This window comes from Athene cunicularia (genome assembly GCF_003259725.1).
Source record: "Athene cunicularia isolate RWA chromosome 3 unlocalized genomic scaffold, athCun1 chr3_part1, whole genome shotgun sequence".
NCBI lineage: Eukaryota > Metazoa > Chordata > Aves > Strigiformes > Strigidae > Athene > Athene cunicularia.
The window spans coordinates 32,599,234-32,660,020 of record NW_020799097.1 but is presented as its reverse complement, the minus strand read 5'-3'; the positions used below and the strand labels follow the sequence as shown (position 1 = coordinate 32,660,020).

At 39.9% G+C, this 60,787-nt stretch overlaps 1 long non-coding RNA gene across 1 annotated transcript; it reads left to right on the top strand.

Annotated features, from left to right (window-relative positions):
- The first annotated feature begins 7,038 nt into the window (after positions 1–7,038).
- On the top strand, positions 7,039–38,300 carry LOC113478741. Its single transcript, XR_003398131.1, has 2 exons — positions 7,039–7,147; positions 36,757–38,300. It is a non-coding gene; the product is annotated as an uncharacterized LOC113478741 (long non-coding RNA).
- Positions 38,301–60,787: the final 22,487 nt, after the last annotated feature.

Below are 60,787 nucleotides of genomic sequence, written 5' to 3'. Positions count from 1 at the left end.
CCCCGTAGCAGGGCCCGGCGGGGACTGTCGTCCGGGTGCCGGTGCCGGTACGGGCACCTCCTGAAATACCCTCCCCGCATCGCCTGGAGTTACACACCTACCTGCGGAGAGGTGCTGGGAGCGCTGCCCTTGCGGAAGGAAAACTCCCCAGCCCGTTTTCTTCTTGCAGCTGCACAGAGTGCGAGTCTCAGCTGGTTTTTCTCAACTCTCAAATTATTCTTTAGTTCTGCTCATGTCAAAATGATTTTAGTAGTGTTGTGAGGCCTTGGTCAGGATTTTGATCCTTTCACTTAGTACCGGGATGGAGAGTTGTTTGATGGGTTTTTGGTGTGTGGGTTTTGGGGTTTTGTTTTTGTTTTTGTTTGTTTTTTTTTAACGATTTCAGCATCCAGTTTGAGAGGTGATTTAGATGAATCTGTACTGAGTGTTCAGCTTTTCAGCGTTAGTTTTGAGATGTCTTGAGCTAGTTACCTGAAATTCGGATTTCCAGAAATGTTTAGAAGTGAAAAGATATAGTGCTGGGCTGACTAAAATCATGATTAATGAGTTCATAATTAATTCTGTTACAGTCCCCCCTCCCCTTCCCTCCTCCAGATTTACATCCAGGCAGCTCAGCTGCATTTCAAAAGCCTGTTCTCATTTTCATGTAGTAAATTATTAGACTTTCAAACTGTTCTTTCTTCTTTTCTTCTCCCTTCACTCTCACCCTGATCAGTTGAAATGAAATTTTTGGAAAAAGCGAGGAGTGTCTCCATATACTTGGTTAGACACAAGTAATAAAGACAGCTTAGTAATAGGAAAGCCAGGAGCATAAATAGCCATTATTTTCCATCAAAGGTTAATTAGTTATCATATTTATATCTGCACATGTAAGTATAGGATGGGTAGACTTTTAAGGTGAAAGTGGCACAGCGGCTTTGGAAGGTACTGTTACACATTGCCCCAACTTAAGAAGAATATCTCTTTAAAATGTGTTGACATTTAATTGACCTTTGAAAGTTCATTCTGTTAATCATACTCAAAGCGCTAAAGCTATGGTTGACTGATCTGGTGTTCGTACATTCAGCCGTGCTCAGCATATAAATTCTGCAGCATAATTGCTACTTATTGAGCAAGAGTTTCTTTTCTTCTCTGAAAATGAGAAAGTTTTGCTTCGCCTCCGGCTGGGTGCTACAAGTAGAGTTGTGAATCCAAATGCTTTCCTGCCATCAGTTGTTGTGGCGGGTGTGGCCTCCAGCCAGGCAAGAAATTCCTTTGCTGAAACTGTTTTTCTCCTTCCTGAGGCCGCACATAGGGCAAGGTAACCTTGAAGGTTACTTCTGTCTACTGTGAGTCAAAACACAATGGCTCACTTTTGTGGGTTTGGTTTTATTTTAAGCTCTTCTAAACTCCAGCTGTTTGGATGGAGAAAGATGAGTTTAAATAGGTTAATTGCAGAAAAATAACAACGTCCCCCCAGAAAAACTTGGCTCTTAAAGTCAAACCTAATACACCTGTGTTAAAACACATACTACCTGCTTTATGGCTGTTGTCCATAGCTTTGTTGTAACCAAAACTCATAGATATGAAGAATGGAAACATTATGCATGAGGTTGCTATCAAAAGATCTGGGTAAAGATTAATTTCTGCTATGTTCACTTTCTGAAGGATAGGTTTCCTGGTGAGGTTAATATCGCCAGCAGTATTTTTCATGTGTTGAGACCTCTTGTGTCATAGGTTGAATTTGTAAGCATGTCTGTTTCCTTGTGAGAAGTGAAGGAAATACTAAATGTTAAATGCAGTGTCTGTGATTTCTAATGGATCATTAGCTCTTTGTTGTTACCATTGAAAACTAATTAATAGATCTTACACTTAATTATAAATCTGCTTACAAACTTAGAGCCCTGGCAGTGCTGCTGTACTTTCCAAAGCTATTTTCCTAGTGCTGCTTTTGTAGCTGGAATCCCCTTCCCTAACTGTGAAGTCAGATGTGATGTTCAAGCTGTGTTTGCAGCCAAGTAACTGTCCTGCCACTCCATAGGGTTAGGAGCTGTTAAACCCTGGAGGGGTGTGTGTGTGTGTCATCCGAGGGGGCCTTTTCATCAGGGCTGTGTCCACCAACCTGCAAGTGCTTTGAATACTAAAAAGAGATCCTGTGGTTGAGTTTTGTTTATTTTTAGTACAATAGATACAAGTGCTTCATGTGATTTGTTCACTGAGTCTTTAGAAAGCTGAGTGAAGAAGTGTCTGTACTTTCTGTACAGTTGACAGAAGGATAAGGCAAAAAAATCCAAAGTAGCTTAAGGGTTGGAGCATGCAAATGCCTGACCTGTGGCTTCTCTGATGCCCAGTAGCCCAGAGCTGGCACCTGCTCCATCGGTATGACCTGCAGGGAAAGGCCATTAAAGGTGCCCTCCAGCCACCTCAGAGGACAATGAGCAGAGTGCCTCAGTGACCTGTGGGACATGTAGAGAGAGATCTGCCATGCAGGCCAGCTTTTATAGATGCTTAGGTCTTGGGTCTAGCTGGGTGAAGGTGTTGATCCATTTGTATTATTTGCAGTTGCAAACACTGTCCTGGAATCAGATGTCTGAGCAGGGCCCACTTTTCCAAAGGGGTCATCTTGCTGCTTTATTTGGAGGAGTGATATGAACGTGTTGCTCTCCTGGGTGGCAGGAGCTTCTGGGCTGAGGCTGTCCAGTTGAAATTGCTGGACAAAGCATGATGGTATCACCACAAGGACACAGGCATTCAGCTGGGGTAACAAAAGCCAAGTTTTGGGTTTTGGCTGAGGCAGACCTAGAGGGGATTGAAACATGCATGCTTCTTGTCGTAGTGTTAGTATTGTACAAAATAGTTTCTGCTGGGGCTAGTCCATTCCCGAATTTCTGGTTTTATTGTTGGGATAAAGGACAGATCTGAAAGTTGCACTTTTTGAAAAGCACCTTCCTGCGTTTTGGCAGTTGAGGTGTGACAGGGTGAGCAGGCGATCTGGGAACTGTGAGGAGGCTTGGATGTGCAGTACTGGTTCCTGCAATGTTGCAAAGGCTTCCATGTTGGTACACGTACCAACTGGCAGAAAGTTGTGTGTTTGAAGGGTAGCAGCAGCTGAGCATGGATGTTTAAAGTTTTATTCATATCTAAAACTCCATCAGGCACCTAAACCCTTGAGGGTTAAGAGGGAAAAATGTTATGAAGGTGATGGTTGGTGTTCTTTGTATCTGCATTCCTAGATTACTCTGAGGAGGATAATGCGAAGTCATTCACTGGAGATTATGGCATTGCATGAAAGGAATGTAACATTGAGCCATAAATTAACAGAAACAGGAAAAGCTCATTCTCTACTCTGGTTTGTTAATCCAGCTGTTTGCGTATATAACCCTTTACACCAAGATCTTGTGCTGCATAAATGTACTTTTAGTAATAACAGAACTTAGTGCAGCAAGTACATTTTGCAAAGAGAACTTTCCCCTTCTCTTTTAAATTCAGGTGTGTAGAAAATGTTACGCATCATTCTCTAAGACTACTTTTGCCTGTAACGCTTCATGTTGAATAAAACAGGATGATAGTGTGGTCTTGATCAGAATTAGTCCGACAGATGCCTTTCCTCTGTAACCATTTGAAATTTAACATAAACATGAGTTGGAGTGCAAATGTAGATGGGTTTAGTTGCATTTTAACATACTCGCCAGTCAAGGTGAGCCCAAGCCATCCTAATGTGACATGCTTGACATAATCCAAAGGGGATTAGTTATTAATACATCTAAAAAGTAAAGTCCTTGCTTCAGTGTTTTTCTTCAACGACACATGTTCAAAATTAAAGCTTTTGTAGCAGGTTGATTATAAACTTTCCATGTGTCTAAGCAACTGAGAGCTGTTCTTGGAGCTGTCGAGATATTTTCTAATAGCTCTAATTTGTAGGTGACTACGAAAGCTATATTTATCCATTGGGAATTTTTCTCTGGTAATAAATATCAGGAAAGTTTTTTGGATAGTTTCCTATTTCAGTGGTGTCCTGTCTCCTTTTCTGTTCTTTATCTGTAACTTCTAGGCAATTATTCCTGTCCATCGGGACCAATGTTCAGTTAAATCACTCTTTTGCATCTGTAGAAGGTTGTGTGGGAGTAGCTTAGAGTAGTACTTAGAGTAGCTCTTTGATTTATACTGGAAATTTTGGGGTGTAAGTGGGGAAGGAGTATAATTTTGGATCCCAATGCCTGAAGCTAGCAGTAGGGTTTTTTCTGTCCTTGTGCCCTCTTCTTACCTGCCCCCCATCCCTGGTTACTCACATGCAGCTCTGGTCAGTCTAATGTTTTCTCCTCTCTTCGTAGGACTGAATAGTTTATCTTTTTAACTTGATGGATGTTGGTTCCATGTGCGTATTAGTCTCTTGTAGCTTCTGCTTCTGGGAAGCTGGGAGGAAAGACCTTTTCATGCTGATGAGAATACAGGTTAAGAGAAATTTGGAAGCGTAACATTAACAGAATTCAGGTTCGTGGCCCTGTCAGTATGATGTCAGTATTTTATCCGATAGGTCGGAGTATTTAATTACAAACTGTGGGAACAAGCAAGTGTTTAACTACCTTGAAGCTGATGTTCAGCCTCCTTCTGTTCCCTCAGGCTATAAGCCTGGTTTGGTTATACCCAGGGGAAGGGAAGGCTGTTGGAAATAAGAATGGGACTTGAGTAGGTGTATTGCTCTGGTCTGTATGTATGCAAAGGTTAATGCATTTGCTGCACATGAAACTCTAGTTTTGTTCCTTAAATGGTGCTTTTATGTTTTACTTGCATAGTGCTTTGAATAAACAAGCATTTTCTAAATTACTTTAGCATGCAATGTTGTTAGAGTTGCTTTCTGCGCACTTACTGGATGTGTTGCTTAACACAGTACACAGAAGTTCTCTTGCACCTAGCACTGATTTCTGGTAATGTTCAGGTACCTTCGGGACAAGAGTAATAAATACGTTGCACAATCTCATAGGTAAAAACGTGTAAGATGAAGCCTTGAAGGCTCTTCTGCAGTGTTTGGAGCCATTGCAGTTCACTGTGAAACACATTAAGTAAAAATAGTCTTGTGGTCAGAGACTGTAATTGTTTTGATCTACTGGAGATGGAGCAAACGTTATGATTGTGCTAATTATTCTGGGAGTCTTTATGTCCAGTTGTGTGTTTGAGTTCTGTACAAGGGAAGGAAGGGGTGATGGGGAGAGAAAAAAGTCCTTCCCTGTATTTGCAAGGAAGTTGGGATGGGTGCTGTGTCCTGACTATGTACAAGCAGAACTGATTCCTGAATTAATTTCCTGACCCTGAAATCGGAAATATGAGGGTAAACTTGCAGCATGTGAGGTGTGGGTCACTGGACCAACACAAGGATCAGAGTTCAAGTCCCTGCTTTTCTTCAAGAGTACAGGAGGCTGTAAAATACATTCCCCAGAGATGTGACTTCAGAGGAAATTACATGTCCTGTGTAAAGGACATAAGAAATCTTAAGTTAGGAGACAGTTTGCAAAATACAGGACAAAAGAGTCCTAGAAATTCTTGGAGGGTGTTGGGGCAGAGTTTCGTGTTTGAAGATAGTTCTGGTCAGCTCAAACATACATTCCTTTCTGTGTGCAGGGATCTCGGATACGGATCACCCGCTGCCTGTAGTGTGTCCCCTGTGCCCGAGACTTGTTCTCACTGTATCTGTATTTTGCTTCCCTTTGAATACGGACAGTGAGGTTGCATGAGTTGTGTACTATAAGCGGTTTGTTCATCCTGTTAAATCTGAGTAAATGTACTTTCCTAAGCTTGGGTAATGCTTCTCCCAAATAACCATGAGAAAAAATTATTGCCATTGCGGGCTGTTTTCTTGTTCATTTTTATTCTTGTGCTGACCTCTAGTCAGTGGTCTTTGTATTTCTCTGAAATAGAAAACCAGCAACTTAAGCATTCTGCATTGGGAAGTGACGCAGCGATGCATGTTTATGAACAGCTTCAGGCCAGTCACCTGCTGCGTTTCATGGTGAAACAGCAACTGACATGGCACTCAGCTCTGCCAACAAGTAATGCTCTGAACCACCTGGGCGTCACCCACTTCTGCCAGCTGATATGAAAGGACAGTTGAGCCTATTGCACCTTCCTTTCTGTCCAGTACTTAAGGTCTGTAGGCTTCATAGTGATGCCCTTGTGACACTGAACTATAGAGTAGTAAACAACACTGTACTGTTCACTCATTCTATAGCAGAGCACTGATATCCTTCTTTAGCATTCACTTGCTGCTGGAGCTGGTTGATTGAGAAGATGTGTTTATCAAAGGCTTCCTCATTTCACGTGGTCACATACAGTACTGGTTCAAGTACCTTCAAAAGGTGTCAGGAGTGCAAATAAATATTCTGTTTTGATTATATACGTTTCATTTAATAAGCCCTACTTACCGCATTTCTTTTGCTTTTGTCATGTGCTCATAACAATCGTGTATATTCTTCTCCTTCTACAGATTGGTTTACTTTAGTTCCCCTTATTGTGTTGTTTCCATGCCCTTTTCTTTCCAATCTCTTTTTCTTTGGTTTTCTCCTAATAATCTAGTTCTCTCTTGTGTGTCTGTCCATCTATTCATTTGCAAGGAGGTTCTGTATGTCCCTTTTCCTCCAGAGTGATTGCATAAATAAATTCCTTCTCTGTCTTAAAGGCTCAACTAGGAGGACTCTGGAGATTTTGCTTTTCTGAAGTGATGCTCAACCTCAGATTTATTGTATCGTTTGTTTTGGTCGTGTAATTTGTATGTTTCTTAAGATAATAAATAAAATAAGTCATTATGCTTGTTTCTGGTGGGAAATTAACTGCTTCAGTATAGGTTCTTATCTCCTCTAATTGAGACAGCTGCTTTCAGGAGTAACCTGTGACTTTAAACACATTCAAAGTTTTAAATGACTATACCAGAAAAGGACGCAGTTTTAATAATGGTTGTTAAAAGCTATATGAGTTCTTGCAGACAGTCCTAATAATGAGACCTATGTGATCTGAACTACCGAACTTGTGGAATTACAATAACTTCTGTTCATGTGTGTGATACAGATTCCTGGAAATCTGAGGAGCAGTCTTCAGCGGCCAAAGAATGCAGTTCTCCCTAGACATGCATGTATGTCGCATGAAGGGGACTGAAGTAGGATCAGCTGGTATCCAAGAAGTAAGTTCTTGGATTTTTTCCTCCGGATATATTTCTGCTGAGGTGCACCGTAGTATTCGTTCACCTAGATGGATTAAAAGCTGATTAAAATACCCAATGATTAGATACTGGGGAGAAACTTTTGGGAAGAGGCTTAAGAAAATGTGCTATATGTTGTTCATACTTTTACCAGTAGTTTTGACATCTTGTTCCCAGACGTTTGGATGTTCTGTCTCTTATTTGGTGCATAATTTCAACTGTTTGTCTGCAACAACTGCCGGCTCAGTGCAGGGGGAGCCTGCTTCTTCAGGCATTTTAGAGTGAGTTCAAGTGCAGTTGAGAGAATTGGGTTCATCGGCAACAGTTGGAGATACTCATGCTGTATCATAACAGCTGTGAACTTGAGTTCATGTAAGTAATGTGTGCTTAACCTTCCTGTGCTGTCAGTGGCAGGAAGAGGAGGAATAATTTTTTCCCATATTTAATGATGATCTTAAGTTTTTTGACAAGCACGTTTGAAAATGTGTACTACAAAGCAACTTAGGAAAGAATTGCCACAAGTTAAATTTTCTTCAAGTTCTGTGCAGTCTTGAATTTCCATTTTTATCTGTTGATATTTGCAGTGTTTTTCTAGTATAAATTAAAAATTAATTTACCTGTTTGAGTTTTCATATCATCTCATCTGTAGGGAAGCTGATGGAAAATGTAGAGGACCAGTTTTTGAATCCTAGCAGCACTTGGAAAATTTTGGTTTCGTTGCTTTTTTTTTGTCTGGTGTTTTTCTTTATCACCAATAATCCAGTCATCTAGCTTGAAAATTTCAGAAGAGTAAGAGAAAAACATTTTATTTTTTTTATTTTTGTTTTTAACTGAACAGTGCTTAAGCGTCATCAGTTTGCACCTTTCTCCGTCTGTGACATGAACTGAAAATTCATGAAGACATTGCAAAGTTAGAACATTGTTCCTTTTTCCTTACCTGTATTTGTTAAAAACCTTATTAAGAGCAGCATGTATCAAGCCTTGTTGATTGATATTCACATCTTGGACACTTTCTGCCTAAACACCTCCATAAGAATACTGTACAAATTAAAAAAACAGAGCAGTAAAGATAACTGATGGCATTCGTTTGCCTAGCAGTCCATACTGTGTGATAAAATGCCTCACAGTTTTAGATTGACCTTGCCTTGGCTTTTGTACAGATATCATCTGTTTGATGTCTTTTAAAAGTGGAAAGGAAGACATACATGGAGTAGAACTGCATGTTGTTGCTGACATAATGTCCTTCAACTAATTAATTCAAAGTAGTAGGATTTTATAGTCTCCCTACTTTTTTCCCCTTTAAGTTGCAGATATTAGGCTGGTACATTTACAAATGAAAGGCTAAGCTCTGCTTCATGACTAGGTGTAATTAAGCTGAAATCCTGTATTTCTGCAATCAGTGAATGGCATCCAAGGATTTTTTTTGTTACTTTTTTTTTTTACAGTTCAAATATATTGCCTTGCAAGGTGACTATTTCTGTTTTTTTCTCAGCTGGCTTGTGATAAGCAAGGTGAAACTTGTCAGAAGAGGAACTCTCTTCTTCAACAGTATTGTTATAGGAAATCTATTTTTTTACCCTCCTGTCCTTTGGTAGACCTCACGCGGGGATGTCAATATCTCCTTGTGTTGGCAACTTTGTGAAGTTGGGCATCTTCCTGAGAGTTTCATAGCTTGTCATGGTAGCTCCCCTAGGGAGGGTGCAAGTGGATGCAAGTGTGGTATATAGATGCCAAGTGCTAGGAATTTCGGGAATGTAGAGTTGTGCAGCACTGATAAAGTTTGCTTTGTTTCCTTAGTGACTTGACCCATTGAGAAAATGTGGTTCCCTAGGAAGCTTTAATAGCTCAAAGTTGGTATTGAATAAAGGGAAAGGCCCCAGCATAATTCTGCTTGTTTTCACCTGCTGCCTGAAAGATTAATTTTCTTAACCTTAGCATAGAAAATATAACCCTGAATTTTGAAAGTGATTTATAGGGATCCTTCACACTTATCAGTTTGAGTAAATACGCCGCAGGCTTCTGCGTTCCAGCTATGGTCTTTTCATAACCTACTCTGTTTACAGTGCGGCAATTTCATTTGGGGGCAAAAAAAGTTTCAAGGAAAAAACACCTTCTAATTAGAGTGATATAATCGCTCTGCTTGCCTGCTGCGGTTTCATATGACTTCAGAAAAATAGTTGAGTGATTAATCTTTAATTTTCCCCATCATTAACTTAATAAGGAAACAGGAGATAGAATGAAAAACAAACAGCAGAACTGTACAACCGGGATGTTATTATACCAAATCTTTTTGGCTTTTTCATTTGGTGAGAAATGCCGTTCTGCCAACATGAAGTGTAGCAGCAACTGGTTAGCTCAGATAACTTGTAGAAATCTTCTAATGGGTTTGAACTTTATTGAAGTCTTTGCAGAGCTTGCTACACGACTTCCTCCCTCTTACCCCCCCAGACCCCTGTGGGGTGGGTGGGTTTTTTTCTGGAAGCAAATGTTGGATAAACTAACTTCTAATATCACATAACTCCCTCACACCCGCTTTTCTGTGGGGAAGGAAGCCATCCCAGACACTGTAGTGAAATACCCTTAGAAAAGGTTTGGTTCTGTTTTCATGCCAGTTGCTGCCTTTAGTCACTGTGCTGATGATAAGCAAACTTAGTTGTGGAGTAGTGCAGTTTTCGTAATAAACGTGACAGGATTGCTCCGGTCTCTTGGAGAACAAAACAAATGCAACAGTAGCAGCAGGCTGCTCCTTTCATACATCTTTATTTTAATACTTACCAGATGTAAAATAGGCAACAATTCTAGAAGTGTAATGCTTGAACAGAAAATATGCCTGGCTGTTTGCAGATGATCTTCTGGAAGTCGCACTTTATTTCATTTGTGAACGTTTAGGAAAACAGTCCCATGTACGTCTGCGGGTAGCAATGCAGCAACAAAAGTTGTAGTGATCATAACTAACCTGCTCGGAGGCCTCTGCATGTTAATAATATAAAGTAAACAGCTGAGGAATGAATGTGTATTGCTGTTGACAGTGAGCGACTGTAAACATCCTCGACTGGAAGCTGTGAAGCAGCAGATGGGGCTTTCAGTCGGATGTTTGCAGCTGCCAACTGCCACAGACGTCAAGAAATGTTTGACACCTAAAGCATAGTTGTCTGTTTAAAACTTCTTTTCCATTTGGTTCATCACAGACATATGAATTTAGGCCAAACTTTTCTATGTACTGCTTAATCTTTCTTGTGCTGTCTGTGTCTGAATATCTAGACTAGTCACCCAATCTCCTGTAGGAAAAAGAGCAAAAATTGAATCAATTAGCTTATATTTATAACTGCAAACTCAATTCTAAGTTTCAGAGGTGAGTTTCTTTACAGCATTTTAGGCTGTACAGGTTGCTTGGCTTCATTTCTAGACTCCAATACAACGTTTTTACAAGATTATTTTGCATGTTTAGCATCTCTGCAATGGTTCACTTAGAATTTGAAATCCTAAGCCTTGTAGGAAGCAATCACTTACAGGAGTCCTGGAAACTAGAAATGCACCAATTACAGCAACTGTGGAAAAAAAAGTGTGTGTGTGTGTATGTATGTATGTATATATATATATAAAAATACTGGAAAAGGCCCAACCCTGCAAAATGATTGAGAGGTCAGGGAGACCTCATGTGACCAGGTTCACATCTGACGAATCATGGCATCTCAGCTGTTTGAGGTTCAGTGATCCTCCCCCTTCTCCCTTTCCTTTCATTCTCCTTCCCTCCTCCAAGAAAAAAAAAAAAAAAAAAAAAGAGGAAGTGCTGAAAGCTGATTCATACTTTTCTAGGAGTCAGTTGAGACAATTTCAAGACTCCAGTCCTGCCAACTAGTTTTATGTGTGGGTGGACCCCTGTGCTTACATATGACCCCAGGACATAGAGAACAGTTTATGCGATTGGGACAGTATTTAATGATGATTGCTATCATACCAGAAAAAGAGCATCAAGGTTGTAGCACATAACTGATTTAAATTGATACTGAATGCACTAGTATTCACTCTTGAGAGAAGAGATGCATCTTGTTAGTATGTATGTTAAATATCTACACCTTTGGTAAAGAGAGTTTTGTTGTTTTTTTGCCTCAGTATCCTTGTTTCTCAAATATGTGTGCACGTTCCTTTAAAAGTGTGAGGGGGCATAATCTAAACATTAATCTGTCTCTTTATATTTCACATAAAATACAGATAACCTGAGACTCTCTGGAGCTTCTGACTTTTTTTTTTTTTTTAAGGGACTAACGTCCTAGTCAGAGTTCTTAGAAAACATTATTGACATGTAGGTAGCTAAACCAATGTCTGCAAGGTCAGGAAAGCATGCTCTATATTTGATGAAACTTCACTAATACACTCTTTGCAAATAGCTTTCAGTGTAGATTTGTACACTTGCCATAGATTCAGATTATTGTATTTCAGCAGTGCTTGAAGGCTTCTGTTAGGATTAGCACTATACATCATCTCACACGCCTCACTGTCTGTAGTAAGGTACAAATTCTACCAACAAGGGATTACAGTCTAATTCAAGACCAGTGGTATTAAAGTGGAATCCAGATGATGTGGGCAGGGGACAAATGGGAAGAGTAAGAGGAAAACCAGGGGTACAAATAGGAGTAGGTATCTGTGTAAGGTGCCTTTGAGTTGTTTGCCTAATTAAAATAAGAGGAAGATGGAAGACATATCTGCCTAACCAGTTATTTGTCTGGCTAAAAGTATCTTGAAAGGTGATGGTTTGGTTGGATCGTGTGTGAATTTGAAGTTAGGGCAGACACTGACAAAGCTGTGGTTTTAGGTTGATCTTTTTTTCTTAAGTACAGCAGAGGGAGCAGGTGAAATGGGCAGAGGTTTCCAAAAGCCTTTTCTTGCAAATCTAAGAAACTCTGAAAAGCTTGTAGTGAACTCAGAAGAAGAGGCAATAGAAATACAACATTTGACTTAAAAGTATTGCAAACTTAGTGATGTACAGACCCAAGTTCAGGGCCAAAGTAGATGTCAGAGGTAGGGCTTACATTCATTGTAGAAGTAGCTGAATTTTCTGTTTATCTGTGGCAAAAGAGAGATGGACATTACTGACAACAGTAGGGTTATATTTGTGAATTACAGAGGTGGGTGTTACTGTTGACAAAGTAGGACAGTAATGAAGACAGCTGTGGCTCAACAAATAACAAGGTTTTGGGGTGAGTTTTCTTGCAGCCTTTCTGGGCTTAAAACTGGCTTTATTGACAACCCAGAGAATTTCCTAAGTGACCTTGTAATTAAATTCATGAAACTTGGACACACTTGAGAAACACTATCTAGGCAGAGGATTCTTGACATAATCTCCTCATCTGGAAAGCTCCACTATATATTTGAAGAGGGTTGAGCAATAGGAAAGAACTTGCATAGGCAGAGTATTTAATATCAAAAGCATTAAGTACCTCCTGTGAAGATTTACATATTGATAATATTTGTGCTTTGGCAGGAAATTCTTTCAATACCCATTCTCTTACTCTTCTTCCTGAATTACGTACTGTCTCAAAGTTCAGCGTGTTTCCTCTTAGAAAATGTAGTAGTACGTTGGGACTGTTTTCTTCAGCCTCTAATCTCACTACATGCACACAAGTTTTCTTCCAGAAAAACAGCTTCAGACATGTAACCTGTTTTTCTGCCAGCTACCTCTTAAAACCTGCTAGGACTAAACTTCAGAAGAACAGTGGTCCTTAATTTCTGTTTGTGGTCGAAGCTGGTTGCTAGCTTTTTGTTACCCTAAATGTTGGTCTTACCCGGTACTTGCTGAAGTCGCTGTCTCACTTGCAAGGCAGGGTCTTGCTTTCAGGCCCTGGCTTTCAGATTTGGGTAGGTCAAGTCAAGCCCTCTTCTCCCCTCTACTGAATTAATGGATGTAATCTTTAAAAAGATGCTTCCCTCCCTGGCCTTGTTTGAAAGGGAAGAGCAGTTCTTGTCTGAGGGGTCCTGGTTTTCTGTCTGCAGAAGTTCTGTCTGTCGGCCAGGAAGGAAGGAAAAGGGCAGGCAACCAGTGCTACTTGCCCATGCATGCTGTTTATGGAAATCATCTTTAAAATGATGGAGCAGCTGTTGGAAAAGGCACAATCCATCTGCCTACATATGCACTTGTTATGAAGAGAATACAGTTGATGATGTGAATGGAAAGCTTTCAGTACTGAGCTGCTGTTCCTACTCAAGTCACACTCAAAACTGTAAATTGTTCAGATATGTGCTTTAACTCTTTGTTTGAAAAGTGACAGTGTTTAATAGCTGTGCTTCTTGGGGAGTTTTCTTTGTTAATGATATGTGAAATAGGCATTATACAATGTGCTTGTTTTGTTTAAAAACACAGTGAAGGAAGATGAACTAATCCTGTAATTCTACAACAAATCTGAAATGGAAAGGATGATTCTTTTGAGTTGAATTGGGCATATAACTTTTTTCCTTCAAGCAATAATTTATAGACCAAGATGCATGAAATCACTCTTTTTTTTTCTCTTTTTTTTTTTTTTTTGTACAGATATGTACAGATTGTTCTGTTTTTTCCTAAAGCTTCAAACGGTTATAATGAAACAAATAAATGAACAAAGGATATGAGAAGGAAGCCACGTGCCTTTCAGTGACATAGTATTTTTCCAGATGATGGCTTGAGGCATCTTTTTAGCTGTGAATGTAAACATAGCTGCTTTTCTTTAACAATACTTCTCCTGATTTAATATGGATAGGCAGAATGTTGCTCCATTTCAGACTTCCTGTCATTGGCACTGATTTTTCTTGTGAGAAAATTGGAGGTGTTTCTTGTAATTTTCTGATTGTGTTGCTGAAGATTTTTTTTTTTTCCTCCCTTGTACGCCTTTTGATTAAATACCTACCTCCTTTGATAATTCAGAGCATAGAAAACTATCTCAAGAGCTTCTGCCTATAGCAAGGCAAGAATATCAGTGGAAGAGAGGGCTGTTGCTCAGACTTATTTTTTTTTTTGCAGCCTTCTTGGCATCTAGGTGTATTTCAGTCAATAGCTGGTCTTTCAGCATCTGCCTGGAGGAGCTCTGAGCCATTCTGTCCTCCTTCATTGCACATTAAAAAAAAAAAATAAATCTGGTTTTGTGTAAGGGCAGAGGATTTACTTTTAGCTCTCCAGGGTGCAGAGATCTCTTGTCTCTTTGCTTTCACCAGATCACTCATCTCTTTGCCTTCCCCAGACTCACCTTTATTCATTAGATGCAATTCAAGCTGCTTGCTTTTGTCTTTAAGGCCATCACAGCCTATACATGTATTAACTCTCACATCCAGTTGTCCTGTAATGCTATTCTCCATTATTGGCTTGAACTTTTTATATCTTTTTCAAACTTTTAAAAGTTTTTTTTCTCAATTTCAGAAATAAAAGGCTACTCAGTCAACAACCCTTCTAACTACTTCATTGTAGTAAAGCTTTGGGAAGAGTTTGTGCACTCTTCAGAAGGCCATAGGCTGTTAAGAGATTTTCTTACAAGATGGTACTCTTCTTTTTTTTTTTTTTCCCCTTGCCCTCATCACCTTCTGTATACTTTGAGAATAGGATTAATATTTTCTTACTGCATGTTGACTTTATAGAGTTGATAGCTGCATTTCTGATCTATGCTGCCATTTGTGGGGAAACCCGTTTTATCCTATGCAGAATGGTGAAAACACTTTACTTCCTGCAGACAGGTTTTCATCATTCTGCACAGCAACATGTGTATCCTTTATGTTCTTTTATATGTATTTGTATGTATATATGCTTGAAACTAGTTATATTAAGAATTCTACTATACAAGGCTGATATACTCTGCCTTGTATTTTTGTGTACATTATGTGTGTGTATTCACATCTGTACGTGTGTGTGTGTAACAGGGAAGGAGGAGACGAAAGAGGCAAATAGTAAACCAGCCTGGATTTTCTCAAATTTCTTAATACAATTAGCTTCAAGCATTCTAACTGTGTTTTATTTGTGACACTATTCCATGGAATATGTGCTCATCTGAAGCTCTTACTTGAAAATTATTGGTTTAAAAAAAAGTAAAGTAACTGAATATTTAGTCTGTTTACATTAAGAACAAATGCTACTGTTCCTTTGGAGCAAGGATCTTACTAGTGAGATCTGATACATGGAGGCTAGAATGAGCTGTGAAGTTCCTCAGTTTTGATTGTCAAAAGCTGTGTAACCTTGAAGCCATTCCACACATCTGATGCAGTTCTGGGTTTCATAGCAGTGATTAGTTCTATAGCTATAAATGCTCATCATAAACATCCTGAAATGTTTTCAAAACATAGGGAGGGGATTTTAACACCTTAAACTAAATGGTGTTAAAATAACAGAAAACTTACACGAGACATTTACAACAGTACTTACTATCTCATAGAATCACATAATGGTTTAGATTCGAAGGCAACTTAAAGATCACCTAGTTCCAACCCCCTGCCATGGGCAGGGACACCTCCCACTAGACCAGGTTGCTCAAAGCCCCGTCCAACCTGGCCTTGGACACTGCCAGGGAGGGGGCAGCCACAGCTCTGGGCAGCCTGTTCCAGTGTCTCACCACCCTCACAGGAAAGAGTTTCTTCCTTATATCTAATCTAAATCTACCCTCCTTTAGTTTAAAACCACTACCCCTTGTGCTATCACTGCACTCCCTGATAGTCTCTCCCCATCTTTCCTGTAGGCCCCCTTTAAGCACTGGAAGGCTGCTATAAGGTCTCCCCAGAGCCTTCTCCAGGCTGAACAACCCCAACTCTCTCAGCCTGTTCTCATAGGTGAGGTGCTCCAGCCCCCTGATCATCTTTGTGGCCTCCTCAGGATCTGCGCAAGCAAGTCCATATCCTTATATTGGCAGCCCTGGAGCTGAATGCAGTATTCCTTGAAACTGTACCTGCTCTGAGTGTCTTTTATGTGACTAGTGATGTCCCTTGAGACAGTAACTGGATCTTCTATATAATGCGTGGAAAGTAGTGAAAGGAAGGAAACTAGCTTAGGACCTAGACTTACAGGGCAGGACCCAGCTAGGAGCAGTGGGGAGAAGAGTATAAATCAACACTTGAACAGCCCTGCAGGGTTCACTCAGTGTCCTGTCTGCTAAACCATGATAAACCTTTTCCAGCTCTTTTCTAAGAAGTTTGCATGTATGGCAGCATCTTCATAAATATTTCAAAAATACAGGTCAGACCCATTTCAAATGGCTGTATATATTCTGCAGAGCTTGTTAGGTGAGGCCCAGGACTGTGACCTTGCAAATGTACAGCTCTGACCAAAGGTGGCCCTGGAAAAGGTATAGAAGCTATTTGACAGGTCACATAAATATAGGTATTTGGGAATCAGCTAAGTACCTCAAAAATTATTAATAGCTTATTTTCTGAGCAATTAAGCTACTTCACAAATAAACAACTAGGAATTAACATTCTGAAAGTAATTAAGGTGTTATCTTAAGGTTGATAAAACATTAGAGATGTGATTTCTCTGTCCCACAGTGGGTTTCTGTGGTTATCATTACCTTTGAATACTTTGTGAGGATCTAATTGTTTGTGAAAGTAGGAAATAATGAAAAGGATTTGTACTGCCTAACTTACAGCTGTGCTGTAGTTAAGTATGTCTGAGCTAGACTGTTTTACGCTTACGTTAATGATGGAGAGACCCTTTTTACAGGACAACTTATATTATTTATTTTAGATATATATTTAGGAATGGGATGACTTGTCCCCAGTTGGCCCTTCTTATTTCTCTCCTTTTATCTTCAAAGTCAGTCTAGGATAACTAGCTTAGGTGTGGGTATCTTGGCTTATAGAAGTCCATATGTGGTCAGATGAATACAATATTTTTCTCTCAGAAGAGGAAATTCAAAAGGTAGAAAGCTTTTGAACAACATAAGGTGAAAGATAAAGTATGAACAGAAAAAGCGGGGCACTTTGGAATGGCTTACTAAAATCTCACTAGTTATGGAAGAATCCACAATCAAGGGAGATAGTAAAGATAAAATGTCTGAGAATAGATGTGGAAATGGCTCTCAAAAATACTCTTTCCCTTCCTGCTGCCATCAGAAATCCCTAAATAGATGGCTGTCAGCTTTTATTCCATGAATATAAATTAGCAGATAATGAAGTAATGTATAAAATTAGTAAGAAAATGAAAGGGAGGGAGGTCAGCTGGATAATCAGAAAAAAAAATAATTTTAATTAGAAACAAAAGTATCTTTAATGTTGGTGCTCTGTGACCAGGTGAAAGTCAGTCACAGAGCAGTGGCTAAAGACAGCAATACTAGATAGATTTGTCATTCTTACAGAGGCTCTCAAATGAACAACAAACCACCAAAAATTAAAAATTTATTATTAACGCAATTAACTAGCTCTCTGCAAAAGTACAGGTTCAAACATCCGTGAGAGGAAAACAGAACAACTCCCTAGGGTTTAACAATAACCCAGAACGCGCTCTCACTCACCTGACAAGTGAGAACTCTCAACATCGAGGACCTGCTCAGGTCCGTGTCCTGACCCAAGTCACCTCAAGGAGTTTCCTTGGGCATTGTCCCGACCCAAGGGGAGAGTCCTTGACCGCAGTGTGCTGCTCCAGGGGACTCCATTGACACCCAGACCGAACCTGACCTGGAGTCAACAGCGGCTCCCACTGGCCAAAGGCCCCAGTTACCGTGAAGCCCCGAGAACAAAGGCAGCCCCGAGCTGCTGCACTGCAGCAGCCGAGAAGCCCTATTTTCATTGGGTGGGTGCACCTGCCACTGTCAGGTGTGTGGTTAAAAAGCTAGATTTTAGTCAGATACAAATGTTAATGGCATTCTTTCCACTTTAACAAGCCAGGAGGATGTTTAACAAAAGCTATTAAAATATGCCAGAATTTAGAAGATGCCAATAACTTGTATGATGAAGTTAGGGAGGAGTAATGTGAGAAACTGTGGACTTCTAATATAAACTCCAGATTACAGATAGAAACCAAATTGTGCTCAAGTTTAACTGGGTAAGTAGAGTTGTATGACTGCTTATAGACTGTCAGTTTGACATGGTTACTGAAATAGGACTTGGACCAAAGTAGGTAAGTGGAGTAGGTCAGACTGGAAAATGAAAGTCATCTACTGTATCTTTTTTTTTTTTAAATTTCATGTTAAATCAGACAGATTAGTAGCCTCATACAGACACCAGCCTTCATGATCTATTTCAGGATATTGGATTTGGCAAGCTAAACATCCTAATGGGAAAAAAAAAATTATATAGGAAAAAATATAATTAAAATGTATCAGAGGGATTAAAAATTGGTGAACACATTTAAAACTATAATTATCAATGAAGAATCATCATTAAGTAGTATGTTTCCCTGCAGTGTAGTTGTTTTATTTTTTTGCTCTTGAATTATCTAGAGGAAACCAGAAGTATTCCTGTTAGTTTACAAATGAATTAAATATTGGAAAGGTACAATGAAGATGGGAACAGGTCATATAGCAGTTTACTTGTATCACTTAGGAAGCAAATTGGTACTGTTTATCTTGAATGCAGCCAAAAGATATATACGTATAGATATGCATTTAGAAATCAGAAATTTAGGGTATGTTTATACTTGATTTTTCTGTTTGTGAAAAATCCATTGTAGGTGCATACTGGATAATGGGTTGAAGGGTTGTAAGAATATGTGCTTTTAAAAGGCAAAACAAAGATTTATATTAAATACTGTGCCTCCAGGATAAATTTATCTTATAAAAGTGAGGAGTTAGAAAAATTAACTGTGTAAGCCTGAGTGGTATTTTGTACTTCTCTCTAGCAGTATGTGCTTTGAGGATAGTCGGGCTGTAGCTATGACCTAGTACATAGCTTATGTGCTGGAAAAGTGAAGGCAGGGTTGCTGGCCTATTTCAAGGTAGTGGGCAGTGTTAGAAGATTGGGGGGTGGGGGTGGGGGAGCAGCATGAAGAAGGAATGTCTTGCTTGGAGAGAAAAAAAGCTGAAAATGGGGAAATGTGGAATGGGCAAACCTGGGAGAAAACAGTACCTTGAAAACAAGCACTGCAGATAATGCTTTTGAAATACCTAGGGGTTTTTTGTGTGGGTTTTTTTTTGTTTGTTTTTTTTTTTTAACTCCAGGTTTTGAGTTGAGCAGTTGAGCATGACTGTCAGGCCAAATATGTCACCAGTGTATCACTGACACATCTGATCAAGGCATTCCTGTGTGCTGCAGTGACAGGGTAGAAGCGACCAGCCCTGTGGGGAGTGAGAGTGGGGACAACAGCGTGGGAGGGATCAGCCTTTAACTAAAGGTGTCCATAAGGGCTGTAGCTTTGTTTTTGGGAGAGAGACTGGATGCTTGATGACTTCTGAAAATCAGGCCTTTAGGATTTATCTCCACGCAGCCAGCAAAGAATGCTACTTTTGTCATAAAATGTAGTCATACTGTTTGGACTCCTAAAGAGGATTTTCAGGGTCACCTTACAGGTTGTGTTGGATCGTATTTTTGAAAGGAGTAGAACCTGGCTATATAAAAATGACACGTTAAAAGTGTTGTTTGAGAGTTCAGAGAGTTGTCTGGCCTCAGACCTGAAGTAGCAGAGCTATGGATTACTTCTAACACTTCAGCCACCACTACAAGTTGAGGTTAACAGATCAAATTCCTAAGACAGTCAGTCTCTGATTCATCTTTTAACTGTTGTTCCAGGTCTTCCAAGTAAGCCAGATCCTCTACAGCAACAAGTGTTTCTACTTCTCTGAACATACTGAACAAGTAAATAAGTCCAGCAAAATCCAAATGCAGTTTGGCAAGCCAGGATACTGCTGTGGAAATACTTGCCAAAGTTGCCTTGGCAAAAGCTCTTCTCTGTTTTCAGTAGATTTGGAATGAAATCAGACAAGATCTCAGCGCTCTCTCCATGGGAACCTTGTGACTCTCTTAAATATTCCTACTACTAGGTGGATAGTGTGTAATGAGTATAGCTACAGAAGCACTGGGTGCAGGGTGGTTTCCTTGCACAGCATCCCTTGTCTCTGAGCTGTGGGAACTGGGTTATAGGAACATTAGCGGAATCATTCAGATGCTTGTTAAATAAATGGGAAAGGAGAACCATGTGTACTTGTAAATGGTACATTGAAGGGACAATACTTTCTCCAGTGTTTAAAAGTTAGTAGTTGTTCTGTCCAAGTCTGGCCTTGGTGAAGGTCTGATTTCTGTATACAAAACACAGTCAGGAGGACTTCTGGGTTAACAGCCAGGAGGTTAACAGTCTTTTCTTGGACACAAATCCCAGAAGATGGAAGAATCAAAGAATAATGGAAAGAAGTCTATGCTAATGCTCTCCAGTGTATTTTTTTTATTCTTGAAATTTCTTGTGATGCTGTTAGTAGCATAAATACAAATTAGGTGCTACTGTTTCAGTTCAGGCTGTTTGCTGGCAGTAGGGAGCAAATGATTTTGGGCAGTAGTTAAGTTTTCCAGGTATAGGTGATGATATGGGAAATAATATTTTTACACTTTGCTGAAATAGTGAGCAGGTAAAAAAGGAGAAAAAGATGATGGCAAACAATAGCATTGTGGGTGAGGGATGAATAAACTGCAGTCTAAAGAGAGCAAGAAAGTTGCCATGGAATTTGAAAGCTGTCACAGATCTTGGTTCCTCTCATGCTTATTTTTTCATTTTGTATTCCTGACTTGACAGAGTAGTATATTCGGGCTGTAGCAAGATGCTGGTGTGGCCACTAATGACTCCTAAAATGGATGTTAGAAGAAATGTACATGCCAAAAATTAGACAGCATCTCCCTCTGGAGGTCTTTAAAGGCATCTCTGTCTGTACGGGGAACTTTGTGCTTATTTTAGGAAGACTGCGTCGTTAAGTTCCTAAACCTTGGAATTCTTGATACTCCAGCTACTTCTACCATACCCTGCATGTTCAGTAAAAACACAATATATGGCAGAACCAGACTGGTCACTGACTGAATTGAAGAACTAACCTGTTCTGTCTGAGTGTGTTTTATGCACCATACTAAAGGAAAGTTGATTAAGGCAGTTCATGCAGGCAGGTTATACAGAAGACTTTGGCAAAAGGTTCTTGTCTAATCTTCTTGACTTATCTGAATAAAGGATCTAGGGAAGAAATTACATTTGGCTGCTTCTTTAGAAGATGGGACCCTAAAGAAGTGACTGCAAAAGCCAAATCTCTTACTGAGCATCAACATCCCAGTAATGGATATCCTGAGACTATTCTACAAGTGATAACTGCTATCTTGTCAATTGGCAAAAGAATAAAGGATCCTTTCTGTTCGTGACTGATGAAAAACATTTAAGTTTTATACTTCTGCGCCAAGTTTCTATGTGCGCTCTCTCTTCGTAGTCAGTAAAAAATTAATTGGTAGAGTCAGTGGAGCCTGGATAGCAGCCCTCTGGTTACCTGCCTAAACCTAGTACCAATTAGGATCTCTAAAGCGTTGGTAGAATTTGCATAATGCTGATGGATACAACCTGGGACCTGTGGGGTTTACAACAGAGGCAACTGGAAGTGAGGTGGAACTCCCAGGATGTTTAAACTGACAGAAGATACCTGTGTCTAGGTTACCTGAATTATACCTGAAGTGTCTGCTGTAGGATAAACTGTCTCTTTTTATAGGCTCTTTTGGCTTTAGGGGAGTTACATGGTTTAGATGTCTTATCAAGAGTTGAATCCTACCCTAAATGTCTTTGTTTTATTCTTCTTGAATCTGTAAATAGCCAGATGTACCTGTTTGGATAAAACCTGTGTAAGAATTTCCTGGAAGGATCAGGATTTTCATCTGACAATGTTGAAACAGCATAGTTCTTTTTATAGGAGCACACAGTGTTACATTGTGGTGAAGCATCAACAGTATTCAAAGATAATCTGGCATTTTATTCCCAGAGTAAGTCTCTTTTCCCTTGAGTAGGTGTCTCAGGATTTAGTATGGCTTTTATTCTTTTTTTTTAAACTATATTGTCTATTCTGTTTGTTATCTAATCCACATGAAAGTTTTTCTCTAGATCTATGCAGAACATGTGGGAACTTTGTAAAGTTGCTAACACTGCTTGACTTCTACCATCTGACAGCCTAAAGACAGGAAGCTAAAGGGTTTCAATTTCAAGATGGATCAAGCGGAGCGTATTGGAAACCTGTAAACAAGAAGCCTGATCTCCCCTCTTTTTCCCCTTAAGTCTGCACCATAGCAACTATCTACACAGAAGGATTTAATGTCTTGTATGAGGAAATCTGTAGAGAAGGCTTGTTGTTCTTTTGTTCATTTCTATCACAAAGATATGTTATACGAACATATCTGGTGCTGTCTTGGAAAGTTGGGTGTTTCATTCCTGGAAGGAACTGACTGCAGATATCAGCTTTGTTAAAAGATCTTATTTTTCTGTTATGCTTCCTTCCATGTCAGCATGCTGAATTGAGAATCCGATTGTAAAGGAGCTGTGAGCTCACACTGAAAAACTTGCAAGTTTTCTAATCTGAACATTTCTTCTTCTCAACAGGAAGGTCTGCAGGTTTTCCACGTTAGTTAAATGGAATTAAATTGGTGGCTTTAGGAAAAGGAGTATGTGAGTGTTTCAGTACAGAGTTTTAATAGTTAAAATTGGGAATGGAACACATTTTCACCTTGGGCATTTTGCAGTTGTTGCTTATAAGGATGGTGTTATTTTGGAACTATTTGGATTATTTTTTTTTCAGTATCACTGATTTAAGACTGGTTTAGCCCTTATACTGATCAGTATATGTATGTTAAGGGGAAGAAGGGGCAACTGTTTCTCATTAGGACACAGACAAAAAGCTGCAAGCCTATAATAAAGGTACGGAAACGTCTTCCTTGCAGTAGTAGTGTCAGCTGAACCCAGTTATAAGCCTGTCTACTACTCTTCTGTGGTTATACATGTTTATTTTTTCCACTGCCAACTGATTGATGCTTGTGAGGGTGCTTGCACAGCAGGGCTGAAGCTTCCATATTCCTGCCTGGGTGCTTCTCTTGAGGTGCACGTGATCTACCTTGCATTCAGAAGTGCTTATTGTCTACGACTTCTCTTGACTGTCTAGGTGTACTCATTAATTGTAGCTAAAATAGATTTAAAATGTTTCTAGGAAGGGTATTGATGCTTTAAGTCCCTCAAACTTCTGGCGCTGTCTTATGTCTTGGGACATGACTGATTAGACTCGGTCAGTGCTTGTTTTGCAGAGAAGTTTTCTCAACTGGTGGCAGTCTACACTTGCTAGGTGTATTGAGTTACAAGATATGCTCTCTGTTTTAGATACTGGTGAAGTGTCTTTGTTCCTAGGGATTCAGTAGCTCCTATTAAAACTTGTACAGTTCAACCACTAATGTACAGATACAACATTTTTGCTTTATAAGTAAGTAGTTTTTTAACTTTTAAAAGATGTTTCCATGGCTGCAGCAAATCTGTTATGTCATGTGAAGTATGAGAGTGGAAACACCATGTGCTAAAAACTGCATCATGAACTAAATCAGGGTTGTGACATACATCACATACTGAGAAATAGTTTGCATTGAGTTTCAGTTGCTTACTGAAAAGGACATCTGAAGGTATAAGTCCTCTAGCTTTCATTATAAGCAATAAATCATCTCTCTGATTTGATTACGTTTTGCCTTATGTTCCTAGTATTCTGCTTTAATTTACTGGAATTGATTTACTGGAACCAGTTTTCTCCTCCTGGGAGAGAACTATCAGCTGGTGGGACAAAAGTCTCTTTGAGCTGACCAAAAAGGTAACATACCTTGAATGCAGTAATTCTTGTAGGTTAGTATATATTATGTTTTTCTACTGTGATTTGTGTCAGATCTCGTTTTAAGTTTCCAGTCAGTTTGAACTTAATAAGGGTAAGATAAAATATTTGCATTTTAGAAAACAAGGTGTATGCTTTCAAATGTGGTCAGAGAAATTGGTATTGTTGCAGTAAATTCTGCTGCAGAAGATTTCTTTTATAAAGAATCTGAAGATACGTGATGTAAAACTGAACATCATTCAATCCTTGCTTCTACATTTATCATTTCAGAATGGAGAATTTTATTGTTTTAAAAATTAAAATCTGAACCTAACTTAACTTTCAACTTCCTCTTTGGTTCCTGTTTTAGCATCTCTTGACATTACTGTTGTGTTGGCAAGAGGTGTCATGTTGCTGGGCTCTTGAGAACAGAGTTTCCTGGCACTGGCATGAACAGCACCAGGACAGATAATTCTGTTATAAAGGGAGTGTATATGTTACCATGCTTCTTAAGTTCAGTTTTTGACCTCTGCTGAAGTGGCTAACAGTGATGACAGAATGGTTTCAGTGCAGCTTGTGCAGCCTGCTGGGTGGTGAGCAGGCAAATGTCAGTCACTGCAGCTCTTAAGAGAAAGTAGGGTATTTCTAGCTAGAAACATAAGTCAGGACAGAAGAGAAAGTAGACATCATGGCTTTTTCATCTCCTCGCAAGGCACTCTGGTTATTTTGTATAGCCTCTTAAGAAACAACCTCTGTGGCACTTGCCATCAGCCCTGTCTTTCGGTTTGTGCTTAGCATAGAAGGTAAAGTCAGGATGTTGCTGAACTCTGCCTAATATGTTAGTTCTTCAGATAAGACCCACAAAATTGCAGCACTGGTCAAAAATATCTCCAGAAAGGAAGTACCCAAACTACTTACATCCCTTTCTTCTCCCTTTAAGACTTGGCAGTCTTTCACTTAGCTTGGTCAGGAAGTTAAAATGGGGTGGGGTTGGAGAGGTCACTTGCATCAAGCAATCTGAAATAGTAGCTGCCTGCTCTCATCTTTAGCCAGGAAAGGCACAGGCAGAACTGTAGACAGTTGCTTGATTTTTCTGTTTTTTTAAATATTTTTCTCCCCCCCAGCTTCTGAGATTTCCTAGTGTTGTAAGACTTGGGAGAGAAAATAAAGCCTCTATCCACTGTTTGATGGTTGGGTCTAGAAGGGGTTTCTTGCAAATTACTTTTTGTGAGTAGCTATCCGCTACTTTTGTAGCAGAGAGAAGTTCTGGAGGTGAGTGGCACTATTCCAGGTTAGCACAATGATTCACAGCCCTGAGCAGGGCAACAGGATGCGATTTAGCAGCCTCTATGCGGGAGGAGGCACGGGAACTCTTCAAAACATTATTTCCATTGCCAGGCTATTTACTTACAAAAATTCTTATGCTGGAGTCTGTGTCTGCCCTTATCTTCTGCTGCTGACCCTTGAGTTTCTACCCTCCTGCTTCTTGGGTGGAGCCTGGATACCCACATTGCTACTGAAGCTTCTTTGCCTCCTGCTTCCTATCAGCCGTTTCTGTTGTAGTCATCAGGTGGGTTGTAGGGCTGGAATGGAGATAGAAACAAAAAAAGTTATGCATTTTTGTCTTATGCCTACTTGTCTTGTATTATTCATTGACCATAAGATGTTACAAGTTTGATGTAGGCAAAATGCATGTCAGGAGCAGCTTTCTGCCTCGTTTCTGTGTTAGTGACCGAGAGATTGAAACCACTTCAATTACCAGATGGACTGGGTTTTCCAAAAGTTTTAATTCTCATTAACTTTGTGAAGCTTAGAGTTGATGTTTATATATCATACTCTCAGATTATAGTTGTCTGTATTTATTTGTTTAAGTATAGGGTACAGTGTGTACTATTTTGATGATCACTGTATTGTTCTACTTCCTTAAAATAAATAAAATAAAAATAGACTATTACTTAGCAGCATGCTAAGTGTTGAAAGGTTGATGCTAATTAAATAGGGTTGTCAAAGTAGATGTATGAAGAATTACAGATGGTACAGAACCTTTGTAAATACTTCAGCTACCCTTGGCTTTAGACTGCCCAAACTTTGTGAAAATAGAAAGCTTTTCAGTACACTTAAAAATAATAATTAAAAAAACAGAACAAAATATTTTATATCGGCACTATTTGAGCCTGTCATTTGTACACGTATGTTAAGCAGCAAGAGGAGAGGCGGGGATGGAAATACAGAACTGTTGCTAAATTGGTACCTTTCAGTTTCTTTGTTCAGCATAAGATTTACTTCAACCACAGTAAAATAGATGTGGTTTTTAAAGAAACCTCCTTATGAAATAACTAAAAAAATGTACCAGTGTTTGACTAATGCTTAATTTACTACTTTTTCATAAAAAAAACCCAAAACAACCCACAACTGCTGCCTTTTTTTGGTGTGTGTTTTCCCATTCTTCTTTCGAACTATTTTTATTCCAAAGTATCTGAAACTCTCCTATCGGTGGCATTGCTGTTTCTGTAAACACTGTCCATGGGCTGGCTCCAGGACTCGTGTTTGTTCAGAGCATGAGTTGGGAGACTCCCTTCCAATGGAGGAAATGGGCCGATGTGTTAAGCTCTCTCTGGAGCTTGTTCACATCCACAGAAGCTATATCCTCTGTTCACATCCACAGAAGCTATATCCTCTGCAGGAAAACAGAGCTTGGATATGTGCCACTGTGTGTCTGTGATGTTAACGAGTGGGAGAAGCTGTGTGTTTGTTGCCTGCTTCGGCAGTAATCTGCTAATTCAGGGAAGGGGCAAGAAAACAAAGTGGAGTTTGATGAAATTCAAATGTGACACTTAATCCTGTTAGTGCACAGAGGGAAAAGCTTTGTGTTGCATGGAGGGGAGGGAGAGGAGCTATTGAATTTACCTGAAATCTATGCATCAGGAAGAACCAGATCAAATGGGATCTGGATCCATGCCTTGTTTCAAATACATAGTCTTTGCCAAACAGAAACCTCAGCTGAGTTTCTGTAAAACTGAAGCCCTGCTTGTTTTCATCCCGCAGCAACTGTTGTTTAATACAGATGAGCAATTTGATCTTCTTGGGTTGCTCACATACCATAGTGATGAGCCTCACAGAAATACTAATAAAGTTTTAAGTTTACTGCCTATTTAGGAGAGAATAAAGTATGTTCAGGTGGGTTTTGTTACTATCTTTATGTTCAAGTGGTGAGTTTAAATCCTTTTTTTCAGTTTCAGCGTTGCTGCTTCAGCTAATACCTGTTACTGCTCTCAAATTTTTTTCTTTGTGGTTGCTGATTTGACATTCTGAGCCTAAAATGAGTTAAATGACTATAAGCTGTCATCAGATGTTCAGTGTACCACAGCACGTGGTGGTGCTCAGCACAATTGTTTGTGAGATCCCTGTTGTAGTTCTGGATCACAGTGGGTAGATGCACCGAGGAGAGCATGGGGCAAGGCACCACTGATGGGGCTGGTAAACCAGTAACACCAGTTCGTTGCTTAAATCTTTTTTTTTTGTAGGCAAGGTGAAGAGGAGAGGGGGAAGGAGGACTGAGAGGCAGGCTATGGAGTTGGAAATTGCATTTCTTCTAAGACACAACGTAGAGGAAAGCACAAATGAGGCTTCATAGAAATTGTAACCTGGGGGGCAGAGGCTGGTATCATGTGATAACTGGAGGTAGAGAAGATGGCTTAACAGGAAAGAAGGGTGATTGTAGACCTTCATAGGCCTAGTAGATGATCACAGTAGCTGCCATTTGATTCAATGGAGGAGGAGTAGCCATAAGAGAATGTAAAAGGATGACTTCTTAAACTATTCTTTCTGGTAGTAGTTTTCTGAATGTGTTACAGTCACAGCAAAATTTTTGTCTTTCCTTCATGGGAGAACATTGTGTAAAAGTGAATCTGGAAGAAGAGTAGTCGCTGGATGGGACAGAAATGTAAGGATCTGCAATTTAGATTTTAAGCATAAAGAATCTGCAAGGCTGGGTGTTTGGCTGGGTCTGTGGAGTTGCAAGTATTAATGACGTGTTTGAGTTGGCAGATGTATTTTTCTGAAGTGATGGAGAGATGAAAGAAGATTTCATATGTACCATTGGACACAGTTTTGGAGTAGAGCCAGTTTTCCGCACCATGTTCACAAAGGTGGCAATTTTTTTAAAACTGCAAAGGAGGTCACCCCAAGACTGGATGTCCAGAAGAACTTTTCAGATCTCCCCTATCAGAAGATCCTCCATGCGTTTTTAAAGTGAAGGAAAGAAAAAATACAGTAGCTGAATAAGAGAGCTATGTCTAGCCTGTCACAGAAAAGATGATGGACAACTCAAAATACACGGGGTTGGAATAGTGCAAATATATTTGGACTTTGGCAAGAACACTGTTAGCTAAGTTAATCTGAAGAAGGTCTAGAATGGAAATAGAAAAGTGAAACTTGAGGCAACTACTGTGCTTGGAGATTAAAAGAAAATCTGGGTAGTGTATAAAGAAGTGAGGAGATTGAAGGATCTAAGATGGGGAAAATAGCTGAAGGATGGAGATTCCCTAATAATGCATACTTTTCTGTAAAACTTACATGTAAATCCTTAAAAAGGGGTATCGTTATAAGCAAATGAACCAGAAAGCTACTTTAACATGGTTGTAGTAACCTTAAGCATTAGCAATAGGAAATGCTTCCTGCATTGCTTAATTCTTGCTCAGTGAATTAATAGCACTCTTAAACCAACAGCAGCAAGAAAAATTGACTGTACAAGTCATTCAGGTATTGTGCCAAACCTCATTCTTACTTGTCTATGTGAAAATGACAACGTTTCAGGTTGGCAATTTCCCTTTCTTAAAGCCATCTTTATCTAGAATTTTTTTCGGTAGAGGAAAAAGGATTCATCCGCCATACTCCATCTGCTCAGTCATGCAAACACTGCCTTGTAACTATTGAAATGCCAGCCTCTATCAAAGTCTCACAGCAGCTTGAATGCCATTTGCTACAGTTCATTCATCAGCAGAGCTAGCTGCCTGGTGGGTGTAGAGGAAATGTTAGAGTCTAGTTGAACATAGTTTAGGTAATTTAGAGAAGGACACAAAACCCCTTTTGATGCTCAAGGGTAAACTTTTAATTTAAAGATTTTAGGAAATGAAGTTGTGCTAAATGTGTTAAATAATAACTGACTGTAAGCTTTCTACTCAAATTTTGCTGCTGATGTGAAATCTTAAGTACGTTTAAGTGCGACTTTGCAGTTTTGTTCCTGTAGAAACTGAAATTCTTATTTACCTTCCCAAAACCTTTAAAGAGGTTATATTTCCTGGGGAAAGGGGGCTGATTATTCAGTTGTTATGGCATAGTGTGCAAGCTGGCTGTTGAGTCATGTACTCTTGATGCCAGTAATGTTCTTGAGATTTTCTGAAGAGAGAGTGACTGGAATATAGTACTTGTCACCTGGGCATATCAAACTCAGACTGAGCAAGTGGCACACATAAAACTGAGTCACTTGGGATTGGTTTTTGCATGTTTTATATGTGCAACAAGTGGGGAAAAAATGACTTGCAGAAGGGCGGTTGTAGAAACAAGTGTTTACGTGTAGAGAATTTGAGGGAGAGAAGTTAACAGAGAGAAACTATGAGCCTCAAGGGTCTTTGTTACAATTAGAGCTAAGACTCATGAATTAAAAATTCCAGTTTAGAGAGTGCACATAAATTACCTCTTGTTTTAACCTGACAAAGACTTGCAGTTGTATGGAACAAAATAGGAATTGTGCAAAGGTTTCCTGATGAAACTCAAAAGCAAGGTGAAACATGCTTGTAGGTTTTATGTTTAATTAAGCACTTAGTCAGGTTTGCAACAAGACTTGCCTTCCCTCCTGAGTCCATGATCAGACTGCTTCAAGAGAAACTTCTGAGACTATGTAGCTCGCCTGAATTGGAGGGAGGTTCCAGGGCTTAATTTAGGTCTGAAATCAGAGGTGTTCTTCATTTGGATGTAATTTTGTAGCCATTTTAAGTGGTTTGGGGGTTTCCTGTGAAGTTATTTACTTCAGATTCATTTATTGTGGTTGCTGCCTCTCAACTACTAGGTAGTTTGTACTCCATCTCCCCTTCAGAATTACGTAAGGTAAATTTTCTGGGATGCTGTCTGCCTCTCTGCATTTTATTTCTCCTTTCCATATTAATATCCAAGTTGTCCAGCATCAATATTAAGAAAACATAAATGCTCCAAAAAAGCCTCTGTGTATCTGTGGTTTTGCTGCTCTTCCGATTTTACTCAACTTGAGATATGAAACCATGCAAAAGAAATCTAAGAGTGCGGTAGGCTTAAAACTTATCAGAGCTGTGCTAAAAATACCCTATAAGACATGACAGAGATGTTTCAGTAAATTCATTTCCCCTAGCCATCAGCCTAAAAAGTTTAATTTCTGTTCATGTTTTTTAACTTAACATAAAGTTTCTTTTAACTAAATAAGTTTTGAAGTTCTTTATGTGGACTGTAAGAATATATATGCACGGAGTTGACTGAATTTGCTAAGAAAATTTAAGAGGTTTTTTGTAAGGTCATGCAATAAGCAAGTGTTAAAACAACAAGCCCGGTTTCTTAGATTACCCTGTACCTGAGAAATTAATTAAAACCAAAGTTATCCTAATTTAAAATTCCACAGGTCAATGTATGTTTGTTGTTTTGCTTACATGCATCTTTTTCACAAAATAACAATTGGAATATCATCAACATTCAGTGGTTCTATGCAAAGCAAAAATGACATTAGTTAGATTTCTTAATCACTTGACAATTGTTTTCCTGGTTTCTACAAATTCTAGTGTTCTCTTAATACATCTTTTTGCTTCAGAATAAGACTTGTTGGTTGTGGTAAGGACAGAAAACGATCTATAAACTAGCAAAGCTGGGGGGGGGGGGGAGAGTGGTTTAATTCCTTTTTTGATTGTTTTTAATCTATGCCCTGATTACAGTAAATCCTGCACTTTAAGTAACCTGTGAAACTTCTGTAGTTATTAGCTTTAGTAGCAAAGTATGTATCTGAATTTGGACAAAATGTTTTTGTGCAACATCTGTATTGCTGAAACAATTTTTTACCACTGAGAAACTAAATTTTTATGTTTATTTGCACGAGGAAATGAGATAAATTTTGCTGTTAGAATTTTCTGAGTAAAATTACCTCAGCTGGAGATGCTTTGGAGACACTTTTCTTACAAACCTTGCAGAAAATACAAGGGAAGGGGAGAAAGTGGAGGAAACCTCTGCTGTAGCACGAGGACAATCATGCTAATGCTTGTTTTGCAGAAGAGCTTTATTTGATTTAGCAACCTCATTGCTAAATATTCCCCAACACTTTGCAGCATAATCTAAGGAGACTAAAGCTATTTAGGAACAGAGGGAATGTGAATGTGTGGGGCAAAGACGTGTGCCATAGCTAGAGAGTCTGACAAGTGTGACAAAGGAGGGCATTGAACCTTAATTAGAGATTATTTAATATGAAGCCTTGTTCTTGATGTCCTGCAGCAGTAGAAACTGATGCCTGTTCTTACAGCTTTGTATTTAATTTTTTTGGACGTTGATAACATGCAAATGAGATCATATGGCAGGCCCCAGAGGCTGCTCCTCCATATGGAAATGAGACTTTCTATTTCGTGTGACTCTTTCCATTCAGGACTGATGGCAGGGCTGGATTTGTGTACCCGGACAGCCGGGTGTGTGTGTGTGTGTGTTAAATAAATCAGCTTGGAGTGGAGGGTTGAACTAGCAATTCTCTAGACTGTACTGACATCTGGTGGCAGTTTATGTATTTATATAGTATTGGAAATGTTTCTTATTCAAAGATGAGGCAATTGCTGATCTGCTTTTATATTTTCCACTGTGTTTTATGGCTCCTATGTGGTGGCCATTCTTCTCAAACTATGTTGCTTTTGAATCCCCGAAGGGGGGGAGGGAAGTGTAAAATTGCTGAAACTAATGTTTCTTTTAGCTAGTTTAAAAATTTACTAAGTATTTTAATTTGGGGGTTTTTATTTATTCTGTGTGTGTCTTAGAGCAGTTACATGGAAAAGGAAACTTTTTTTTTCCACTTCCTTTCAAAGAAAAGCTGCAAGGCTTGTGAAGGAAATGAATGAGAGTTTCCTTTCTTCAAAACTGAAGGCACATGCAGTTGCTAAGAGGAGAGGCCTGAGATCCACCTCCATTTTTAGGTCTTCCTCATCAGACAGAGACCCTGGGCTTCCTCCTTATATACCCAGATATATAAGTGCACATAACCAAAATGTAACACAATGATCAGGACAGGAAAAAACATAAATTCATTGGTGGCATGGGCTTGAAGTGATCTTATAACCATGCCAGGGTTTTTTGAAGAAGGTCGATAACAAATCATTGTTATCAGGACCAGAAGGTGTTCACTGAAGCTGCGTGCCCTTCCAGAAGCAGGCAGGTGAGAAGAAAAACTTGGCAATTTTGAGGGAAATGCTGTTCCATGTAGTAGGAGGATATCAGAAATGAGTAGTTTGTGGTCTTCACAGCTACCATGTAAGGATGAAGACATATGAAGGGGGATCCACCAGACTCTAGCAAAGCTCTGAGGATGCTTGCCACTTTGCCTGCTTGTTCCCAAGTCCAAATCTCAATCCTTACTTCAAATTGTCATGACTGTTGTGCTTTAGATGTTGCTAGTTGCTTTTTGATGTTGGCAGGTCAGTGGAAGAGGTAATTTGGGATGTATCTCCATGTGCAAAGACCACACAGTCTTTATTCCAGGACTCCACCAGGCAAGGAAGGGAGAGTTTTAAATACCTTAAAGTCTTCTTTGGTCCTGCTGCTTTTTAAGCTCTCTATTCAGGAGGGGGATACAGCACAAGTATTTTACCCCTCAAGTAGGTCACTGCAGGTGGATCAGGTAGCCTCTTTGTAGGCAGATTAACCTTTCCTGTGTGCATTATAGAATAATTTTGAGGAAGGTTTTGGAACTTTTTTCATTTGTAAGAGGCAGTGTAAGAGGGCTTACCTTGTAAATAGTGCCTCACTTGTTTTGCTAATGTCATAATATTCTTAATGTTCAGTGATACTTTGCCCCATTTTCATGGCCTCTAATGCGGAGGTAGCAGGAAGGTAAGCTTTTTTCAGAGGGCCATGAGTACATGGAAAGCAACAGGATGTCAGCTCATCTGACAAGGCTGTAAAGGTGTTATACCTCACACTTTATATTTCTCCCTGTTTACAAACTCTGAGTCATTTTTCTTTATTTTCCAATCATCTGTTGTTGGATGATATAATTGAGTGATTCCTGACTCTAACAAATATTCTGTAAAGTGAGCAGTGAATAATTTGTGTATGTTGGCACCCAACTTCTTGTCATCACAAGAAATTAAATATCTAACTTGCTAAAAAGGGAAGAAAATAGATTTTCTTTTCAGTTCTTTCCTTTCATGCTTTGTTGTGAAATGAAAGTGAATGAATGACTGCAGTCTCTTTATAGTGTGGACTGTATTGTGCAATTCAGGATCTCTTCCTTCCAGGTGACGGCAGCGCAGTACTTCAGTTGGGTTTGGGGGATTGTTGGTTTTGGTTGTTGGGCTCTATTCTCTTAGCACCTACTTCTTTTGTAACTCTCTGTATTATCTTTCACAGTCATATCCCTCAAGTGTAAGATAGCAAAGCCAAGGGAGGGAGAACAGATTGTAGGATCAGCTAAATAACTGTTTCACTAATACCTTGCCACTTGGAAATCTGGGGGAGGAGGCTTTTTTGCAGCAGTTTATCCTTACTGTTGTGATAGTTTTGCTGAGACCATGATCACCTGTTGGCCATCTGTGCAGGTAGTGCTTTCCCTTAACTCCCTCAGCTGCAGAATTTTAGCCCAGTTTTGGGCAGGACTTGCTGGCAAATCACATGCTTTATATCTTCCCAGACACCTACAGAAGGATATGCTTTACAATGAAAGCTGGTGGGTTGGGGAGTTTTTTGCTGCTATCTGGGTACCTAGACATAGAAGAGGAACTGTGCCTAGCAATAGCGGGCATCTGTTTTGGCAAAGGGATGTAATGTATGTAACTTCCTACCCCTCTCCAAGTATCTCACCTTAGAAGCATCATTCAGAGTTCATAAATACTGGTAAAAATAAAATACAATCTGAAATGGCTTGGAAGTCAAAGTCAGTCAATAGAGAAGCAGAAGAAATATAGCAGATCTGTGCTTAATGTAATCATTTCATTGCTGTCATGTTCTCTTGTTGCTTGTTTTGAACGTAGACCCTTCAGGGTGTGAATTACTGTGTTGAATATAAATGCAGTTCTTACCAGAAGATTTCCTTAAATTGTTTGAAGTTGTTACAGCTATTTGGTGGGAAGAATATCTGAAATATATATGCAACACTGACTTTTAAAGTACTAAGTCAGTTGTCATTCATTTAAATACGGAAGCTGAAGAATATGTAGTAAGCCTCAAAAGAGTTTGCAATTCCATAATAGTATGAGACAATAATATTTTGCTTAGTTCTTATTCTGATTTTTCTTGCTCTGAATTTCTGGACTGTTTTTCCTTCATCTATTTGAGTATTTCCTTGTCAACAAGGGAAATGATGCAGTGACAAGTTTTCTTCCTTTGTGTGCTGACAGTATGTTGCCTGTTTATCACTGGCTCTCAAATTTTCTTAGATATGAGGCCAACAGTTCCAATAGTTCATAGGCTTATTTTGAAAACAGAATTCTTTCTTGCTATAGAAAAAAGCCAAAGCAGGCATTTTGGGTTTTTCCTGCTACTTACCTTTTTGCAAATACAATATGTGCTCTCTGAATTTACATAGTTAGGGTTTTTTTTGCCTTAGGGACATATTGGGTTATTGGGGAGAGGATGTAATTTTTTTTGTTTCCACTTATTTTCCATGTATTAAACTTTGGAAAACTGTTTTAATGTTAGAGGGTCTGACATAGGTTAACGTTTTCAAAGTCAACTGTCTGATTTTAAGCTTTGAAGTTTCAATTGTACAAAGAAAATAAAATATTAGTAAATAGATATTCTAACCAACAGTAATAAAAGATGCAAATCAAGATGATGTCAAGACTCATCACTTGAATATGAAAAAAAATTCATAATAGCTCTGAGAAGACCAAAATAGGATCTGTTGACAATAGAAATATCAGATGTCTGTCTGCAAAGCTTGAAAGTACTGTGGTAAAGTCAGAGACCACCACAATGCTGTTTTCCTGCTCTCTTGTAAAGGGTTGAAGTGCCTTCTGCAAATTACTTAATCTGGAAAACCTTGAATGAGAAACACAAGGTCTCTAGCAGCTGTTCATGTGGGACTTTGAAGCTGGCCTTGCCTCCAGCAGGGGCTGGGACTAGATGATGTCCTGAGGTGTGTTCACACCTGGGTTATTCTGAAATGTACTTTTTTCTTGCTCTATGGGTGCAGCTCTGTGATTTTCTTTCTGCACTTTTTGCTCTCGTTTCTACTGCTGGATACTGTTGAGCCAACACCAGGCCAGTCTGTTTCTCGCAGGGTTACCTGTCACTCTGACTTGGCTGCTTGATTAAAGGACAGGGATTTCCCTCTTTTGATGTGTGTTTTAGATCCAATCCGTGGCCTCTGTCAACATGTAAAACTGGTGGAGTGTTTTCAGGAAAAATGCATCTTCCAAGTGCAGAACTAGTGTAGATTGTTTGGCTGCTGACCAGAGAGCTGTTTATTCAGGACAGTTTGAGAAGGAAATACTTTATTTCTTGCAAATTTTGTCTCCTTTGCCCTTGCAGTTCATATTTTGTATCAGACCGGAAGGTGAAGCTGATCTGTGCCTTCAGATTTATTTTAACTTTTCAGGCTCCTGCAAATATCTAGACCTTATGAATAGTAAAGTGAGGCATGCAATTACATAGTCTCCCTCTTTCCCCCTCCTGTTGCTGTAGTTCTTTATCTTGACCCAGTGGGATCCCCAGTGGGGGATTTTGTGACTGCACAGACTGGGCTTTTAGATATGTGACCTGATTTTCAGAAGTACTGGAATAAGATACAGGTAATGGTGGAGAAGAAAATTATACAATTACTTTGGTCCAACTGAAACATAGTTTATGCTCAAAGGAAAGCTGTTTCTTCAAAAGCTGGCCAATATACGGTGCTCTAAATGGTGCTAATATAACAGTGAGAACAGTATTAGTATTGGGGCAACCTTTCTATGCATTAAACTCTCAGATAAATCTCCTCTGCCTTTTCAACAGCAAATTAACTCCTTAAAGCAAGTTGCTGTGATTTTTTGTAAGATGGTTCAGGACCCCAGTTACTTGCACTTTTTTTATGTGCATTGTTTTTTAAAGAAGAAACTATTAATAATCTTGTCCCAAAATGTTTCTTATGTTGTACTAAAACCTGTTTAAGTGGAAATTTTTCTCTTCTGAGGATTTTGGCTTTTGTTCTACATGAGAAACTTTTTGTTACTTAGAATTAGATTCTCATTTTTTAATTTTGTTTTTTCCTCTTCCCTTAGAGGTGTTATATTTAAGGAAACTGAATACTTAATCTGTTTCTGAGAGGAAAATATAATTTCAAGCACACCTAGACTGCTGTTAAGTCATCTGTTGTTGTATAACTGAACTCTTAAATTTGCCAAGCCGTGTCTTTAAAAGTATCTTTTACCTTAGTGTTCCAAAGTGTCCCAGAACCATCATTCCTCTGGTAAATTAAAATAAGCCATATATCGTAGGCATTCCTCTAAGCCAGCACTCTAGGATATTGCTTTTAAATTGTGTTAAAAAGCTTCCAGTCCTTTGGAAAATTACATGATGGCGCTTACTTGTGGAATGCAAATACAGTTTTTCTGCTTGATTGTTTGTTTGCTAGTGTATTTATGCACACATTAAAATGGTGAATTCTCTTTTTTTCTGCAGACACAGCTTCAGGACATCTAGGAGTACTTTGGAGTGAACTGGCAGGAAGCCTTGCAATACCACAGTGGCAATAACAGTGGCTGTCCTCTGGAGATGCTGAAGCTCAGCTTGATTTTGAACTTTTCTTACACCTCCCAGCTTGTACACAAAGGACTTAACGTTGATTTGGATTTATATGGTATAAAATGAATGGATATGGGATTTTTTTCCCTCCCTTTGCTTGACATCTGCATGTTTCTGTCAATCAGCGATGAAGTGTCTACTAGGTCTGCTGACATTTGGTTTGTTTTCAAGATCTCTGAGTGACAGGTACTGTAAACATCCTACACTCTCAGCTGTGGAAACTAAGAAAGCTGGGAGAAGGCTGTTTACTCTCCCTGCCTTGGAAGTCTTCGGGAGGACAAGGATTCAATATAGTGAGCTCTGTGTTGATTGTATTTCTGACAACCTGTATTTCACATTTTGTGTTATGGTGTCAGTAAACAAATAATAGCGTTATGTCATCAGTATCTCATGTTCTGACCGAGGTCAGAAAGGCCTTACAATACATTTTAGCTGCACTGCTGGCTTAAGGGAAACTTAAATAGTAGCAATAATATGTTACAATACTTTCATCCTTAAGCAGTGATTAAAACAGACCTGTTGCACTGTTTGTATATGAGTGCTGGTACATACAAATTACAGTGTAGACATCCTCAGGTTGACACATCAGTAGTGTATTTAATCAAAATAATCCTTAAATGTTTGGTTCTTGTTTTTCTGATTCACTCTATTCTCGTTTCCTACTCAAAAGGGCTAGAAATAGAGGTCAGAAGGCAAAAAGATTCTAGAGGACTTCAAATTTCAGGTTTTTTGGAAGAAATTCAGAGGTGTCAGCACTGATTAACTCTATTTCTAAACTAATAGAATTAAAGATACAGAGGTATTTACCTTATGTTTTCCACTTGCTGTTCCCTGCCACTTGCAGCCAAGACTATTATTCTTTGTACTTTCTCCTGGCAGTCTTCCTCTTTCCCCTTGTGTTTCTTTTATTCTATTTGCTGTTAGCCAAGTAGAGCTTCTCATTTTAAATGTAGAATAAGCTGGAAAAACAAAAATCTTTCTTTTAAATCCAATATACTGCTGGCATGATCTAAGTCCTCATGAATTTTAGTTTTGTAGCTCTTCTTAAGCAGTGACTTTGACAGAAAGGATGTCGTTGGGTTTTTTCTTTTTTTCTTATTTATGGGAGGAGACACCTTTTGTGCTTTCTAATAATTTTTTCATAATACAGTTGAATTCAAAGATCACCTTCTCCTTTTGCAATAGCATTCTTATGTCTTCAGATTGTGCTACTTCAGCTTTTTAGCAAAGGCATTTAAATATCAAATCTTTGAAATAAGGGCTGTTCTAAGAGTAAGTCTCTGGGTTTGGAAAGTGATGTGGGTGGGAAGACAACAGGAAAATGGTAAAAGATCATTTAATGATTTGAAGTAGTACTTCTACCAAATGGACAAAAAAGCTAAAAAAAAAAATATTAAAAAAAGTAAATCAGTTATTTGAAGCAATAATAATTTTTAAGGCTCTGACTTGCCTTCCTTTTGGAAAAAGGAATTCGAAGGGAAGCCAGTCACAGGGCCCTTCAGTGTTGTAGCCAAGGTGTAAGTTGATGAGTGAAAAGAAGGTTGAGAACTGGCTGTGCATTAACAAACACCAGCACTTCAGGTTTGTGGGGTTTTAACTCATGATTTGTGTAGTAATTTCTAAGAAAAGCAGAGTTAGCCTCATAAAATGATCATTTTAAGGAGATATTAGCTGTTCGGACTAGTCAAACGATAGAGGGTAGTGTTTCCTAATACACATGGTTCCTTTGGCAGAGAGATATTTCCAAGGGTGATGGAGCACACAGTTATGTCCTCTACTTGACAATACTGATTGTAGGCTATGCTGTCGAGCAAAGACAACCTCCTGAAGGGAGGTAACATTTTTATATTCTTATTTAGAATTGCTTTAGGTTTGGAATCTTTTTTTTTTTTGTCAGTTGGAAAAACTTCTCTATATTTAGTGTTACTTATTTGTGAATTTCATAGCAAAATTCTATCTTCAGTTTCATCAGTGTAAGTTGGAACTGTTGGAGTCTCTCATACATTCTTCCTTGACCATGCTTTCCTGCCCTTTTACTTGTGTTGACATTAATGTTTGTTTAAACTACAAGCTAATTCAGTGACTTGACCCTGCTGAAAACCAAATAAGCAAAACAGCTTTTATGTGGATCAGCTGAGTAATGGTTTACTCCACTACCATGCTGTTGCTTAAAATGCTACTGAAAATGCCAATTCCTTCAAATACGGCCACTTTTCTGAAGAGCTTGAACAGAGTTTATTTTAAATAGATTATGAAATCCTAAAACAATAAAATGGTAAAATTACAGGATTTTGTATACTTTTGTATTTTATTTGATATTAAATTTTTCTGTTAATGCGGTTTGAATGCAATTGCAAACGTTGCTAAAAAATTCCAATTAAATTGTTTTAATTAAATTTTGGGGGGTTTTGGATGCTGTCTGTGCTTCTCTTTGAAAGATTTGTTGGTAAAGTCAAATAGCAAAATTGTGTTGGTAATAGGGAGCAACAAGTAATTTTGCTACTTCCAGACCGTTAATTGTAAAGGTATCATCAGATGTACTTGTACCATACTGAGCAATGTATAAATTGCATTATTTCTAGATCACAGAGTTATTTTCCCTTAGGTATCACTTGCCAAGCCAAAGACTTCAAAGAGTTTAAGATTCTTTCCAGTCTATCAATTAAACATAGAGCTTTCCCATTGTAAAAAAGCATACAGGGCTGTTTCAAAAGCCTGTTGCCAGTAATGAGTTTTGGATTGGGTCCATGGAGAGGTAACCTGGATAGCTACCAAAGCAAGTCATCTGTGGGAAATTGCTGATTGTGGGCATGGGTTGTTGTGTTGTTTTTTTTTTTCTTGAAGGGTAGTTCTGCTAAGATGCAAAAGTGACTTGCTCCAAGTGATTCTTGGCACCACCTGGGGCAATATCATTCTTGCATGTTAAGCTCAACATGCTGTATTGACTATGGTTGGGGGGTGGGTGTGGGTGTGTTTGGGGGTTTTGTTTTTGTTATTTTTTTAAAGGAGGAAGAGGAGGATATTTCTTATTATCATGTGTCCTTATTTCTAAAGTTTAGGTATTGTAATTTTCTCCCTCTAAACTCGTAACAGAGAAGTTGAAGCAGAACTTTTTTCCTTTTTTTTTAAACTACGATTTTGATTACATAGTCCCTCTAGGTAATTGCCTAACATCCAGTTTTGGTAATATAAGGAGTGACTGTGGGAAGAAAGAATGTGTGGTAGTCCTTTGGGCAGAGTTGTTGCTTGTTTGGAGATTGCAACCTGACCACGAGGTTTAGAAGTGTTTAGAAAAACACTGTTTTTCTAGTTTCAAAGAGCTTCTAATGAGGGAAAGGAGAGGTGAAGGGGGAAGAGAGGTGACTGCCTTGTCATCTAAAGGGGGAAAAATAATACACTGTTCATTTTAGGTGTAAACACTTCCTTGATGATACAGTGAAAGAGAGCAGCAATTGTCCCTGATGCTTATACAAAACCAGAGTTCTTATTTATGCAGTAAATCTCACTGTCACTGATTCTAATCTAGTGCAGGAGAATTTAAAGGTCTACGACAAGTTATTCTATTTTGAAGACCTATATCTAAACTGAAGAAGGAAACAAAAGGTTGCTTTGAATGAAGGAAGAGGGGAAGAAACCCCCACATTGTGTGGACTTCACTCATAATGGCTCCTGAAATGAGAGGGGGGATTCTAGATTTGAATTTTCTGTGCTATGGTTGAAACAAAAACATGTAAAAGCAACTGTTCTGCAAAATGCAAACAGGTGTGGAACATCTGCAATACAAATATTCAGTCATATGCAAACAAAGATTTTTTAAAGCTTAAAAATACATTAACTTCTGAACAAACACTTATTTTTGTTTGATCCAGGCTTACTTCAAAATTAGGTTCTGTTTTTTAAAAACCTTTTTTTGTAAACTGATTCTCTTAAAAAGCACATTTAATTGAACAGAATGCAGAAGCTGGAGTTTTTTATTCTTGTGTGAAATTTTAGGTTCTTGTCATCTCTGGGCTCCATCCAAGACCTATTTAGTTATGGTTAGGCTTTTTTTCCCTTACTTTTGACCTTTGGTTTTAAGGATGTTAATGTGAATTCAATGGAAATATGCTTTTGAGCAAGCACTTTTATTTAAAGCAAACTTTAACTAACCATTGTAGTCTAGAAAATATAAGAGACGCTGAGGGCACGCTTTTTTAAAATAGTGTAATATGTTAGCTAAATTACACTTTATTTAACTCCAAAAGTGGAAGTGAGGCTGTTGCATAAGCCTGAAGTTTGCAATACTGACTCTGCAACAGGATCCACTTTTGTTCCTGCTACAGTTAATAGGGGATTTTTGTTGCTACCTTGGTCCTGTTATTAAACTGTTAAAATAATACTGCAGAAAGATGGTCCCTAATCCTGGCTTTGGGCAGGCTTTCTGTGCTTCATTTCCTCCTTTTTGAAAGAAGATGATGCTTCCTCTGTAAACACAGAACCCCATGCTGTTTAGGAGTCTCTCTTTGGAGTGAAGCATGTTTCCCAGAATCATACCATCACAAGCTAGTTTGTCTCATTGGGTTCTAGCCCTTCACTGTGATTTAGATAGATCACACTGCTCGGTTGTACTGCTGGGGAAGTGGAGAGGATATGCTTATTGCAAGACCTAATGCAGGGTTATCATAAAAGCTGCTAAGAGCTGCTGTTCGCGCTTCTGTTGTTGTCAGCTGATGCTGTCTTCCCATGGGTGCCAGGCAGGCATACAGCACCTCTGTTAGTGGTGGCTTTAAGTGTGTGCATACAAGGCAGCCCACAGTTTGTAGAGTCATACCCAGGCTGCTGGGGTATTGAGAGCTGCCCAGCTATGGCGGGGTGGAAGTCAGCTCCAGGCCAGCATCACCCCACTTTCTGAAGTATATTCTTAGGCTATGGGCAGGTCCAGCTTACCCTCCTTTGTTATTAGTTCAGGAGAAATACATTGAGCATCACCACCAACTGAGGACTTACGGGCTTTGCATCATTTGAAGGCTGCATTTTTCCAGTTGTTTCTGTACTGCCTAAAGCACCTGCTGGCTCAGGTGTTCTGAAAAATCACTGATAAAATAACTCAGCTCTGATGGGCAAAGGATTGGTTGATGTTGACAAAGGGAATAACTTCAGGATCCATGAAATTCATGTTCTCTTAATTGGGTAGAAATAGTTGGCTCTGTATAGCTATGAACTTTGTAAATAGTTGAACTTTGTGCAACTTGCTTAGCTTGCAGACAGTTTTGGTAAGGATATTGAGATGCCACTAGATTATTTTAGTTCACAAAGTACAGATGAAATGTGCACAGTGGTAGATTGACTCTTTTGTCTTAGCAGCCACTGTACTCACTCCATTGATATTAACGGAGCTGCTAATTAAGATCTTGCAGCTTGACTGTGCAATTTAATGTGAGGTATTTAAAAGGTGCATAGAGTGGCACTTAAGGATACGGCTTAGTGGTGGACTTGACAGTGTTAGGTTTACAGTTGGACTCAATGATCTTAAAGGTCTTTTCCAACCCAAATGATTCAATGATTCTATGATGCTAATTGATGAAATGCTACAGTATGCTTTGTGCTGCCTGCATGGAAGAGCAGATCAAATCTAAATTGAAATAGATCATGTTTTATTGCCTTGGGGCAATTGTGCATAGCATATGGCCTTTGAAATTAGAAGTGACAAAACCAGTTGTCTCTGCTGCCACTCAGAGTAGGTGTGTGTCAGAGCGTATAGATTTGCAAAAACGGGAGTAGTCAAACTTTTCTGCTCTTCGCTGAAAAGTCCTGACACTCATGAATGTCCCACAGCCACTCCTGTTCACAGCTGGAAGTCTGTCATGTTGACTTCTTGGGACCCTGGCCCTTCTGATGACCATTGCAGTGCCTCCCCTCTGATCCCAGGAAAGGGCTCTGCTCAGGGTGTTTATCACCTACTTTCTCTGTTGAAAGTGAAAAGTGTCTTTTGTTATCAGCCTTGCTGAAGTTTGCATGCTCTAGAAGACTGAGCAAGTACCCAAACTGAGTGTTGCTTGGTGACACTAGGCCTTGGGAGACAAGCTCTACTTCTAACAAAGATCTATCTTCTGACACTTGCTGTGGCAAACATTATTCTGACAGTGTGTTTTCACCTATACTTAATGTTTTTCTCTCCTGCAGAAATGTGTGTGTGTTAGCCAAATGGTCCTCAGTGAAGCTTTGTTTCTTTTCAGCTTGTAGATTTGGTTAGAGCTATGTGAACTCACCGGGTAGTATGGCTTGGTTAGGATACTAAAGGAGCAGGACTGAAACTTGGAGGGCAAAAAAAGTTAAAAGGAAAATATCTGGTAAGATTTTTCTGTGAACTGCAGAGCTCTTCCAAGTGGGGGAGAAAAAGGATTAAAAATGAAAGGTATTAAATTGATGTCTGAACTGCCAGTTCAGGAAACTCCAGAGACAAACTAAATGGAAAGTTTTCCCCTGAAGTCCCCATTGAATTTTTAAAGACAAATCTAAATGGGGAACAGCATGGATTTACGCCTTTGTCTACAGGAACGGAATAATTATTGGCAGCTAGAAAAGGAACTTCAGATTCTTGGCAGAAAAAGAGGTCCAGCTCAAAGACTTGAACTGAGTTGATTTAAGGTCTTTCAGGGGCACATGTAAGATTTTTATATGTACAATAAAACAAATCTGTGGAAGTGTGGAGCTGGGAAATGAAAGATGTTGGTTAGGGCTTGCAAATATGTATACTTGTATTTGGTTCCTTTGGGTATTTTTGCAGACTGGAATGATGTCTGAGCATATGCCAGATGCATTGTTTACATCAAGTAAGGTAATTACCTATAAAGGAATATAGAAGTTCCCACTTCAGATTGTGGTCTGACATTTAATTTTAAAAGCAAGATTTATTTTGAGTATTTTAACAAAAATGCAATTTCAATTTCACATTTTAATCTGAAATGAGAGGAAGGGTAGTTGATGCTGTCATCATCTCCCAGTTCAAACAGTTTGAAAAATGTATGTGGATTTTAGGTCCATAAAAGTTCATAATGATTTCTTGATTGCTGTGGGGGGTCTTGTTTTGTTTTTTTTTACTAGATCATGCTGTTCTTTTGATCTGTTTGAAACTGTCTAAGGCAGCATTAGGCTGGTTTTACTCCCTTCGTCCCTCTAATCTGTATTCACGCCTAGTGAGGAGGGAGAAGTGAGGATTTTGTTTCAGTCAATTTGAGTCAAGATGCCTATGCTTTGCAAAAGTTTTTGTTGAGGCCTTCACAGGGTTTTTAATATTGCTGGTTTAGTGCCGTCTGCTAGTTCTGTGGGGATATTAGAGAGGCTTGTACAGAGCGACATCCGAGCAGGGCAGGGGCAGTAGGCTGCACCTCTGTGTCCTTGAAGCCTTCTCCTCCAACTCCCCTGCTGAACTTCAAAGAAACTTCATAGGTATGCCCAATTTAATTTCTCTTCAGATTAAACTGAAAGATGGGACAGATGCATATGGCTGTCACCAGTAGGGCTAGTTCGTATGGCTAAGCAATCTATTCTTTAATGTCAGCTCTTCTGAAGAGAATTTGAACTGAAACACCAAAAGATATGGGCAGGGGGGGGAGAGCTTCACTTTTTCAAGCAGGAACATTGGTCTTTTTCTTACCTGGCTCTGGGGACTTGCCTATATCTGGACTTGTTCTGAACAGCTCTCCCAATGCTTCTGTGAATAGAACAAGAGCTTCCAAAAATAATTTGATTTTTGAATCATCCATTGCATTTGAAACGCACACTCTTCTTTAATAGTAACAAGACAGTTTTAGGTATAGACAAGTTCTTGACAATTTGTTGAAAATTAAACCCTTTTGTGGAAATGTTTTCTACTTTGAACGAATTTATGAGAAATATGTTTGGATCCAGACTGTGGTTTCTGTGTGAACAGTGAGGGCAAACCTGCAGCACAGGCACTGGGATTCAGGTGGGATGTGGGAGACTGAAATGCATGTCTCTTCTACCCAACCAAGAAATGAAAGCAAGTGTTGAAATCTTGACAACTCTTATAAAAAGAAAAAACCACCCCAACCTGCATATGTTCCCCTGAACTTCTCATGTTCTCATATTCTGACCAAATTTAATCCACTGTTTGTTCATGGAAAATACAGTTGTTTTATACTTTGAAGACCTTGACAAGAACCCTTTTGAGAGTGTATTTTCCAAATTCAGTCATCTTAATTTCTCATTTTTTAAATATAGCAGCATCCAGTTACATCTGGGATACAATTTTCTTGTGGGGAAGGGAGGAAAAAAAGAGTCAATCAAGAGCTGATCATGCACAGAAGAAGAAAGTAGAGAAGCATTTTTCAAAGGGCCAAAAGGTCTGACTTAATCCTTGGTGATGCTGACAGTCCCGTGGAGATCAACACTCAGCAGCCGGGCTATGCCCTTCTGAGATTGTGCCTTGCCTTTCACCAGCAGCTCCTGCTCTGCATCCCTCTCGCTCACATGTCTGCTCCATGGAGCTTGTCTGACCCCACTGAGGGGGATTGAGGATCAACTCTCAGCTGATCTGTCTCCCACATCTTGCATTTCATAGCTAAGGGACTGAGAGAAATCAGGCTGAGAAGAGGTAGCTGCCCAGGAAAGTTCAAGAGGGGCTAAAGTAAGTATGGTTGCCAGCAGAAAGAGACCTAGAAACAGGGCTGCAGAAAAGGCTTAGCAACAGCAACCTGAGGATGGCTTGAGTAGAAAGGAGTCTTGGGAAACAAGGAGAACAATAAACCCAGGGAACAACAAAGCTTGCTACTTAATATAGAGCCTCAGCAGCTGATTTCACAGATGATGAGATGACATGAAATCCTGCACAAGAGGGCATAAAATGCAATTGGTGGGCAATGCGTGTATATGTAATCAAAAGGCATCCAAAAGAAACAGCCTGAGTGAGCTCGTGAGAGAGAAACTGGAAGTACTGTACCAGGAGAGTACAATGAACCTTTTTTGAAGATGGGACATGATAGATCTCTAGTCTAAAATAGGCTTGTGCCCAGGTGATGCAGGGAAAACTTGTAATTGTTTGGAAAAGATCATCTATACCTATGGTAAGCCTTACTGTGTGGGTCTCTCCTTTGGTGAAGGAAGGACTTCCCACATCAGCCCAGTGACAACCAGCTATTGCTCAGCCTTGAAAGGGCAAGGTTGTCTGCTAAGAGCCTGGTCTGTGGTGTCATGTTCCTCTGGAAGGAGGTTGCTTTTGCTCCAGTCACCAGTCACCAAAGCCCCTGCACCATCACAAGAAGATGCCAGTGACAGCAGGGAACACAGTCTGATTCTGAGAGGGAGAGTTAATTAATCACAAAATTATCTTCTTGGGCATCCTGAACAAAAAGTATCATATAAAGCAGCCAAGGATTCAAATATATGTTACTGAAGCCACCTCTATCAAATCATGCTATTCTAAGAACTTGTCTTCTATCTACTCCTCCAGAGCCACGTTTTGGAGGTAGCTCTGCAGTATCTGTAAGGTTCATCAAGTGCTGCAGTACAGAATGGGAGTTTTTCATACTGCTGGTCCCTGTGGTCACTGGTGCAAGGGGACCAGAGACAGGGCTGTGAGAACAAAGTAGAAAACGTTTGTTAATGTGGATTTATGTTTGGGGATTTTTTTTTTGTCGCTGGAAGCTGCAGGGCTGATAAAGGCAGGGGACTGCGCCTGCTGCCTCCAAAATGTTAAAAAATAATAATAATAAACCAGTCTTAGCACTGCTGCTGGTCTGGTACAACACAAATTTGCTGTTCTCCCTCAGCACTCTGCTCTCCATCCAGCTGATAAACAATCTAAAATCCCTACCTGCAGAATTAAAAGAAATAAAATTATTTCCTCAGTCGTCTGTGTGTCCTGTCAGCTGGACTGACACCAGTATGAGGCTGCCAGTATATCCTCGGGCTCAAATACTGTCTCAAATACATCTGAGATGACTGTCTTACACTGCCTTAAGGAGAAACTGGGAATAATTTGAGGTAATGATCTAGTAATAAAGGTTGGGTCATAATGAGTGAGGACAAACTCCTGTTTTCTGACTGTTTTTTCTATTTCGGGACAGGAAAAGTGATTTTTCTGCTTTAATTCAAGGTGAATGCTGTACTCCGTCTCACTGCTCATTTAGGATTTAGGCAATAGATAGTTAAGACAATCTGAAATACTTTTGTAGCTAGCTAGTTCATGAATTATAGTAGATTGGGCCTATTTTTGGAGAGTTTTGGGGCAGAGATGTTTACAACAGCTTGCAGAAAGGACAGAACTGGTTCTTGTAAAATTCTCCTTAATGTGCCTCAGTTACCTCCATGTCACTGCTAATCAGTCTGTAGGTTTCAGAAACATTTTTGTTTTGCTTGTCATGTCCCCTGCTTCCAGATGTGCAAAGAGGTAAGACCTTCAAACCTAGCAGAAGCACAAAACTCCTCTTTGCCTGTTCAGATGAAGCTCCAGGTCCAAGCTACACAGTTGACAGAGGCCAGCTATGATTGCATCTTGCTAACTCTTTTCAATTTATTTTTGTCACCCCACGATAGTTTTTATTTTGCTGACACTTAAACTTTTCTATCAAAATTTCTGTATGTAATTGGACAATAAAGTCAATACACTGGGGAGCTGTGGATGGCTTCACTTTCTATGGTTCTTAGAAGAAAATATCAGGAACAGGCAAGGCTTGTTAATTTGCATTACAAGAAGGCCCAGTGTACTGGCTTGTCTGTCACTGCAGTATTTCATCCATCTGCCCAGGCTTTCTCTCTGCATCCAACTGAGTTGAGCAACGTGGCTGCATTGATTTCTGCCTGCAACACAGGGGGTTTCAGTGGATAGATACTACACTATTCAAGGTCTAATCATCGTTATGATGTGAATGGGTGGGGTCAGGAAAATGGCATTCTGAGTGTGTGCCTGATGGCTGCTGACACACAACCAGTGGGAAAGCATGCTTGATTCAGGCTTAGCCTCCCAGGCCTTAACTGCATTTTACAGCACAACTACTGATTTATTTTCTTTTTTTTTTTTTTTTTTTTTTTTTTTTTTTTTTTTAAATTGTAACTTGTAATTGTGCAAAGATATTAGTTTGACTTTTTTTAATTGGTCTTTCAGGCGCTCCCAACTTTTGCTCAGGATAAACAATCAAACTGTTCTGGTGAGCATTGTACTTTAAGCCTTCACACTTGAGTATGGTCATATTGAGGAAGTGACCAGCTCTGCTGACAAAATCTGTGAGTTTGAGACACTTGTAAGTAACCGAGTGGTTAGAAAGTCAGTTAATCTTGCACTACAAGACAACTGTAGGACCAAGAAAATCTGTAATTTTAAAATGCCTACTGTATCAACCTAGGCATGACTTGGCAGTAATTGGTGTAGGCTATCTAAATTAAGCAATGAGGTTTCTATTGTGGCAACTGTTAGGAAAGACTTTGCAATCATAGAATCACAGAATCATTCAGATTAGAAAAGACTCTTGGAATTTTTGAGTCCAACCATCAGCCTACACTACAAAGTTCTCCCCTACACCACATCCCCCAACAGCTCATCTAAATGACCCTTAAACACACCCAGGGATGGTGACTCCACCACCTCCCTGGGCAGCCTATTCCACTGTCTGACTACTCTTTCTGTGAAAAAAATTTTTTCTAATGTCCAGTCTAAACCTACCGTGTTGCAATTTAAAGCCGTTCCCCCTTGTTCTGTCACTAATCACCTGTGAGAAGAGACCAGCACCAACCTCTCTACAATGTCCTTTCAGGTAGCTGTAGAGAGTGATGAGGTCTCCCCTCAGCTTTCTACTTCTCAAACTAAACAGTCCCAGCTCCTTCAATCTCTCCTCATAGGATTTGTTCTCCAGGCCCTTCACCAGCTTTGTTGCCCTCCTCTGCACTCGCTCCAGCCCCTCGATATCTCTCTCGTATTGAGGTGCCCCAAACTGGACACAATACTCCAGGTGTGGCCTCACCAGAGCAGAGTACAGGGGGACTATCACCTCCCTACTTCTGCTGGTCACACTATTTCTGATCCAAGCCAGGATGCCGTTGGCTTTCTTGGCCACCTGGGCACACTGCTGGCTCACGTTCAGCTGCTTGTCCATTAGAACCCCCAGATCCTTCTCTTCCAGACAGCAATGCACATCAATTCCTCCAGGATCCAAATGCACTTTTCCTTTCAAGGCAGAGTTGTGGGCATTCAGACCCTTGCAGAGAAGTTACTGAAGCCCTAAATCAGCGAAACACTTTTAAGCATGTCCTTAAGCACTTTGTTGATGAAGAGGAGACATAAGCCTTAATTATCTGTGCTGAACAGGGAGCTGGTGGGCTCCTCGAGTATGTTTTAAAACACTTACCCTCTAGCAGTGCCCTGAAATGCAGAGCCCGAGAAGCTGCTGCCTTACTCTCTAGCTGCACTTGTCTTCTGTGAATATGCTCACTAACCTTCAAGTAAATGGTGCCTTACAACTGACTCTTTGCGAGAATTTTGCCTATCTCGAGTGCTTATTAGTTTAGAAGAATAGGCATAATGCTGTATTCAGCTTTAACTGGAGCACTTTTTGATAACTGTCCATCTTATCCAAATACTGCTGAGCATGGGATTATTAAATAATCTGAAAGACAAATGGAGGATGAAGCTAGGAGGGGAACTGACTTTGTTGTTTATATATTTGCATCTGTATCATAACCAGGCATTGGTAGATACTTCAGCCCTATCAGCACAGATAGCACTTTGGAGTTCTCTGCTGGAGGCATAAAAAGAAGGAGAAGAAACCCCCCCATCCCCTCCCCAAAGCAGCAGGCAATTGCAGCTGTTCTCAAGGAGAAGGTTTGTGTCAGCAGATCTTACACAGCTATGCTCAGAAAGTTTGTGTCAGCAGCCATAAAAGCTGTCCCGTCAGCATTTCTGTTTTATTCCATACACAAAATGCATATTACTGAACAATTATGCCAAAGGCAGGGAATATTTCTTGATAACGCAACTTGGAAGTAGCGTCTTCCTGTGGGAGCAATCCATGTCACGTGACTCAGAAATCTGTGTGGGTTCGGATGCAAGTCCTTGTTGCTGGTACTTACTGTGAGGTTGCACTGGGAACCAAGTAATTTGGTGTTACATCTTGGCCAAGGTAGCCTTGGCCTGATCCACAATCTGTGGAAATTAGTGAATTCCTGGTGATTCTAATGAGCTTCCAAGTGTGCCCCCAAAAAGCATATCCACTATGAAGGAAGCTTGAGGATATTCAGATTTTTGGCCTCCAAAGTCTTTACTGCTTTATATTTTTATTGCTCTATCTCAACCACCATTTAACTGTGTTTTGGCTGTCGCCATTAAGAAAGATGTGTTTATTCCTCCTTTGTCAGATGTCACAGTTCAGAAAAATACTTTATTAAACAACTTAGGAGAAAAGGAGTTGAGTTTTAATTTAACTTTTTATTGAATGAGCCCTGCTTTTTTCTCTTGTGAATAGGCAACAACTTGCTTCACAGTCCTCATCTCTGCTTACTGGAAAGCACACGTTATTTAAGAAACAAACAACCCAAGCAAAACATCATGCTTGTAGTAGTTAAGGAGGCAGGAGAAGAGGAGCATAAAATCTCCAGACACTCATTGTGGATTTGATCTCTGTCCATGTACAAGAGCTTGTCTAATTAATTGCATGAGGCTCCAAGTCTGTTTTCTGAAGCTAGTATAGACATCTGTTTGGACATGGGGACTCTGGTGATCCAAATCAGTGTGGAAACTGCTGTGATGCTGAGATCCACCTTGCCTATTTGTTCATTGTTATCAGTCTGCTGCTGGAGGTTACCCCTGCCAGCCACTCAGCTGGTACAGCACATTTTAGATGACACACTATTCTTTTAAGCAGCCTTTGATGGTATTTACAGTAGATCTGGATGCCAGTGCAGGGCACTGGAGTGCAAGGCACTGAAGAAAGTGCAAGGATGAGGCATGCTCAGAAGTGTGCTGCCAGGCCACTGGTGCCAGGTGCTAACCTCCAGCCAGGGTAGGGGAATGGGTGTGGTGTCACCATAATTTCAAAAGAAACAAAACCCAACCCACCACCCAAACACTGCCAACAGCAAAAACAAAGTCTGTGCCAGCTGCTCTGTAGCAGGCATCTGACCACAGCTGAAGCTAGTCTTAAAGGAAGACAGTGTTGACCTAAGAGCTAACATCAATTTTATCAAAAGGTGCCGAAGGATGCAAGTTAGAAAAAAGGTTTTAATGAAGTTGCAGTTTCTCTTTTCGTATCTCCTCTCTCCTTTCCTTCTCAACCTGAAATCAGGAGGCTCTCAGAAAAGAATTTTAAAAATCAAACAATTATGTATACGGTGTTATTTTTTTTTTTTCTGTGCACCTTCTATTAATATGGTATTCAGTCAAAACAAATACATGAATTTTATCCATGTCAGAAACAGTCTGGCATACTTTAAAGCCTGGTGACTATTCTCTAGCTTAATGTATTTTTACCTTGGTTTTGTTTTTTGTTTATTTGGGGTTTTTTTCTATATAGGTTTTATTTCTTTCCAACAAACATGAACTATTTTTTTTCCTTCATGAGTCTGAGAACTTTTCCATTCATTTCAATGGGAAGTGTACAGGACCTCTCACTTTCTCTTTTACAGGGCAGCATTGATCCCTTCATGTGGTTTTTGGAGGGGGGGTATATGGATGTTATAGCTTTGTCTAACCAGAGAAACCAAGCCTTTGTGCTTGCAGTTCATTCCAGGACATCTTTTGCAACATTACTTATCTGTAAATGCCAACTTGCTGGCGCGGTAGAGGGGGGCACTATACTCTTGTGGCAGTTGTTTTGGGTCAGGGAATAGCATTGCTTTTTCTGAGGTTAATAACAGAACAGGTTTGGTGTGTTTGTTTTTATGAGGGAATGACCCAATTAATTTTTAGCCATATATGCAGGCACAATGTTCATCTCACAAGATGAAAACAAATGCCCCAAGGACTAACTGCAGATGTTTCTATATAAGCTGAAGCACAATTCTTTAGGATGTCATGCCATCTTGAATACCTCCCCACCACCTAGGGACTGAGTTGATAGGCATGTCCAGTGTTTATCTGTTTTCTCAAAACCTCCTCTATGATAGTACCTTAATTCCTCTGATGTGCAGGATACCATATACCTTCTCTCATGAAGGTTCAAGAATCTTGCACTGCCCAAGTATGTTGATAGGTACCTCAGTGGTTTTTTTTCATTACCTTCCTCATCTGTCTGCATACTTTCCTGCAAGTTATCCAGAAGATGTCCTCTCCGTTGGTATCCATGAAGTGGGTGAAACTGGAGGAGAGAAGCTCCTGAGAGTTTGTAACCCTGTAATCTTTCAACAATTCAAATAATTTTAGTGACTCATGAAAAGGTAGTAAGTGCCAACTGTTTCTCTTTGACTTTTGAGAATTGATGGCAAAACCAAACAAATCAGGCCTGAAAGAGCTGAAGAACTCATCTAGTTGCCTAGAAGGGAGGAAAGGAAGGGAATCAGTTGATTCCTTGAAAAGAAGTCACAGCTTCCTCTCTGTCCAGCCAGCCTTAGTGTCTTCAAAATCACCTTTTCCTGATACAGAGATTAAACTGAATTTTTTTTTTTCAGCTTTAGCCCTTTACACTATTGCAACTAATTCTAGTGGAAATATTTATCTTCCTTTCATTATTTTTTTCTGTGAATATTTATACAGTTATCTAACACTTTCCTTTAATTCTTCTCCCTTTAGGCCAAATAAATTTAGTTCTTGTCACCTTACTTTCAAAGTTGTATTTTTAAATAATAAAGCAGTGTTAAATATAGTTGAAAGCAGACCACATAATGTGTCTGAGATTTCACAATAATTTAGGCTTTTGGAGACAATAGTGTAGATTTTACTAACATCAGTAATTCAATATCATGAATTAGTCCCTTGCCAGAAGTTTTTGAATATTTGAAATAATAACTAGCTTTTAAAAATAATTTACTGTGTGTTACTGGCATGTAAAAACCTATTGTCAGATTTTACATTAAATTCTCCATCCTGTTTTAATACTAATTACAATGAGAACTTGAATGTTTAATTTTTAGACACTGGATTAATTTTTCCTTGTGCTTGTTAAAACATTGAAATAGCTTGGAAACTCTTGTGACATCTGACATGGGACTTCATGGTACCTGATGGAAAGTGTTGCATATTTCCTCACATCCTGCTCTGGCAATGTTAATGTTATTCATTCTTTAGCAAGTGGGTCTGGGAAGAAGTCCAGGTTTATCTGTCTTTTCCTTGGGGAACTGGAAGATCCAGGAGTTTATGGGATTCAGAGATTCTTAACTTTTAAAGCATTTGCTTGAATTGCTAGTAACTGAAAAGTTTAATATACTAAATGTATTTGCAAAGCCTCTTACTTACAATTTGTATACCGAATTATATCCTGCAGTGAGCTTTTTAGTGGGCACTCCCTCCTGGAAAAGTCATGTAGAAGTTAACAAAGATGTAATGACTAGAATTTGACAGAAATTAGCTGTTAGATCAATAATACATCACTGCCTATTTGATTTTTTCACTATAATTTTTACACACAATATTGCTGAGTCATTACCTGGCAGTATATCTAGATCTTCTGTTTCGCTCAGATTTGTAGATACTCTGTGGAAATGTAGAGGTTTGCAGGTTTATCACTGCTTCCTCTCTAAGACCTTGGCTACCACTGGTTAAAGCTTCTGAGTACTCTTCAAGGCAGAGTTACTGAGATGACTGTATCAAGAATAAAAAATACTCTGTAGATGGATCTTTTTAATGGTTTGACCAATAATTTGAGCTTTGGAAACTCATGTCTTTGGCTCCAAGCACTGGATATTTTAAAGCAAGCTCATAATGACTGATGGAAATTTACCTTTTCCAGGTGACACCCTAGACACATTGCCAATATACCTAGTTTAAATTTACTAAGCAAGTAAGCAATAAAATAAAGTCTACAGAGGTATATAAAACTAGGGTTGCTTGGATTTACTGCCAACAGATACATGATGAGTATGATTAAGAGGCACTTTATGCTGACTTTCTAATAACTGTGCTAAAATATGTATTTTAGGCAGTTCTGTCAGCTTTATTGTTAATTTTTAATTTTGGCCTAAAGATTTTTATCAGATGTGATTGTTCCCTTTGGGGATTACAGGATGCATAAATTTCTCAATATGAGAGAATTTGTGTGATTCATTTTTCTTGGGCTCTGTTGGTTAAGATGAAACTCCTTACCAGTGTCTGTAGTGTTGTTTTTAACTCTGAATTCTTTTCTTAAATCTTCAGTTTGATTTAATATTACTTTAGCATAGAAAGAAGCTTCCTTTCTGTATGACTGCAGGAAGTCTGTATACTGGCTTGAATAAAGGAAACCTTATTCTTTTCACTGTTTGAAAGAAATTGGGTTTAGAATTCCCATAACTTTTTTTTTTTTAATTACAGCCGAGTTCAGCCTGTGATCGTGCTGAAAGAAGCTAGACACTGAAGCTCTCCTGCCTAAACTGAAAACCTACTGCCCTAAAACTAAATATATATTGCTTTTTCTTCATTTTCAAGATGAATATTTTCTTTTTTAAAAATATTAAAACTATGTGCATCTTGCCTGTGACATAAATGTGACTTGCTTGTCCAGCATAAGCAACTGCTGCCCTCGGCCTGTCTGGCTTCTTGCTTCTGGTCCAAAAGGGCACTGATGTCTTATGACTCCAGTGTCTCACTGGCCAGCCCTGTAACTACACTGAAGACTGCCTCTAATGCCTAGAAAGGCTTTATAGAAGAAAAAAGATAGAAGACTAAATTTTGCCTTTTCTTGGAAACAAGTAGGTGAAAGGTGATACAGGTTTTAGTTTAATTTCTTGTAACATGCTTTGACTTCCAGTCACAGCTCATGGAAGCAACAAGAATCTATGGGCTCCATTCAGATCCCCAAGCACAGGTGTCCAGTTGTTTACTATACATCCTGCCTGGCCTCCAGCTGCTGCTCCAGCAGTCTGTGAGTTTTTGTTAAATCCTGTGTCTGATCTGTCAGCCTTGTGTGGGTGTTCTGGTTGCAATGGTGTCATTTGTTGGTGAAGCTGAATTGATTTCCAGGGTCTTTTGACTATGTCTGCCTTGGCTTTACAGGTAGGTCACACAGACAGCTCTTGGGTAGACAGGATTAAGTGTCCAATGCTAGCCAAGATGCCCTCATGCTGTCTTCCTGGTTCCCAGCTACGGCTCCAAAAGGACAACAGTTTCACAGAAGTCTCATGTCATATCTGCTGGTCCTGCCTGGATATCTCAGATACTCCAGATACTTCAGCATGTCTCAAAGAATCGTAGAATGGTTTGGGTTGGAAGGGACCTTAAAGATCACCTAGTTCCAGCACCCCTGCCATGGGCAGGGACACCTCCCACTGGACCAGGTTGCTCAAAGCCCCGTCCAACCTGGCCTTGAACACTGCCAGGGAGGGGGCAGCCACAGCTGCTCTGGGAAACATGTTCCAGTGTCTCACCACCCTCACAGTAAAGAATTTCTTCCTTACACCTAACTTAAATCTACCCTCTTTCAGCTTAAAGCCATTATCCCTCATTCTATCACTATGGTCCCTGATAAAAAGTCCCTCCCCATCTTTCCTGCAGGCCCCCTTTAAATACTGTAAAGCCACTATAAGATCTCCCTGGAGCCTTCTCTTCTCCAAGCTGAACAACCCCAACTCTCTCAACCTGTTCTCACAGGGGAGGTGCTCCAGCCCCCTGATCAGCTTTATGGTCTCCTCTGGACCCACTTGAGCAGCTCTAATACTCAGTGGTATTGTTTCATATGTTTCATCTAGAAGTTGATGCCAAAGTAGATGACTCCGCTACCACTGCTGTCCTATTGTCCTTTTGGAGAAGATGCATAGGGACAAACTGGCAGCAGCCCATTCCACCTTCAGCAAACTGTATCTAGTAAGGGTCGGGATTAATTCTACCTAACTTTAGAGACCAAACTCTTAGCTAGTCTACAGATGTTGTCTAAATAACTAGCTTAGTGTTATAAATATCTTGAAAGGGTTTTGTGCTGAGGAGGTGCCTGCTTCTTCCTTGTGACTGAAGAGGAAATCCAGATGACTGAATTGAACTGTGGCCTCAGAGTGTATGTCTACATGGTATGCTAAAGAAACCATGATTAGACTGTAAGTGCACACTAAGGCATAGCCAGGCATACTGTCCAGATAGCCCAGGAGCTCATGCATCCAGGGTGCTTTGTCGGATGGTGTGTCAGGCACCGTGCTGCAGCAAGATTCTGGGGACTGTCTGTGAGACAGCAGCATGGGAAGGACTTGGAAGGGGCCACGCTCATGGCCACTTAGGAGAGAACTCCTATCGGGAAGCTATATAGGTATGGCTTTAAGACATTGTCAGCAAAGACATAAAGGTAACTATGCGGACATGCCCAGGTCCGAATCCATGACTAGGGAATCTGCCATATGGGCAGGGCTACAGGCCACTAAACTATCCCCACCCTGTTTCAAAACCACCAGTTAATGAGCTTGATGACTGTGTGAAGCCATTTTATATGAAATTCGATGTGGAATAATTGTTTAAATACTTACCCAGTTTCTCAGGGGGGGTTATGGCACATGCCAAGTTCCACATTGCTGCTGCCACACTACATTAGTACTTAAGACCTGCGCTCATTAATTGGAGCTTTTCTAGAAGTGTTGCACTGAGCCTGCAATATAAACACAGTTCTTTTACAGGGAACTGCTTGTACCTCTTGAGAAATCCTCAGGGGAAAATGAAGACACCCATTTCCTCTTTGCCGTAGCAGAAGTTCCCTGGGAAAGTCCCATGGTGCTGGCCCTGGGCTGTCTAACCAGGCATACAAGATTGTTGCCTATGAGTACATGACAGACTTTATAGTTGTATGATGGTGTAAAAGCTGACTACTTTTCTGTTCTTCTTGTCATCCCCTCATCCTACTATAGATATATGTATATATACACATGCATAGACACACAGACATATATATATATATATACACACACATACTGTAATGGGGAACGTGGGTGGCTGTTCCCATAGTTGTATTTTGGAAAGCTCAAACAAGGCTTTTGGTGTTAAAAATGGTGTTCGGTGCCCAGAGTGGTGGTTCAGCTTTGCCTCCTCTCTGTGTTTGCTTGGTAACCATAGCTACTGCACTTTCCTTAGCGTGAGCAGATTTCTCAGAGATTCCTTCTTGTAGAACTACAGATGGAAGTAAGTACTTTACAAACACTAGCAGAAAGCTTCTACAATGGAAGTCCAGACTCTTCTACTGGCTTCAGTCTGTTTCCTGGCCTAACTGCTCAGCCTGTGAACAAAACCTCCCCCTGGTGTGCTCCACATTCATCTCTCCTTCACATATCAGTCACCCCTTTACTGGGTTTGGTTGACAAGAGCACCTGACACCACCTGTTGCTAATCTAAAGAAAATAACCAGTAGTCCTGGCTTCTGCTGAGTATGCTGATGTTCAGCAGTAGATCTTAAAAGACTGATTATAGTGAATTGTTTTCACCAGCTATTGGAAGTGAAGTTCCAAAAATGTACATGCATCTTCATGAAAAGCATGCAAGGATTTCAGGTCTCCTGCAGAAGAGGCAAGCCAGCAGGGGACAATAAATTATCACAGACTGTGGTACTCATGATTTGTATTCTTGTAGCACCTATTCCTTAGTCCTGAGCAGCCACAAAATAAAAGGCATTCCCCTGCCCCAAATGAAGGATGATCTTGCCATAACTGAAGGATAACAGCAGATGGATATAGATGCATGGGGGAATACAGTCAGCCTGGGTCAGGATGATGCCAGTCTTAGCTTAGCAACTGTCTAACTTCAGATGAATTTTTGAGGCTTTATGACTTTGGGTCATTTCAATAGAGAGACAAGACATAAACATGACTGTCATTGTGCTGTCATAAAAGAAAAGGAGGAACATTTTGAAATATTTCTAATAAGCAACTAAAGGCGCTTTTTTGGGGAGGGGGAGGTGTGTGATACCTATTTGCTCTGTGGTTTGAACTTGCGTGAATAACTCACTGCTGCAGTTGCCACAACCCACCACCAAACCACTGCATTGCCATGAAAGTAAAAAATTGGCAACAATGTTTTTTTCTTTTTTGTCTTATAGAACAAAAATGCTCTGGCTAAGTTGGAAGGATCCCACCTGTGCCTGATGCCTTAGTGTAGGTGTCTACAGCCTTGCTACTGCTGTATACTCTCATTTCAGTGAGAGGTGAGAGCCTCAGCTAACTAGCCATCACATGTGTACTCTGCAATGAGGCAAATCAGGTTTAGGCTTCCTGAGCTGTGTTGGTTACGTTGTCATTGACTACAATGGGCCTTGTTGGTTAGATTTCCCACTGACTGTTGTGGAGCTTGGAGACACAGCACAGAAGTAAACACTTGAACACTAACGTCTAAATTTCCAACCAGAGAACCATCCTGTGCTGTCTCTTAAATTGCCCTTGCAAACGTGTCTGCCAACTGAGATGTCCTCAGATGCTGCTTTTAGGGTGTAAGTCTACCAGAAGCTCTGTATCGTATCTTGCTATACTGAGTATTTCTGATTCCCCTGTACATCTCAGATGTTACCAGACATCTAGTCTGGGGAACTGAATTACACACATCCTGCGCCCTCTGTCTAACACTGAAGAAGTCTGCTCAGATCCCTTGAACATGTACATCTTCATTTGGGTAATATCATGCGTTGATGTTAAGAGCAGTAGCTGAAAGAATGGTGTAAACTAACTCATCCCTAGTGTTGGAGGAATGCTCAGCCTAGATATATGTAGAGTTAACATCACCCTAGGGACAAAGAATTACATATAGGAATGGAAGAAAGCTGATTTTCACTAGCTGGGCCAAGTAGGCAGAGATCCTACACAGCATGTTCTCAGTTAAATTCTTTAGGTTACCATGGCATTTACCACAATATCTTGTCAATGCTGTATTCTTGTTTTGAATGCCTTGTCATGCATGTCACATCAACTGAACACTGTCTTTGCACTTTGTACCTCAGTACAGCTGGTGACTCAGCTTTGCAGGGAATATGTACAGCAGGAGCTGCCCATCAGAGGACAGTGGTGTGGGCATTTCTGTAGCTTGTGCTGGTGTCAGCCCCTGAGTGCAAACATTCTACTTTGGCAAACCCCCCCTGCCGCTGGATAAGCAGGGGTCAGCTCTGCTGCCAGACTCTGCGGTCTGTGCCCTCAAGACAGGGCTCTGGTGCTGATGTGCACTTCACATGTTGTAAGGGAATAGCGTTGCATAGGGCAGGCGATGCCATCTCACAGACCTTTGCTGATTCCTGACCTGAACCTGAGGTAAACCCTGGGGGGGGCCAATAAACCAAGTGATCCACCGCAAAATCCTATGCTTTCTGCTTGTAGCCCACCAAAGTGTAGACACACCACTTTCTCAGAGTTACCCATCTCATCCACTTTCCCATGCACTCTGTGTTCAATTTTCACATCACCTGGCTGCATTTTGTCTTAATTTAGAACTACTTTTCCAGGTGAACAGTGCTGCTGTACTGTCATTTGCTATATGACTTTCACGGCAGTGCTTACATGAGCTCAGATCCCAAGTAAGTTACTCAAGGTCAGGGAAGTATCTTGCTATAGCTTTGTGCAGGGGCATGGCATAGTAAGTCCTGGGCTGGGACCAGTTTAATTTAATACAAGCAATAAGAGGTTCATTTACAAGGAGAACAAGAGTGATGCTGCTGTTATGAAAGGTAGGCATAAGGAAGGATGTAAATTTTTGTTCACAGCTGAAGCTGTATGATTTTCTCTAAATTGTTGTATCACTTAGCTTTGCTAGCTGTCTCCGTTTCTGGAGGAAGTAAATGCTTTCAAGAGAATAAGTCTTCATTATTTTAACGTACACCTCCTTTGCAAATGAATGGGAAGGGTTAGAGAATGAAGCAGCAGAACTACATCAGTGTGTGAAATCTTGTTATACACAGAGATGCCCACAGAGGACCAGAATTGTCGGTGTTGTTTTGTAACAGAGAGAAGCTGCAATTGTATTAATGTCTGATTTTGTCTGAATGAAAGTAAGAATACTTTTGAAAAAAGATCACAGAGATTGATTTTTAATTTCCATTTTAAAGAACACTAGCTATTAAGAGATGTATTGAATTGTGTCCCTTTAGTTTTGTATATAGTATGAAAAAATGAAAATATTGTGGTTCCTTGTAGAACATTACATTTAGTGTTTCTGGTGGTTTTATGCAATCTCAGAAAATCAGTGCAACTAAGTTTGAATTTTATAGGTGTAAAGTTCTACAGATATTTTTTCCTTAATACACCTATTTTGCACCCAGTGACTCAGCTTTGCAGGGAATATGTACATCAGGAGACAATGGTGTGGGCATTTCTGTAGCTTGTGCTGGTGTCAGCCTGGGTGACTGAGCAAACACAGAGCAAACAACTTTGCTGGGTAAAAAACTGGATGGCCGGGCCCGAAGAGTTGTGGTGAACGGAGTTAAATCCAGTTGGCGGCTGGTCACAAGTGGTGTCCCCCAGGGCTTGGTGTTGGGGCCACTCCTGTTTAACATCTTTATTGATGATCTAGACAAGGGGATCGAGTGCACCCTCAGTCAGTTTGCAGATGACCCCAAGTTGGGTGGGAGTGTTGATCTGCTCGAGGGTAGGGAGGCTCTGCAGAGAGACCTGGACAGGCTGGAGCCATGGGCTGAGGCCAACTGGAGGAGTTTCCATAAGGCCAAATGCCGGAGGCTGCCCTTGGGCCACAACAACCCCCAGCAGCGCTACAGGCTTGGGGAGGAGTGGCTGGAGAGCTGCCAGTCAGAGAGGGACCTGGGGGTGTTGATTGACAGCTGGCTGAACAGGAGCCAGCAGTGTGCCCAGGTGGCCAAGAAGGCCAATGGCATCCTGGCTTGTGTCAGCA